General features: G+C 47.4%; 2 protein-coding genes across 2 annotated transcripts; both read left to right on the top strand.

Annotated features, from left to right (window-relative positions):
- Positions 1-33,093: 33,093 nt before the first annotated feature.
- RPS14 (ribosomal protein S14) lies at positions 33,094-40,124 on the top strand. The gene is made up of 5 exons (XM_065409018.1): positions 33,094-33,165; positions 35,785-35,935; positions 37,382-37,543; positions 38,720-38,796; positions 40,014-40,124. Exons 2-5 carry the CDS (start codon positions 35,787-35,789, stop codon positions 40,079-40,081), a joined length of 456 nt encoding a protein of 151 aa, XP_065265090.1. The 5' UTR covers positions 33,094-33,165; positions 35,785-35,786; the 3' UTR covers positions 40,082-40,124.
- Positions 40,125-47,584: 7,460 nt separating this feature from the next.
- CD74 (CD74 molecule) lies at positions 47,585-60,099 on the top strand. Its single transcript, XM_065408940.1, has 9 exons — positions 47,585-47,896; positions 51,750-51,925; positions 52,708-52,799; positions 53,731-53,793; positions 54,139-54,234; positions 54,618-54,708; positions 56,053-56,241; positions 57,733-57,807; positions 58,590-60,099. Exons 1-9 carry the CDS (start codon positions 47,811-47,813, stop codon positions 58,601-58,603), a joined length of 882 nt encoding a protein of 293 aa, XP_065265012.1. The 5' UTR covers positions 47,585-47,810; the 3' UTR covers positions 58,604-60,099.
- Positions 60,100-60,521: the final 422 nt, after the last annotated feature.

The raw sequence follows: 60,521 nt of genomic DNA, 5'->3' as shown, positions 1-60,521 counted from the left end.
CAGCTGGCACAGGCCAGCAGCAGCTGTCTAAGTGCAGCGTAGCCATCCCCTCAAGGTCTCAGCCACCAGTGTCTGCAGGGAGGGAGGGACAGACGGACGGACACACACACACTCCCCTGAGGTCCCTACTGAGCCGAGGAGACAGTTCCCAAATCCCATATAGCCCTGTCTATGCTGGTCAGCTCAGCCATACAAATGAGTTAGCCAGAACAGCTGTCTAAATCATGATTAAAGCCAGTTCAAGCACCGTAGCGTTTGCCCCAGTGCAGAGGGAACGTAGTTCTCCAGAAAACAGCAGGGAGACTCTAAACTCACAACGTTCATGGAAATTCACCTGGCAACAGACATCTTGTGCCCCTGGCAGTAGCCCGGTAGTCCCAGTGGACTATAAAAACAACAGTGGCTGTGTAGCTTCTCTACAGCCTCACCACCGGTCAGACACACGGGACTGCAGGCAGAAAGGCGGCCCGGTTTTTCTACTGCTTCAGAAGGGGTATCCCTGTGACCTTCGGGGCCTCCTTTTAAGGTGGGTCCACAGACTAATGAGAGCATGCTCTCAACAGCCGGGCTCCTTACTGGTCTCATTCTGCTAGCATCTTCCTTTGGAAATGCATGTCTCTCTCATCTCTCCCCTCCACCCCTCTTTCTCTCTCATCTTCTGACATTCACATGAAAGGAACAGCAGGGGGGGAAGCGAAGCCACAGCCTCAGACTACAGCCTGCCTAAAGTGAAGCTTTCTGCATAAAGTAGGCCAGCAATGGCTTTCAAATCATTAGCCTTCTAATGCTCCCTCTCCCCTCAGCTGGTCCTGCCCTTCACCTCCTCCCTGGCCAGGAGACACGGCCTTGCTTACCTCGCAGCCACTAGCTGGTCCAGCAGATTATACCACAACCCCGAGTGCCCAGCACAGACTCAGCAAGGGCCTGGCTGAGCACAACCCAAACCAAGTGCCTTCTTATTCAGCAGCGGGACTGCCATTAACAAGGGGCCCCCAGTGCACCGGCATCCATGTACCTACAGAGACAGGGCACATGCCCACGCGAACACGTGGGGCCGTGGACACCAGACGCCGCACACAGCCCAAAACCTTCCTGGTGCAACGTCAGAGGAGGGTAAGAAGATAAACTCAGATCTAGGGCTCGTGCACTTTGAATCCTAATCACATCACAGACAGCCCCTCTCGCCATTCAAACGGTCTGTCAGGGAGAGTCTTCTAACAAGAGTCTGCACTGTGTTTTAGCCCTCTGGGGTTCGAATCATGATTGCAATTTCTTGTATCAATTATTCATTGGCTTGGAAAAAAATAATATACATCATATTGATCGTTTCCATTCTAGGACTGAGGTCTGAGCAATCTCCCTTTCCGAGGGGGAAGGCACAAAGCGAGCTGCTCCCAGCGCGAGCAGTCTGTGCTCGAAATTTAGTCTAACGCCACAGACACTCACCGGTGGAGACCAACTGCTCCCTCTCCCCCTTCAAAAAATTACCGCCAGTTTTACAAGGCAAACAAAATGTGGGTTTGTGCCCTGTTAAACCATAAGAATAAATAACAACACGTATTTCTTCTACGGCACTTCCCTTCTGTTGATCTCAAAGCACGTTACAAGGTGGTCAGAGGGGGCACCGAAGCAGAGAGGGGTGTGTCCAGCTTTTCCAGTACCTGAGTCTCTCAAGTCCCAGTCAAGCATGCTATCCAGAGGCCAAACAGCCTCCCCTTTAGCTTCTTTATGACATAAGGCGGCCTGAAAAGGTTGGGTTTGTTTTTAAGGTTTTGCCTTGCTTGGACTTCTCCCCCCGCAGCCCCCGTTTCAGGAATCCAGATCTGCTCTTCCCAAGAAATCCTCCACCAAGAAAAGATGCAAGACTCAGAAATGAGTCTTGGGAGTTGTAGCCCACAGAGTTAGCTTAGCCTTTTCTTTTACTTAGCAGTAACGCAGGGAACCGACAGGCCTGTAACCCGTAAGACCCTGGCTTAAGCAAGTCAGGATAAGTAAAGGGCATCTATGACTCTTAGCATAGACAAATGGCCCAACAGTTACCCTAGATTTTGGGGAACTGAGAATACCTTGCTCAAGAGAAGGAGCTGGTAACATAACACCACCAGGCAACCGCAGGAACCCTGAACTGATACCAGGCCTGGATATTTTAGGACAGAATCATTGGGAGATGTTTAATCACAAACTTGCTTTAGCAATAGGTGACGTACACGATAACGAGCTAACAGGCATTAATGTGTTCATCTATAGGATAAGTGCACCCCAATATTATGAGGGTGAGGAAGTTAGATTTACACACGGAAGGCTGGGCATCTGCATGAATATTCATGATAGTACCCAGGCCCTATAATAAGCCAAGCCACCACGTAGCGGGGGCTAGATGTCCATCACTGACCCTTCAGATCTTTATTGTCATCTACCACCAACTTTTGGACATTTGGGGAACCTGGACCATCGGACTCACGTGGCATGCCAGGGATGGGGCTGGTCCTTTGTCTCTCACCACCAGGTCCGGGAGGAAGGGTGTGAATATATAAGTGTATGAGCGTATGCAAGGGATGACACCAAAGATAGCAATAATACAGTATTAGAGTTATTTGTTCATGTGGTTTGGAGCTTTCTTGATTGTTTTAATAAACATGGCCAAGGCTGTGTTTGCCCTCAGTGTGAATGTCTTTGTCATACATGACAGGGTTCCCTACACAATATTAATTCTGTGGAGCCTGATTCTGGGATGAGAACCCTATTACCCCAGCTCACTAAATTAATAGCAATTGGCAATCAATACAATTATTATTAACCATTATAAAGAATCAGGCTACAGAGTTCTCAGTCCTTAATTCAAGCTGCTTTTGAATCCTTAACTAAGACAGTTTCTTTTGTCGGTTAAATGAAATAGGTTCTAACAAAATAACCCCCAAGTGTTGTAAACTAAAATCCCTTCCCTCAATTAATTAGGTTTTACTTTCTTGGAATCTGCTATGTCATAATCCTAGCAGTTCTCTAGTGATCCATAGAGTCTCACAGGGTGATCATGGCCTGAATTTTAAGTGCTTAAAAAAGAAAGAGCGGCAGGAAATTACCAAAAAAAAAATAAAAAAAAATCCCTTTAAAGTTACAAAAGTAATCCAGGCCTTCTTTATACATCATGCAGAAGGCAAAAGGCATGCAAACTCCATTCCTCCCCCCCCCCCGCCCCCCCACGTTACCTTTAACCTCTGCACAACTTCTGAAATGAGGGAGGGATGGGAAGGGGAAATAAGGGTATGTCTACACTACCCGCCGGATCGGATCGATCCAGTGGAGGTCAATTTATCGCGTCTAGTCTAGACGCAATAAATCGACCCCCGAGCGCTCTCCCGTCGACTCCTGTACTCCAGGGCCGCGAGAGGCGCAGGCAGAGTCAACGGGGGAGCGGCAGCAGTTGACTCACCGCAGTGAAGACACCGCGTTAAGTCGATCTAAGTACGTCGACTTCTGCTACGTTATTCACGTAGCTGAAGTTGCGTAATTTAGATCGACACACACACACCCCCCAGTGTAGACAAGGGCTAAGACTAGATGGCAAACTGAGTATCAGAGAGCGAACAGCGAGCATGATAAGCTGACCCTCAGCTGACGGTCAATGAGAGGAACCCCTTCCCTGCCATGCACAAAAGACCAAGCTCACAGCTGAGCTGATAATTGCCACAAATGAATTATTTGCTTTGCCAGATCGTTCTTAACAATTTGCCACGGCCCATCTGTAAAATAGAGATGCTTGAGCTGGCTGATTTCACAGAGGGGTTAGGAGGGCTTAATGCATTACGGTTTGCAGTGCGCTATGAGATCCTTGAGCAAAAGGTGCTGTAGAATTGCAAGACATTGTCAGCAATGACAGCAACATTAAACCCATTAAAACAATGCATTGATCCCTCTGTGCTACCTGAGTTGTAGCCACCCCTTAAGGGAGACACGGGTCAAAAAGTGTCCACTGATTACTTCCTCCTGACTGATTTTTCTTGACGACTTCCCATGATGGGGATTTGTGAAAATGCATCAAAGTGGAAGTTCCAGTTAATCATATCTAAAAATAAGGACATTTTCCCTCTCCTGTTCCGCATTCACCCTCCCTCCCCTTGCCAATGTATGTACCACAGATTATCAGTATCAGATGGATAATGGAGCAGCCGTACACCGACTCCATTAACAAGAACTGTTCTGTAAGCAGATGCTATCCAAGCTAACTGATTCCTAAATGTAGGTTTTGTAAACAAGCTTTCCTAAAACCGAAGCGTAGACCAACTCAGCGTGTCCTCTGAATTCCACTGCAAAGTTTAAAAAAAACAAAACAAATAAATAAATATTCCCTTTCAGAGGAACGCCCCACGATTGCTGCAGCATCAAGTCAGTTTCTAGGATTTTCCCTTCCAAGTTTTCATGCACTAGCTAGAAAACGCTCTAGCATGTCCCCCATCGGTCTCATCTACTCACTTGACTACAAGCTCTCCAGGGCAAGGACCGGCTGCATGCTAGGTCTCTCGTGATCAGATCGTGCATAATAAATAAGAAAAACAGTAACAAACACCACGCTCCAACCCAACAGAAATTAAAAAACAACCCTGAAGGGTAATAAACAGTGAAGAGCAAATGAAATTTGCAAAATTCTCTCCTTTTTGATAACCTACAGTGTTACTAGGAACATGGTGATTTTTAAGCCCTTTTAAATGCAGTTTCAGGGCCCCAAGTTCAAACTCTCTGCTTAGGTCACTGGTCATCAGCCAGGTTTCTGAGCTCACCCAGACAAGTGGCATTTCCTTTTTAAGCATGCTGCTCTCTCTAATAGTCAATCTGCCCTGAGCCACAGGAGCGTCTGTCCACCTCATTGTCATTCCAGCAGCAACAGGCGGAGTATGTGCCATAGGAGATGACCTCCAGAGAGCATCTGCTACTTCTTTCTGACCTGTCTCGGTGATAGATACGTTGATAAAACCATCCTTCCTGACATTCAAGTCACATGTCCTAGTTATTCAAGCCAGCCAGTTCTTTCATCCAATGCTCTTTGTAACACATATTCTCCCTGCGTCCCACAGCTCAGACTGGTAACAACCCAATATTCCATTAAAAACTGCCAAGGGCTGACAGTTTATCAAACACACCCAGTAACCCAGCAGCACTGGCCTCACTGCACTGGGACATTCGTAATCTGTAACCCCGTAAGCAGCAACAGACCAGCTCAAACCGTCCTGCAGAGCTAGAAAGGAAAGGGGATTTCCAGGGGCAGTTACCTGACATGGGGAGGAGGTGCACAAGGACAGATTTTTCTCAGCTCCAGCTACTCCGCCTGCACATCATTCTCCTCCAATGTAATCGTGGAGTTTGCATCACGGCAAAGCCCCTTGGGCAGATGCTGAGGTTCGATTCTCCTCTCACTGGGTATAAATAGGATTAACTCTGCTGAAATCAATAGACCTACACAGGTATAAGATGAATCAGCCTCTAAAAGCTTTAAAAGTGACCAAACCATAGATAGCATTTCACTATCATTGTTCATTGTATCCAGGATCATTGCCCCTCGCCAGGCTGGGTAATACAGGAGACATGGCTGTACAACTAAACCCGTATTCTACAACCCACCTTCCAAACTAATCTGAACACAGTAGCACTTTTTGGACAAATACCCCATTAGCCCCCAGCCATTCACCACCCGACAGGAGCTAGCCTGCGTGCCCTGCAGTAGTCCAAAAGGTGGGATACAGCGCCTCACCTCAAGGACACTGACCATTTGGACAAGGCGGCTTTATAGACCACGCTACACATCCCCATCCCGGTGTCAGCTGTGCGATACTGAATCTCTCATTAGCCATTTGACCCCTACTCATACTCCATCCTTACTTATCACACAGACCTATAGAGCACAGCCTGTTATAAAAGCCCTATCTATCGCATACACAGCCCTTGCATTTGAATATCAGATGTTACAGTCTTATATAAAAGTCGCTATAGAGCAGAAAGGACCCACTTAGCCCAGGATTGTTCCAAAGAGCACAAATGTGGACCACAGGCCACCTTACCTTACCTTCCTTTTATGAAAGGCAACAGCACCAAGTGAAAGGTTGCGAGGGATTCCTGCCCTTCTCACATGACAAGCATTCGGCCTTATCTGCCTCCTACTTCCGAACTCAGGGAAGCACAGATGTTCCGATATAACCTGCATTCCTTGTTAGCATAATCTTCTTCAATCACAGTGCTCAAGAATGCTCACGGCGCACAGTCTGCAGGGCTGGCGCTAGACAGAGAGAGGACGTGCCTGGTACCGCACCTTAGAAGGTGGTTGTGAAAAAAGCAGATAGCAGTTGGGGGCATAAGTGGAAAGCCAGCGAGTCTCCCACCGAAGCATCTGAAGGAATTCAGATTCTCTCAATCATGAAAAGAAAGCCGCAGTTAAGCGATAGTAAACGCTGCAGGGTGGCGGGCTGCTTCACGTGTGCTAAAAGACGGCTATTTTTCCAATGAGGTTTATAATCATCTTTGATCAGAAGAAGAGCTGCCAGTATGCCTTGGAGATGATGGAATTTAAAGAGAAGGGAGCCCATCAAACACCCAGATTAAGTAATTCTAGAAGTAGAGATCTGCCTGCCACTGACAAAACCGGGCACACCCACAACTACACTCCAGTGACAATAAACCTCCAAACAAAATGAGCAGACTGATGAAATGAGAGAGTCTTTTGTCACCAGGCTGTGCTAGGCAAGATCAGCTTCCAAAACACTTTAGGTTCCACTGGTGGACACAACTTAAAATGCGGTACCAAGGGCGGATCAGATCCCCCGGCAGGGTCCTCTGGGCAAGATTGGTCTCTCCACAGCTTGTTTAATTGGCACGGTGTTTCTGCATGCGATTGCCAGGGCCACAAGTCTCAAAACTGGGTGCCCAAAGTAGAGCACCTAATTAAGAGCTGACCTGCTTTTCAGAGGTCTTGAGCGCCTACAACTCCCACTGATGGATGCTCATCACCTCTGAAAAACAGGTCAAACACATCCACTTTAGGTCCCTACACGAGGCTTTCATGTTAGAACTTACCAATAACGGCCCAAATGTTCAACTATGTATTTGGGGGACATCTGTACACGCTGTGCAGAGGAGTGGGGAAAGGGACCTAGATTTCAGTCCTCCCCTACGTAGCTGACAGTGATCCAGGTGGGGTAGTTGTTTGGGAAGCCTTTGTCCTCTCTAGACAGCTAGGAAACAGGCCTTGCTGTGATCCGAAGTGAGCTCTTCTTGCAGGGAAAACATAGCAGCTGCAGTCCCAGTTACCCTGGAGCTCACCACCTAGAGCTAACCACCACCAGTCCCATAAAGCTGCGCAGCCGGCAGTCATGTGCAGAGTGCCGGGCTGACTCATTTTCTGAAGGCTCTTGCCCATGACTTTTGCAGAGCGACATGATTCATGAGAGACACTAAGCCCCCGCCCTGCAGCCGTGCTGCATGTGACTCACACAGACTTCCCAGCTGTCCTGGAACTCCGGAGTCTCCTGATCCCCAGCATCTGGGGACAAAGAGGGAACCAGAGTGGGGGTGGGGAGGAGGGGGTCTACCATTTTAGTCATTTCTCCTCTCTCTGTGTCGATTCACACGGTTCTCTCTCATTGGCACCACGCTCAGGAACCAAGTCCTTTAACTCCTCTGGGATCAGAGTTCATGTGAAAAGATTTCCACAGAAAGCAGCACTGGCAAGTCCCCCCCTTCCCCCTCCCCCCATTTACTGGTTTCAGGGAAAGGCATGGGGCAGTGCTCACCTTGACCCACCACCCCTCACCCAGCACAGCCTTGAGCTGCAGCTTAACACGGCTTTTTTAATGTAATTGTGTTTGTTTTGGTGGCGAAGCAAAGCAGTTCTTTGCCCAACAAAACCTAGCAGACGTGGCCAAAAAAAACCCAAGTTACCTGCCAGGGATTAAGATTTACCTTTCCCTAAAGGCCACTGCTTGCTACATTGTGTCCTGGAGCTGGGCCTACTACACACTGCTAGACAAAGGGCCCAAAAACAGTTTTAAGGTCCAAAATCGGTGAAGCAACTGGACTAGAAACAGATGTTTTATAGGCTGGAAACCCTAGCTCTCCGTGGGTAGAAGGCAGTCATGTCTATTCCTGGCAGATCCCAAGATATAGGGCTTTAATAATCTTGCTTCCCTCTCCATCACCTCAATTCGGACATAATTTTAGCAGGCACTACATAAAGAAAAGCTACAGCTAGAAACAAAGGCTTTATATCAGCTGGAAGCGTGAAATCCCATCTCTAAAACCTCAACAGTAGCTCCCCTACTGTAACCAGTGGACCGCTAGCGGCCCGTGAGACAATGCCTGGTGGACTGAGATTGCTGGCAGGTAACACGGTACATGTCTCCTCCTTGTTTTAGGCACAGTTAAAAATACTACTTTCCCATGACAGCTACAGAAATTGCATCCGTGGGGACATAAAGCAACTGGATACGGGACTGGGTCTGCCACCTCTAACAGGAAGGGATGGTCTTTACTAGACAGCCTCTCTATGGGTCGAACATGCCATGATAAAGTTTGAGGCTTCCTGGCCCAAAGCATTAATCTTGCAAACCGTTGGACTTCTAGATTGTCAGATGCGAAAATCATGTCATGATATGAAGTAGTGGGAGGGGGAGGAAGCGAGATAGTAATCAGAGGGACCAGAATCTCATGACCTGCCAAAACTAGCAGCATTGTGAAAGATGAGCAGAAATGCTTTAAAGCTGTGGTTTTCTATCTGTGGTCCACAGATTATGCCTATGATTGGAGGTGTGGAATTTGAAATTTAGAATTTGAAATTTTTTAGCGTTCCACAAATGAAAAATGATTGAAACCCACTGCTTTAAAGACCAGCAACGTACACAATAAAGACAGCATCTGCACCATTCAACAAAATCATGAGAATCCCACCCTGCGAAGCATTGTAAGGAATTCTGCAGTTTTGTCCCCTATAAAAAACAGCCAAGCAAAAACAATCATCTAGTCTTCATCCAATTCTCTCTGTCTGTACGAAATATTTGAAGAAACTGACTATATAGGCCCCAATCCTGCAACTAATAGCATGCAGGTGAACTAATAGAGCTCCACACAGATGCAGCAGTATGCCCAGGTACTGTCAATTGCAGAATTGGGCCTCAGTCTTTGTACATATCTCTGCCTCCCTTGATAGCTGCATTGATATCATACTTTTTGAGATTTATTTTAGTTCAGTAAAGAGTGAAAATCCCACTCCAGGCTGAAAATGCGTCCAAACCCGCAAAACAAACAAGCTGTAACTGACATAATATTTTATAGTGATGTTCTGATGACTACAGCTGGAGTTAGTTTTGATATTCAAATGCTTCTGTCCATTTGGTACTTATATGGCTCCTACCACTGTAGATTGAGCACCTATGCCTGGTTGCATATTTTCTAGTTTGAAGGATGCTTCTAGCTGATTTACGTCATTGCATTATTAAAGTTAGGTCAAAAGCACCTAAAGGACGTGACAGATACTTCTCCCTCCCCAGTTTCACATATAAAATAAACAAGCAATCCAAAGAAGGGGGTTATATGCCCACGTCTAGAAGAGAATAGAACTACCAAGCCTAAGGGCATATTAAGGTTAATAGAAGTCAACATTCCATTAAGATGTGTGAGGACTGTCTCCCCATTCTTCTATCCGTGCTGCACTGTTTCTGTATGTGTGGCTACCGAGTAAACAAGACAAATAGCCCACTGCTCTCCAGTGCAAGCGTTATCTCCCTAAATATTACAGCTGCAGATCTCAGGCTCTGCAGAACAAAGCAAGACCAGCAAAGTGAACCTTAAATTGCCCCAAAGTTTAGATTTTCTCTAACCAACAGAATTTGAAAGGTTCCATTGCCCTACGTTTATACACACCAATAACACAGCTGCAGTCCCCCCAAGTTAGATAGGACAGGCCTGGTCAACCGCTGGAGAATTTCCCAAATCAGAAATACAATTTTAAAAAGCTGTATAGAGAAAGGAGGAAGTGAAAAGAGCAAGAGTTTCGGGGGAAAGAAAATAAGATCAGCGGGCTTGGAAGGAATAGATTTTTTATCAGTAAACGTTGATTTCCCCAAGCACACCTAAACCAATGAACAAATTATTTCCATCAATAATCATTGAAACTTACCCATAGGCAAAGTAAGAAAAATGCTGCTTGATAACTTTGATTTAAGCATATTTACTTTGTATATTTTGTCATGTGGTGTTGACAGTTTGTGCTTTAATGGGCATAAAGCTTTAACTTTCTGAATCACAACGTCTACCATCAGTAATTAATTGCCTGACCGCCCCTATTGTCGGACACCCCTGCCCCATTAATACCCTGCAACTGTGAAAATTGAAAAAAATGCCTAAAAATAAGCATCAATATTAATCGGTGAAATCGTTAAAAAAAAACAAAAATCACCTTCTGCCAAGCCTAAAGATATGCAACTGCTGTTTACGGTCTCCCCTCAATATGTTCTGGGTAAGCTCTGCTGAGTGAAAATAGGAGATATTTGTTCATGACATTTAATGGGAATAAAAACATTTGAGATTGCATTCCAAAATAGGCTGGAATGCAAAGTTTCTGAGTGGTGCCCCCCCGCCCCCAATCACCACAAAGTGGTAGTTTTCATATCAAAACATGCAAAATTTAAGTGTCAAATGTTTCAATGCAAAAAAAAAAAAAAAAAAAAAACACCAAATACATTTCTAGATGCTGAAACTTTCTGTTTTCACTCAAAAATAGCCCAATTTGCAGTTAAGGGGAAAAAAGCACCCATTTCCCCAAGTCACAGATAATGCGAAAGACCTCCCATTTTGAGGTTTTAAAATTTCGTTACAAAATCTCTTACATGCATCCCAAGGCAGTGATTCTGCAAGTCTGTGTGAAGCAACCTGTAAGATGAGGGCCCTATGGAAGACATAGCAGACACCTACAAGGAGAGGAAATGGGAGGAAACATCTTGGCTGTGGCCTGTAGGTCGGTGGTACCATTCCAGAATCATAGAACTATAGGGTTAGAAGCGGCCGCAGGAGTCATCTAGTCTAACCTCCTGCCAAGATTCAGGATTTATGGTGTCTAAACCATCCAAGACAGATGGCTATCCAAATGCAAACAATAAATAATAAAAGGAAAGGTAAATGTATCAGACAGACCAGAAACTACTTACAGTGAAATTCTACCTACCATACACTGAAGTATGATAATGTCCCATAATGCCATAGACTATAGGGCGACTTAGAGACTTCTATAAAGCAGGGCTCTACTCTATATATCGATGCTTTTAAAGAATGCCACTCATTAAGAAACGTTTGCAGTCAAGTTACTTCTTATGTCATCTCCAAAGGGAAAAGAAAAGGAGGCTGAAAGTACATGACAATGCCTGCATCTCCCCGCTTTGGGGGATGTAATAACCACTATGCAGCACACCGAATTAAATTCTTCTGTGGCATAAAGGGGCCCTCGGACCTTCATCGTTTAATTTCCTTCTTCTCCACCCTTTGCAAGGTTCACTTAGAAGCCAGAAGCTAGTTTCCTATTGAATTCATCTTGGTTATTTTATCTGGAAAACAATGATTTCCTCTCCTTCTGTTCCCCGGGCAGCTGAAATGAACAGGGATGTTGTTGTTTATATCCTTGTTTATGCACCATCCTCAGTCAAATCAACCCAGTTCCAAGAATAGCTATTGTAGCAATCGCTACTGTGACTTATCAGTCCCGCCAAGAGGCTGCTTTGTTGTTGAATGTGTTGTTTTAAAGTTCTTAGCAATGAAGTGATGTTGCATGTTGTTTTTGTAAGTAGATATTTAGCGTGAACAACATCCCTCGCGATTCTAAGCTATTATTATTAAACATTTAGTAGCATCCAGAGGTCCCACAGTGCTAGGCACAAATGCAGTCCCTGCCCCAAGGAGATCACAATTGGATCTGCGTAGGAGGGCATTTGCAGGTGTATGGAGCTTCCTAGTGTCAACGTGGTTGTGAACAGGAACAAGGGCCTTCCCCTTATGTATCAAATTGTAGGATTGGAACCCTAGTGTAAGAAATGCAGAGTTTGCAGTTTACAATCTCTGACACAATCTCTTACGTTTATTGGAAAGATTATTATGCAGGACGGGCTTGTTAATCAGTCGCAGTAAGAGGATTGGGATCTAGGTGCATGAGAAAGGAGGTGTGGCCAACTCGGCGCAGAGTTGCTGGGAATTAAAATGGGATTTTTTCTTTTTTCTTCTGTTAAAAAAACAATCTGGTCATTTGTGGTTGGCTAAATGCTATTGGGTATTGTCATTCAAAGGTGACAGGCGGGCCTCCCCGCAGAGACTGAAGCTGCTTCGTGAAGGCTCCAACCAGAGCACCCCAAAGCTGTGCAGTTGTAGGTGTGGAACATTAAAGCAATCCACAGCAGCAATTGCAGATTTCCTTTAATCCTGTTATTTTTAATTAACGTAGTTTACGCTTCTCCAGAGCCGGGACATTCATGTAGTTTAAGATCTTATACATGTCTCCCTTTCTACACGTATGTTGCAATAGTGCTTGGATTTCTGGAGTGCTTGGATTTCTTTATTATTTATTACTAGCATTACAACAGTGCCCAAAGATCATGGTCACCTGTAGAGCACCGGGCTAATTCAAAGCCAGTGACACAGAGATCTCTGAAGTTAACATATTCACATTTATTCCTGCATAATATTTACTGCTGGATTCTTTCCTCCCATAATTTCTAGCACGGCACATTTGAAAAAGGGATGGGTTGAAGGATATCAGGGGATTTAAACAAGCTGGGGCCCCTTTCATCTTGCAAAGCTGGGAAGGGGGGATGGGGAGGGGAAGAAAGCATCTCCAGGCTTCAGCCACTTCAAGATCTTATAGCTGTTTATATCACAAAGTAGCACAGAAACATCACCTGCAGAATGTGCCTTGGCCTACCAAGCGGCTCCCCCAGGTTTCATGGCTCACATGCTTTCTACGGGCTCTGCAATTCCACATCATCTCCTTCTAGGAGTGACGCAAGGAGAGCGGCCAGCAACACCTGCAAGCAGCTGAACCACTCTGGGCATCTCAGAGAGAGATCCCAGGAGCAGCTGCAGGATCTTTGGTAAGCCTCCTGCTCTGTATCTCATGCTCCCCTGTTGAAAGAAGGTAATTGGATGTTAATAAATCATCTTAACAGAAGTCCTATCTTTGTACCTCTGTCCTGCCCTATCCAGATACACCCCACCCACTCGCTCCACTCTTACCCTCCCTCTCCCCGTCCCCTCCTCACCATTCTCCAGAGCCAGGACAGGAAGAATCACTCTCCTTCTGCCATCCCTCGTATACATGGAGTTACTTTTGCAACCTCTCCAAATCCCACTTAACTGAGCACTTGGCCTGTAACTAGGGTGACCAGATGTCCCGATTTTATAGGGACAGTCCCGATTTTTGGGTCTTTTTCTTATATAGGCTCCTATTACCCCCCACCCCGTCTCGATTTTTCACACTTGCTGTCTGGTCACCCTACCTGTAACCCTTACTTGTGCCAGCAGCTCCACAGAAATAAACGTGACCACTCCCACGAGTAGGGGTTTGCAGGACTGGGCCAAACGACTGAAAATCCTTCAGGCCAGGGATCGGTCATTCTATAGCTTTGTGTACAACAGCACTTTTCAGGAAATTTCCCACCACTGCACTACCACCCACAGGGTACTAAGGTACACAAGACCTCTGCATCTTTACCACCATCTCGTATAGGCCTAAAGTTGGATGACCCAGTGGCAAAACCCCCCCTGGCCTCTCCACACTAGTGCTGCCACCAAGAGAACTGCAACGGTGCTAATGCAAGAGTGGAAGATTGTATGTAGCCTGTGCATGTGTATCCGACGAAGTGGGCATTCACCCACGAAAGCTTATGCTCCAATACATTTGTTAGTCTTAAAGGTGCCACAGGACTCTCTGTTGCTTTGTGCACGTGTAGTACACAATGCACACCTATAACATCTGCCTTTTCCCCTTAGCTCACAGTCAGCTCCTTCTTTGTGTAGGGCATCCTGCAATGCTCTGTACAAAGAACACCGTAATGCAATAATTTGTGTGGCGTTGACTGGGCATCACTGGTAACACTGATATAACAACCCAGCAGCCAATCAAATGACTCCACGTGTCCCAAATACTAAAGGAATTTTGTCATTTTAATTGTTACATCTGTTCGAGAACCCCCCCCCCACACACACACACACTCTCTCTTATTCATTATGTCAACACTATACATTTTTGTTACAACGAGGTGCAAAAGAAACACACTGAAAAATGAGTAAGAGCATTGTCTATATTCTAGATCAATAGTCCGTATTTCTCCACCACTCCTCTGGGCTTTGGGGCCTTCCCATATTCTGAGCAGGCAAGAATAGCAGGTCCAGGGATCAAGTCCCCAAAGACGTACAAAGCAGTGCTCAGGAAACACAAGGCAATATTTGGAAGTGTGCCCTTTGCTATTTTGTAACTCCTCAGGCCTAGCTACCTTCCAGGAGAGGCTGGGAGGATCAATTCATCTCTGTAAAAGCACTTTGAAGAGGAAGCGCAAGATAAACGCCAAGCATTATGTCAAATTGATATTATAAGTATTAGTATTTTTAAACCGTGCCCTGTCAAGGGAAGGGCTCTCACACAAACAGCAGGAACGGATCCCCCGCAATCAGCCCAGATGAAATAATTTGTTCTTTTATAAAACAAAAACAGATCCAGTTTGAAAAGCCTGTGTTTTCCAGAAGCCACTGAAATGCAGCCATCACATCCCGCCGTAAACTCCCCGCCTAGCCTTTAAAATGTTGGGCTAAAAGCAATTTAAACACGGAGAAGGAGCAGGGGGGAAAAGTGAAAGTTACAAAGCGGGGAGGGGTGGAGGGAATGACAGGACACAACAGAAACCCCCCTCGGAGGCTGCTCGATCTGCCGGGGAGGCTGGACACATGGCTCGGCCAGCGCACCGAGGACAAAAGTTTTTCCTGTTCTCTGGAATGCGGGAGGGGGAGAGAATTCCCCGCAAGTGACCCGATCGGCGTCCCTCCGGCTCTCCCATCTGTTCATAACTTACATTTCGGACACGGACACACACCCCGACTGCTGCCTCGGGCTCGCTGCGCCCCTGGGGGCTCCCCAATCACAGCAGGGAGGGAGGGGCTGCAGGCCCCCTCCTCATCCCCGTGTGCAGGGAACCTGAGCCCCGCAGCCCCTCTCCTTCGTCCCCGCCCGGCAGCTGCCCGGGGCCTCCGCGCCCAGCTGCTGCCCAGGCCAGTTCCCGGGGAGAGCAGCCCAACTTTAGCCCCGTGCTTCCGCGCCGGTGCAGCGGGGCCTGCAGGCGGCTGTGCGGCACGCGTCGCCCATTCATCCCCGGGAGGAGACGGCCCGGCCCGCAGCCCCGTTACCTGCCGGCCGCATGGTCCCGAGCCGAGCCCGGCGCAGCCCCCGGGGAGCGGGCTACGGGGCTGGGGGCAGGCGGCGGCTCGCCCTGGCCCCCTCCCGCGCCGCCGGCTGCATGCAGCCCGTGGGGAGCCGGGCCGGCGCCTCTCCGCTCCCGCCGGCCGGGGAGCAGCGGGCCGGGCAGGGAGGGGGCTGAAGGCGCTTCGCAAAGGCTACGATGCCCGCTCCGCAGGGAGCCCCCCGGCCACCACTGCTGCTGCTGCCCGGGGTTAATCCTGCCGGCCCCAGCCTGCAGCCGGCTCGGCTGCCTTTCCCAGCCCCTCCGCTCGGATCCGCCCCCTGCCCGCCGGGGCTCCCCCCGCCGCGCCGCCCCCGAGCTCCACCCACCCACCCCGCCCGCCGAGGGGCCCGATCCCCGCCCGCACTTCCCGAGGGGAACAGAGGCGCCCCCCGCGGCGGCTGGGGGGCTGAGCCCGCAGCTCCGGGGCGGCGGGGCAGATCTCAGCCCGCCGAGAGCTGCAACCCCCCGGTGATCGCTGCATGTGGGGCAAGGGGGGGAGCATTGCCCAGCTGGGCGCAGGGAGAAACACAGCCACATGGCTGTTCTGTAGGGCGGGGGCCTGGCCCCGCATCCCAAGGTTACTGGCTTCCAGCACAAAGGCCCTTCGCTCTGCAAACTGCCCCCCGCAGGCACAGCCAGCCCTCAGTGTCAGGGGGGGCACGGCCCGGACCTGGCGGTCAGCACTGGACAAACTGGAGGAATGGTCTAATATTCAGTCCATTCAGTTACTGGCTCCAAGGCTGATGGTCCAGTGGGTTCGATTTCAGCCTTGAAAAGCTGACTGACACGTCTGCAAATGCATAAATGCCTCCCATTCCTGTTGACCCTGTGCCAGGGAGCGTACAGTCATAACAGAGCAAACATTGTGCTCCAAAAACAAAATGAGTAGGAGAGAGTTTTCTCTCTGAGTTCAAGTTACTTGGACTGTAAGCGCTTTGGGGCAGGGACTGTCATTTTGGCTCTGATCCCTGAATGGACCCTTCAGTCTTTACTGCATGGCAAATAATAATTAATAAAGAATTTAGCAAAACCTAGGGGAGAAGGTAGCAATATTTTTCAATCTTCGCCCAGGCCTGGTTAGGATATCAGGGATGCCCCTACACCTCACACCAAGGCCACCTGGAACTTCATGGTGACAGCATGAATACAGACCTTCCAGTTCCAAAAGCACAGGCCCCTACCATTTGAACTAACAGAGAATCTCAGCTGTATAGGGCTTATGACACACAGCGGAGCATCAGCTGTTAGACACACCAGTGCATGTAATAGAGCCAGTAGAAAAATGGTGAACATTCAGTGCAAAGAATTTTTGAAAATGTTCAAGAAAAAAATCAAAAATTCATAAAACTGTGACCATCTCTCCCATGCGCAGGTACCAATGTCTGTCTATATATAGACCACATACCTGGTAATCAGACCTCTGTGATAAATTGCATTTAACATGAACCTTTGATCACCTCACCTCCACTTTGCCCACTTAATCCATCTCTGCTTCTAACATTCCAAACCTTAGCTTTAAACAGAAAAGGGCATTTCCTTCTTTATCCCCAAATCTTATGCCGGTCCCAGGTAATGGGGCAGATACTATTTAGACCTGGATCAGTACAATGTTTTCAGGCCTGATATCGTATGACTTGTTGTGTCTAGAAACAAGAACTTTATATATCAATTTGGAAATCGCTATATGTAATCAGAACTCGATCAATTGCCCTGGGATTTTTGGCGGTAAATAAACATCAGTAGTTTTTTTCATGAGCTTGACTTATCATAGCACATGGCAGGCTAGTATATTTTGTGCCCAGGATGGTAACTTTTAATGAGTGATATGTCTAGGTCACCGCACACAAGTGCCAATATAAAATCTTCATACCATGCAATGCCATCATGTATTCTTTTGTAGTTTTTTAAAAACTATTAGAGAAATTGTAGAGAGGTGTTTTTTTTAAGTGTTATTGGTTCTAAGTTTGGATCTTTCCTCCTGTGAATGTAGCCTATTGTCTCAATTTTAATAACCTTTAATATACTAAAGGTTATTAAAATGGTGAGACAATGGGCCAAATTCAGCATTGTCGTCAGCCTGTGCAGCTCCACTGAGATCCCTAGAATTACATCACCTAATACCTGGGGTGAATTTGGCCCTGTGTACTTTAACTACAACCCTGTTCTATATAAATACAGGAATTGGATGAGGAATGTCTAGTGTGCATTGCTGTGAGGGATGTCAGTGATGGTCTCTGATTGTCAAAGCAAGGGGTTAGCAACCAAGACTAGAGCTTATATTCCTAGCTCTAGTGCTACTGACCTCAGTTTACCCATGTATAAAATGGGGATACTACTACTTACTTACCTTACAGGGCTGTTGTAAGAATTAATTTATGTTTGTAAAGGGCTTCAAGATCTTAAATGAAAGGCACTACATCAATGCAGAGCATGTATTAATTACTATTAGTTTAATGTAGTTAGCTAACGATTCCCAGGAGTCAGAGAACGTGAACTGATTTTCTGTGTCCTCCTGGTGTGGACTGCGGGCGCTGGAGAAGAATCTGCACTGGATTTCAGTGCCCACTTGACTTTAACAGCACCACAAGTACAGTCCTTTGAACTGAGGTGTTAGTCAAAGGCCCTGATTAACTGACCAGTTTATGCAGACGCTGTTCTGGAGTCCGAGTTGATTTTTACACTACATGGTAAATCAGAACCTTTTCGGGCTGCATGAGAAAGAAATGTGGATTTTGGACACTCTATACATCCGCAAATCTGGAGTGGGGTACAGCATGAGTGCAGGAACCCAAACCATGCGGAATCGGGACCTAAGATTCCCCAGACATTCATTTCTGAACTCCCTCGGCCTGATGTGCAAGCCACTCCTTTCTCTCCCCACTATTCAGCCCAGCACCCCCATGCTGCAAACAGGAACATTTTATTTATTTCAATCTATAGCACATTGGGCTATGGTGGATTATCCTGAGTTATGCGATAATCTCTCAACCAAAGGGCCTCTATGATTCCCCCGGCCTGGAATGTGTTTGATGCTTTGCGATATTTCCATAAAGTCCCTTCTCTCACAGCTGTTCCCCAGAGGCAAGCTTGATGGGGTGTCCTGAAGGGTTAGGCAAGGCTATGCTTTGGTATAATTGGCATGTCAGGCTGATGTCTCCTACAAAGAATCCTTTTATCTTTTTGTTGGGATGTGTGGGTGCGTGCGTGTGAGCCTCTCCTGTCAGATTTTAGAAGCCAATTAATTCTGAGGCTTCCCCACAACATAACCAGGATTTGATATGAAGCTGCTGGGTCATCATAGAATTCCAGCTCGTATATTGGCTGAGAGACAAGCTCAAGGTGCCGATTAGAGCCAACTGCCAGCTGTACACTGGACTTTGTCTATTTCAGTCTCTGCTCCAACCTGCACAAAAATTCCCTTCATTCCAAGCAGGAGGAAACAGACTTGACACAGCTCACCGTTCTGTCCCTGCCCCCTTCCTTCTGCCTAGAGGCGAACAGTGCTTGGGTTAATCAGCAGCGCAGACTGCATGAGTCTGTTTCACCACCTTGCCATGTGCAACAAGCAGGATTTCTTCCCACACCAGGGATGCTGTTCTGGCACGGGGGATGGGCTGGTGTGCAATTTCTGTCTCTGCTATTTTGACATGTCTGTGCTACAGCCACCGTGCAGATGCAAGGAGAGACGCAGCAGGGGTCAGTGGCAGGGACTGAGAAAGACAGAAGAGCATGGGTCAATGTTGTCTCCTCTAAGGAATGACCAAGAATATCACAGGTCCATGGTGGCCCTGTGAGGGGTCACCGAGAAAGGGACAGAGCCACCTCAGATGACTGGCACAGAAAGAGATGGACATGGTGCAGCACAGATGGCTATGGCTTCTTGGATACACAGAAAGGCCAGGCAATAGGCAGGCCAATGGAGGGGCAGAGAAGCGAGTCACAGGAAACAGTAGGACAATACAGGGGAGGGAGGGCAACATTTTGTAATGTAGACCAGACCTCAGGGTGAAATTCACCCTTATGCAGAGGGCCAGCAACAGAACTATGCACCATTTAAGTCGCACTTAAATCCTGTTTTGATGTCAGAATTGGGACATAAGTCGCACATGGGTTTGATACAGGTCCTCTGCATGGGGGTGAATTTCAGCCTTAGAAAATCATTTTTAATGAGAAAATACAAATAAATGCCTTCTCAAAGCCGCTTTAGGACTTCGCACAGCAAATCCCAAGCCCTAGACTGCTCATTCTGGGTCTCCAGGGTTGCCTCGCCTCTCGCCACATGGCCCACAAATCTGTGCTTAATTATCCAGTCATTGTGGTTATTGCACATACTGAGTGAGAATGTCCAACACTGGGTGAAGAAGACACTGTGAGGTTTGGTGTCCCACAGCCAATAGGAACAAGACAGGCTGCAAGATCTGTTTGGTATTTGGCCTCTGGCACAGTTCTCTGGGATAGTTTCCCATTAACCAACAGCAGAGGAAACAATTTCAGTCAAATCAAACAACAAACCAAAAAAACAAAAAAAAAATTAGTAGAAAGGAAACAGAGAACCGCAGACAATTATAACTGCAAATTTACTAACAAGCTCAGAAGCAGCTATTGAAGTCAAATACTTTTCATCCTCAAAACATTTCAAATCCCTCACATGTTTTCTTTCTAAAGATCTTTGAATGTTTTGCCCAATCCAAAGTAACTTGAATGTTCAGAAAACAAACAGGAATCGTTACAACTCTGAACTCTTGTAAACTGTATTAAGGGGATGATTTTTTTTTTCCAGCCTACAATCGTCCCTGCAAATTCAGCAAAAAATACTTATCTCAACCAAGGAAAGCTTATTGAATACCTATCTACTGGCTCATGCGAGAGTTATAGTTGGGGGATTCACATAGAAAATCATCATGCAACAAGCCAGCCATGAGTAATAAATAGCACATAACAAAACTCTGAGCACAATCTACACAGTTCACAACCTCCAGTGGTAAAGTTTTCCACTGACTAATTATGCTTGGGGGAAAGGAATTTGTTAAACACTTGGCTCAGGATTTATAAATACATTCTTTTTTAGAATTGTCTAACCTATTGGGAACATAAGGTTGTTCGGAAAGACATTCAGATTGATCAGTACCAGTTTTACCATTATAAATAAAATCAAGTGGGTTTTTTTCCCTGTCCATTTTCAGCTACAAATTTAAAGGAAACTAATTCCATTCCTGCACAATATGAGTTACAGATTCTACTCAGGGCTTGTCTTCACAACCTGCCTGGATCGGCGGGTAGAAATCGATCTCTCGGGGATCGAATTATCGCGTCTCGTCGGGACGCGACAATTGATCCCCGAATCCATGCGCGTACTCCACCAGCCCAGGTAGCAGTAAGCTCCGTCGATGGGGGAGCCACGGCGGTCGATTTGCCGCCGTCCTCACAGCGGGGTAAGTCGGATCAGAGACGTCGAATTCAGCTACGCTATTCACGTAGCTGAATTTGCGTATCTTAAATCAATTCCCCCCTCCCCCCCCCCCCCCCAGTCTAGCAGCTTCTCTCTGTATCATCTCCAATGCATTAATCAACACCTACACGTTCCTAAAGAGTTAGGGACAAACCATGGTCCCATTGATGTCAATGGCAAAATTCCCATTGACTTCCCCGGGACCAGGAATTGGCCCTGGAAGTACACCTCTACCCTGATATAATGCGACCCGATATAACACGAATTCGAATATAACGCAGTAAAGCAGTGCTCCGGGGGGCGGGGCTGTGCACTCCGGCGGATCAAAGCAAGTTCAATATAACGCGGTTTCACCTATAACGTGGTAAGATTTTTTGGCTCCCGAGGACAGCGTTATAATCGGGGTAGAGGTGTATATGCCAATTCCTTAATCATCTTTACATCAGAATTAGGGGGGTTTAATCTTCTTAGAACCTTTTTTGATGCACACATCTGAAATATCTATTTGAACTGCCTTTCTAACTTGGGGGGGGACGGGGACCCTTACAAGTGAATTGAAAAGCTTTCTACCTGCTAACAGCTGCATTCAGGGCACTGAGCTTCTCCTACAGAAAATTCTTAACATCACTGAGGCAAGGGGAGAAGTAGGAAAGATGTAGTGTTGGTGAAAGGTACCGTTTTGACAGGCCCGGAGACCAAAGTCCTCTGATAACCTACAGGCTGGGTACTGCAGAGGCAGACGACAGTAGAACAGGGAAAATAACTGATTTTCTATTCAGTGGCAGTTCCAAAAAATAAATTTTAAAAAATTGGGTTGGGTTGAACCAAATGTGAAATTTTTCAAAATGTTCAGTGAATCAAAAAAATAATAATCCATTTTGGGTCTGTTCCAGAGCCGGGTTTCAAATCCAGGTCTCTAGCAAGTGCCCTAAACACTAGGCTAAAGGTGGGGAGGTGGCAGGGATACCGGCAGAGGCAGCAGCATCTCCACCTCCTCTTCTGGCCGTTTTGTGAATGGCTAAAATGGTTTGTGTCCAAGTTGTGCATCATTTCTGGTCACCAAAACGGTGCTTTTCATGGAATGAACTCTTTGCCCAGGTCTAGCTGACAGTACCCTTTGGCCCCATAGGACTCCTCCATCAGTGTGCCTTTGCCCTGGTGTAGGCAGAAGGAGGGTGTTCAGTCGACACCCTTGTAGTCTTGGCCTCTCTTCAGAGCCTGCCGACGAGGCTGTTGTTTTGGGTGGCAATTTTTCAGATGCGAACAGCTGCCCATCAGGAAGGGAACCAAGAACGGCGAACACAGCTGTCATAGGTCACCTATCAGCCATCAAGAGGCGAATGACTTTGAAGGTATGCCTACACTGCAGCTGGGAGCATGCTTCCCAGCACGGGCCGACAGACGCGCTAGGTCTGCTCAAGCTAGTGTGCTATCAAAATAAATAGCGTCGCTCAGGATAGCATGGGGAGTGGCTTGGACTACCTGCTTCGACCCCAGGTATATACTCAGGTGACTAGCCCGAACCGCCACCCATGCTACCCCCAGCTATACTTTTAGCGCACAAACTCAAGCAGAGCTAGTGCATGCCTGTCTACCTGTGCCCAGCTGCAGTGTCGACATGCCCTTAGTCACGACAAACCTGGGCTGGATTCCCACGGCAGCTGATGGGGTCATTAAGAGTGTGCACTGCTGACACAGCAAGGGAGAAAACCCAGAATCCTGAACTCGGGTTTTCAGAGAGACGGATTACCAGATATGTGGTTTTAAAGGGATGCGGTCAGTTTAAAGATGGGCCAAGATTACAGAGGTTAAAAGACCAATAGAAACAGTTCAATTGTTTTCATTTTAGTCATGAGATGAGCCTTGAATTCCATTTGCAGCGTCCCCGTGTGTGTGGGTTTCCCATCCGTTTGGGAGGCTATTGCCAAAGAGCAGCTGGGATTTTAATTAGCCATGAGGAGCTCAATCTGGAGCATTTTTTAAATGCAACGCAACAGGGGGGCTGGAACAATTTGTACAGTGGGGGTGCTGAGAACCATTGAACCAAACTGTAAACCCTGCATAGGATGGAAACCACTTCAAGCCCGGGGGCGTGGCAGCACCCCCAGTTCCAGCACCTATGAAAGCAACACAAGGGAGCTCGAGGAGGCAGTCCTCACCGTTTGCAGCTAGGTGGCTCGCCTGACAGTCATTTATCCTGCGCCTTTGCTACTCGGGCAACCAACGGGACACTCGAAGCACCCACACTGGCTGCTAGAAAAGCCCAGAATTGCAGGCTTGTGGGGTGATTTCAGTTGCCAGGATACACAGTTCCTGAGGCTAGGGGGAGGGTAGGAGAGGAAGGATCCTTCCCTTTGGCTGTGAAAGGAGAAAATAACCTTACCACGCAGTGCCTAGAAAGACTTAATACATTTATCTGCAGCTATGGGACTGTTGTGTGTTTTATTAGACGCTCATCTGGCAGCCTGGTGTTTTTGTTTGTTACTATCAAATGAGGTTTGCAGCTTCCTTGCTTCTGGGTCACATCTGTTCCAAAACCATCTGTAGGTGGGTCCAATCCCCAGAGGACAATTCTGGGTGTGATCTGCACTACCCACCCTTGCACACACCCAGGTTCTTCTTTGCAGCCCTCTTGGGATAAATTTATCCAGGCTTGCTCCCATCCTGCTTCACCTTTCCTGTGTTTTCGAGCTTGGACAGGCCACACGCATTTAGTTCCAAGCCTGACCACCACCTGACACATGACTGGTTGATGTATGAACTCTGCTGATCCCCACTGCTATCGCATGGTGCTTGTGGAAAAACTACTGTAATGACTAGAAGGTCCTGGATGGTGAAGAAGCGAAGAGAATGATGAATGGGAAGAACAGACACTTAGTTAGACAAGGATCAAATGGAAACTGTGGAAAACGCCATCTCTTTTCTGGGGCGTTTTCAAACCAGTGTTGTAACGACTGCAAAATGCCAATGTCCACATTAGAGAGACAAGGTGGGTGAGGTAATATCTTTTATTGGACCAACTTCTATTGGTGAAAGAGGCAAGCTAACAGAGCTCTTCTTTGGGTCCATATTATTACTTCAGTAGAGGCGCCAACCAACCAAGATGGAGGCCTCCCTGTGAGGTGCTGTACAAACACATAGGAAGGGACTGTCCCTGCCCTGAAGGGCTCACAATCCAAACAGACAAGGCAGACAAAAGGTGTGAGGGGAAACAGAGCACAGAGAGGAGAAGTGACTTGTCCAAGCACAGGCAACAATAAGGAATAAAAGTCTCTCTTCCTTGTTTCTTCCCCCACCCGCCCCCAAAATACAAACTCCACCATCCATCACAAGGGTGCTGCTTGTATCACTGGAACCCTCATCCGGAATTACAGCAGCCTTAAAGTATGTGGTAAGGGAATCTTATCCAATATGAAACAGAGATCCAGGATGTAGGTGACAACTGCTCAAGGAGACAGGAGCAGTACAGGATGGCCCACGTGGGGGGAAGTGAGCAAGGGAAATGTAGTTTGCAGGACACAAAAGCATTCAGAACAGTGCACCCCATGAGCGTGTGCAATAGATTCCCAAGGAAAGCCGGGGAAGCTCCAAGGCTTGAGTCATTTAACTGCAGACCGGACAAAGCCCTGGGCAATAATCTGTACGGCATGGCGCTGCTTTGGCAGGGGAATGGAGTAGGCAGAGTTGTCTGCTGGACACACTTCTGGTACTTCTGAAACGGTCACTCGTACGTGCTTGTACCATTAGTGCCAGAAAGCCCTTCTGGCTTCCAAAAAGGGCCAGAATCGCACTCCAGAGCATTCCAGCATGGCTTGAGCCCTGGGACGAGGTGACCGAAGAAGTCTTTCATTTCTATGAGATGCCTTGTGGTGGCATACCTGTAAACGGTCAGAAGCGTGGAAAGGCCACGGCACACTGAAAAACCACGGGAGTTGCTTAGTCTTCAGACCACCATTCCAATGCCATAGCGTCACTATGTTCTTTGGCTATGTTAGCCCCACCAGTCACCCCTTCCCATCCTCCTCTCCTCAGCCCCACGCTGGACTGGCCATCGTCTTTCAGTCAAGGACTGCAGATAGCAGTTTGTGGAGGCGATCACCTGGCAGTCAGTCGGACAGACAGACAGATGGATTTATGACCAATGTTCCTCTGTCTCCCTCAGATGGTATCTGAGCACGTGGGTCCAGCTGAAGCTTTAACCCATCTCTGGGCTGCAAGGACAGCTGCTTTGTTCTGATTATTTTTTCTCAAGTGCTCCTTGGCTCCTGATACTTATTCTCCCCACTTCCTCATAATCAGATATAATCCTCGGTCATCAAATTTAGTGCCTGCGGAAGCAGCTCTGATGTCAGAAGCAGAGGGCTTCAAGGTTAGGAGGGCAATAAGCAGCAGACGAATTCTTTACAATTATGTTTTCATGCCAGCGGCTACTAATAACAAAAACACACAAAATACAGCGGCAGGATCAGCTCAATAAAGGATTTCAAATGTTTTCCTTGGGCCACCAGTGAATCTTTCAACTTCTTTGACAGACACTGGAAGCAATCCAAACCTTAAACAGCTCTCTGGAGTAGTACTCTCAGGCCATCAATGAGATTTCATACACCCTCTAGTGGGAACTCTGGGAATAGCCTCCATTCATATATCAAGCCATCAGCTTCTTTTCTGGCCCTATATTTTTAATCAGATCTAAATATGTTCACTCAGTGTATAAGGTCTGAATCCTGTTCAGTTTGCTCATGCATGTAACCCAGTTAAAATCAGTACGGCTAGCTGCATCTTTACAGCAAACAGGGTTTGGCCCATTGTTTTCTACCAAGTAGGCTGACCAGATAGCAAGTGTCAAAAATCAGGACAGGAGGTGGGGGGGTAATAGGTGCCTATGTGAGAGAAAGACCCCAAAATCAGGACTGTCCCTATAAAATCGGGACGTCTGGTCACCCTACTACCAAGAGATCCAATCCTGCAAGGTTCTGAGCGCTCATTTCCCATTGAAGTCTGAGCAGATGAGGGCGCTCAGCACCATTACATGCAAGAGGCACTTAGAAACTAGGTAGGATATTGCATCTGTGATTAAATCAAATTCAATCTGCCTTTCCAAAGACCATCTTTGATGTTTTCTCTCATACTGTAATCAGTTGGAACAGAAAAATAGTCACTTTCTAGGTTGCCTTAATGAAAAACTTTCCAAGTTTCAGGGTTTTTTGTTTTGTTTTTCCTTTTTGCAGTGGAGGGGGTTCAAATCTCCTGATGATAATCACTCTAAAAAGAATCTATCCCAGTCCCTGTGCTATCATTCACAGCTACAAAGTCTATGCCGTTTACATTAGTCATCTGACTGCCTCACAGAATTATGTATATTAAAAGCTCCCATGTTAGCTCCTTATGAGAAAATGTTCTAAAGAGCAATGTATATTAAAATCTCTACGTACAACCCCTTGTGGGAAAAATTCCCAGCGACCTCCTTAGATTCCCACATAGATACATTTTTCACAAGAATGATATAAAAGAGTTATTTAGCTATATCACAGGGGGTTAACCAGATATTAACTGCATTACAGACCTATTTAGTTTTAATAGACATCTCTCTAACATAAGGTAATGCATGCAGTTGGGACACATTAGCAGATAAGATTTGTCTAAAGTTCTTTTGGGATCAGTTAACTGCCAAGTGAAGCCAACTGATCCGAAGGCCTAAAACGTGGACAAGCGTTTTATAGTAGATTTTGCTAGTGTTTTGGGGTTCTTTTAAATGATTTAGGCTCAGAGCAGCCACTGACACATACCCAGAATACAGGCCCTCGGTTGGCCCTGCCCCCGCTGGTGTGGCCTCACATGCACTGTGTATGCAAGGTCATGCTGCATAAAAGATGCCATTTTGCAGAACATGCCACTCTGCTCCTGCCGGCGTGGCCTTGCCTGCACCATGTGCTTGAGGTCACGCTGATGGGGTGCTCAGTAAAATGGCATCCTCCAGGCGCGAGAGTGGACAAAACCACATCCGCTTTTATATCAGCACCGGACAGGGGACAAACCAGATGAAAAAAGGACTGTCTGGCTTAAACCTGGGCGAATGGCCTGCCTAGTTAGGCTTTGAGTTTAGGCTTTAAGGGTCTGATTCAAAGTCTAATGCCAGTCTTTCCACTGACTTCAGCGTACACGGGGTCAAGTCCTAAGCCCAGCTCTAGCACCATTAACAGCTAGAAGTTTCTTTGATAGCTCAGCAAACGGGGGATGGTCCAATGCTGTTTTACGGGCGTGTTCATGCAAGCTTGGAGTTTTGCCATCAATTTCAAGGAGATCAAGATCAGATCTTGAAGGAGGTTCAGCGTTAGTTTTGAATGGTGTAAGGGGTGGATGCAGAAATCTCGGAGCGCTTGGTGATGTGGAGTTAAAATCCTTCCCTGAAGAAAGGCATGGACTCTTCCCCTCCTTCGTGATATTACGTCAGCTCTCAGGAGTGCAGGCAAGTGTCTTAGGTGAGGAGGGCTGATTGGAGACACCCAGCTGTCCGGGACTCAGGCCTTATTTACATGCAGAAGTTACACCAATTTAATTTAAACTGATTTATAAATCAATTTAGGCTTGGTCTGCAGTTAAAAAAAGCTTTCCTGGCATAACTATGTCTGTAAGGGAGGTGATTTTTCCCCAGACATAGTTATGCTGGTAAAAGCACTCATGTGGACATTGTTATACTGGGACAAGATACTTTACACAGGTAGAGCTTATTTTGCTTCACAGATGGTATAAGCAATTTTTATACCAGTAGAGCTGTGTCTACACTGCAGGAGGAGTTACTGCTCCAACTATACCGGCAAAGCTAAAGCAGCAACAAAATGTTAAGTGTAGACAAGGCTTTAGGGCACATCCACATTACGAAGTTTGGTCAGTGCAAGTTCCGAGGGCGTTCCGAGGTTGACTGCTGTATATTGCTCAGGCACATGCATGCTTGGCTGCTTGTGTCGGCGCTGTGCATACTCCCCACGAGTGGTTGTGTCAATGGAAATTGTGCTGCACCCCAGAGGTGGTCATCTCCACGTGCCCCCTGCCACTGTCTAGTTCAATGCCTTGTGGGACATTTTTGCAGTGCTTTGTGGGATACCAGCAATTGGCCCAGTGATTTTTGGGAACGAAGGATCAAGATCTCAGTATGCCACTTTCTCCATCCCATAATGTTTGTTCCATCCCATAATTTTTGTGCCACAGTCCCACACGCCGCTTTTCAGTCTCCACCATCTCTCTGGCAGAAGCATGGACCCTGCAGAGTTCAGTGCAGTTCTAATGTCCATTGCTAATACCAGATGCACAGTTCTCCTGTATTTGCAGAACTCGAATGAGTATTACGACATCCGGGCGTGCGACGAGGAAGATGAGAAGATATGCAAGCACAATAACCGGATGTTGAGGGACACAGTGAATAAAAATGCCAGGTTGCTGTTGACATTCGGGGAGCTGCTCCACATGGTGGATCGCCACTTCTGGGCCCGTGAAATGAGCACAGACTGGTGGGATTGTAATGCAGGTTTGGGATGATGAGCGGTGGCTGCAGAACTTTCAGATGTGAAAGGCTACAATCCGGGCTCTGTGTACCGAGCTCACCCCAGCCCTCTGGCGCAGGAACTCCCAAATGAGAGCTGCATCAGTGGAGAAGAGAGTGGCCATCCCACTTCATCAGATGCATGAAGTGGAAAATACAGTAGGAAGATATATATACAGAGTACATGAAAAGATGGGAGTTGCCTTACCAATTCTAACGAGACAAGTCTCTCAGTGACTCTCATGATGGGCTGCTCCTGGGGTGATCTTATTCACAGCTCCATCATCATCTTTGGACAACTGGAGAATTATCTGTCTAGGTATCAAAGATTTTGAAGATAATTGGCCAATACATAGACAATAACAGACTTAGATAGATATCTCCAGTTGTCCAGAGAGTCTGCTAGGATAGACAACTCTGGAGCTTCTATTAGAAAAAAATTAAACATGTAAAAACAACCTTTCGTGCATCCATCACAAGGGCATGAAAAGGGGCATAAACGCAGTTACTTGTCCTTTGCAGATCACCCTTAAATCAATAACAAGACCAACCCTGATTGACTCTTGATCCGGGCTGAATCCTTGTGTCTTGTGAAATGGTCCCAGTCTACGGGTGCTCTCTCAGAGAATGAAGATGGTTCGTACCTGCCAGTTTGCTGTGACAGATTTCCCCCCGCCCCCTCCTAATCTTTGCCACTTGAAAATTTTCATCTCAGAATCTGAGTCCAATGCAAGATGACAGTGATGATGTTGAAGTAAACATGCCTCATCAGAGAAATAGAAGCTGGAAGGGTGCCCACCAGCAGTAGCCAAGCAATGATTTCTTATCCAGCAGGACTTCCCACTTTCATTTCTAAATCTATCCAGGGCTGTCGAGGTGTGACAATTTGAATGAAGTATATATCATAAAATTAAGTGAGATTTAAAATGTCTCATTGAAATACACAGCAAAATCCTAACAGGAGAAAGAGCCTGTTTAAAAACAAAAAAAACAAAAAACCTACCTTAAAATGAATGCAAAATGAATGTCTCTTTCCAGTTGAGTGCAAAGCGGCAGGTCGGCTGTTTTATGTTGTAAACACTTCCCACCAGTACTCCTGAAAGATAAATTAGGTGTAAAATAGTCCCTGGATTAGATTAAATCAAGGTGTGTATTAAATTTATTTCAGATCTGTCCTTCAACACTTCTGCTTCTTGGCCTGATTCTTGCTTCCTGCACTTGGCACAAGAATGTAGGATGGGGGGGCAGGGGGAAGGTGCTTTTAAGACACTTTCCCGCTCTACATTCGGAGGATGGCCAGGACTCCGCCTCAGGGCTGCTCTAATTTACACTTGGGCAGCTCATGGCCCCCTGGGGCCCACAAGGCAACAAATAACTGGGTCCAGCTACGGCTTTTTCAGGGCTGATACTTTCGAGTCAAATTAATCAAGGCCCATCAGGCCAAGACCCAGTTGCCACCAGTGAGGAGAGAGCATCATCTCCCAGCTAGCAGCAGATGGCTGGAAGCAGGTTTTTTACAAAGAAAATAACAGAACACCACTAGCTGCCACCTTCAGCCCCCAACTAAAACCTCTCCAGCGCATCATCAGAGATCTACAACCTATCCTGAAAGATGATCCTTTACTCTCACAGATCTTGGGAGACAGACCTGTCCTCGCTTACAGACAACCCCCCAACCTAAAGCAAATACTCACCAGCAACCACACATCACTGAACAAAAACACTGACCCAGGAACCTATCCTTGTAACAAAGCCCGATGCCAACTCTGTCCACATATCTATTCAAGTGACACCATCATAGGGCCTAATCACATCAGCCATACCATCAGTGGCTCGTTCACCTGCACATCTACCAATGTGATATATGCCATCATGTGCCAGCAATGCCCCTCTGCCATGTACATTGGCCAAACCGGACAGTCTCTACGCAAAAGAATTAATGGACACAAATCTGACATCAGGAATCATAATACTCAAAAACCAGTGGGAGAACACTTTAACCTGTCTGGCCATTCTTTGACAGACCTGCGGGTGGCTATCTTAAAACAGAAAAACTTCAAAAACAGACTCCAACGAGAGACTGCTGAGCTGGAATTGATATGCAAACTAGACACAATCAACTCAGGGCTAAATAGGGACTGGGAATGGCTGAGCCATTACAAACATTGAATCTATCTCCCCTTGTAAGTATTTTCACACTTGCTTCTTATCAAACTGTCTGTACTGAGCCATCTTGATTATCACTTCAAAAGTTTTTTTTCTCTTACTTAATTGGCCTCTCAGAGTTGGTAAGACAACTCCCACCTGTTCATGCTCTCTGTATGTGTGTGTATATATATCTCCTCAATATATGGTTCACTCTATATGCATCCGAAGAAGTGGGTTGTAGCCCACGAAAGCTTATGCTCTAATAAATTTGTTAGTCTCTAAGGTGCCACAAGTACTCCTGTTCTTTTTGAGGTTTTTTACTGTTTTTTCCCCTCTGTGGGTGATGCTGTGTAAGAGCCCATTGTTATCAAGCAGTCCAGGTGGGTTCTTCGTCTATGGACTAGTGTGACAATTTAGGGACAGATACCTTCCAACTGAGGAGATAGCATGAAGGACACAAGCTCTTCAAAGGGTTGAGAGGCCACTGCCTCCAACTGCTTAAAATTGAATTGAAAAATTTAGGCAAAGAATTGGGGGAAGCGGGAAATGCAGTCTCTGGTTTTCTCTCTCTCTTATCTCGGACAGGCTTGGTTACTGTAGTTACTCAGACTCCTGGGTGTAGTGTGCTCTATCACAGGGTGATCTTGGACCTCTGAGGGCTTAAGCCCCATCTCTGACCTGTGCCTAGTTTTCCTTCTACTACACGGGACTCAGAACTGGGAGCAGGCGACTGACAGACTGGACATAAGCAACAACCTGGAGTAAGAACATGATGGAGGCTCTCCTGAACCATGGCCTGGGAAGGACCAGTGGCGACTCCCTCTGCTGAGGGGAATTGGGGCCATTTGGGATCCTTTCCGTAGGGAAGCCTGAGGGGAAGGCTTTGGGAATTGATTGGCTTGGTAGGAGGAATCCGTGAAGGAAGCAAAGTCTGAGGTGGAAGCTCAGGACGGGAGGATTGGACTATAATTCCATTACCAAACGAGAAGGGGAGATGGTGCGTTGAATTGAAAAGTGGGAGGGTAATTGTACAGAAGAGAGGAATTGAGGCAAGACAAGCACTGGATGCCACAGGGATAAGATGCGCACTCATACTACCCGATACGATTGCCTTAAAGTTTGTCATGACCAGGGTACTCTGTAACAAGCTATGAATACTGGTTATTGGGATGTTTACTGTATGCTCATTTTGGTTTGGTTTAATAAGGAAGGTTGTAAGAAAAAGAAACAAGAAGTGAAACAATTGCTTGAGATAAGCCACCCCTGGTAACACTTCAGGGATGTTAAGAGACAATGCTCGAGACATTAGTGGCGAAGATTCTATCTATTGGCTCCAGACAAGTTATAAAGCTTGTTTTGCCACGCAGGGGCACGGCTGGGAACCAGCAGCTCAAAAGGATCTCTGGTTGGTTAAAAAGCGACATTCGCTCTCTAAGGGGACAGCTGCCGAGACGGTTGTGAGGTGCTGTCCAGACTGAGACCAGCATCTGCTGGAGTGTCTGAAGAAACTAGACCCACTTGATCCATCAGCACAGGCTGGGAGGGCTTTAGGTCAGACAGATGCGTGTGCAGACTGTTTTTAAAATCCTTTTCTCTACAGGGTTTACTGGTAAAATTAAACAATGTAAGTGCTGTCCGGTCACCATAGCCACCACTGGTCACAGACTCTGGGGAAGCTGCCCCGGGCTGAGAGTGGTGTCCCTTAGAGGGTGTCAAGTATCAGAGGGGTAGCCGTGTTAGTCTGGATCTGTAAAAAGCAACAGGGAGTCCTGTGGCACCTTTAAGACTAACAGATGTATTGGAGCATAAGTTTTCGTGGGTGAATGCCCACAGAGGGTGACCACCCAGCCCTTATTTTAAAACGGATAAGGACCATTTTAAACATTAAACTGAAGCTTGCGCTAATTGCATTGTCCAATTGAGGGCAGTAGAAATGTACAGGAAAGGACAATCCTGTACATGCTGCCCTACAGGAAGGGGCGTTCCCCTAAAACCTCCCTTGCAGGAAAGCGCTGTCCCTTGCTTTCCCATGTGGTTTTTCCCCTTATGTTATTTCCATCCAGCAAAAGTGCCCCCCCCCCGTGAGGGAGCGACTGCACCCAGGCTCTGCCATGCACAGCTGGCCCCTGGGACTCACACATGGGGGACTCCTCGCCTCGCTCACCGCAAACTACGCAGACGTACTCGAGCCAGGCACCAAGCCGGAATGAGAACTCCGCCATCGCTGTGAGGGGCAAGAGGCCCTTCCAGTAGGGTGCCGCCATCTTTGTGCGGGGTAACGTTCGGGTCCCCTGGGCGCCGCCATGTTGGGGGTGGTACCGCTCGCGTCCCCAGACATAGCTAAACGTGTTATTAATAATTAAATCGTTAAAGATGATAAAACGCGCCTGACTAGAACGCTCAGCGCGCGGGTTTGGATTTTATAGAGAATGACGCCGATTGACGTGGATGTGGGAGCTTGACCCCCTCCGTCGAGGTAGCACTTCCGGGTGATGCTGACCTCTGCCCCCGTGACCCCTGCCTCTTCCTTTCCGGTGTTGGGTGCCCGAGAAGACGCACAAGTAAGTGGCCGGGCCCGGGTTTGGTGTCATCCGCTTCCATCCTCCCTGGGTGCGTCCCGCTGCGGCCTTTGCCGCCTGCAGCCAGCCTGCCCGGGCCCTTCCTCACCGATATCGAGCCGGCGCGGCCGCCCGGCGGGTGGGGAGGAGGCCGGGGGAGCGGGGCGCTAGGCCGCGGGGAAGCCGGCGGCTAGAGTGGCCGAGCCTCCCGGTGGGTGGAGGGGCGGCTGGGGGAGCGGGGCGCTAGGCTGGTGGGAGCTGGAGTGGCCGAGTCGCCCGACGGTTTGCGGGGTGGCCAGGGCCGGTGGGAGGCTTTGTTTATCTTCCGCCCCGATTATGCAGCGGGTGGGTCTGGGCCAGGGTCCCGAACCACTCTCCGCTCGAGGCAGCTTCCCCCGGCCTGGGAGCGTAGCGGGGCTGTTGAGGGGAGGGAAGAAGTTCGTAGGAGCGCCTCTGCAAAGCGGGATGCGGGGAGGAAGGGTAACAGCCCCGTGTGGGGTTTGGGACATGGGGCTTGTATCACGGGGTGGGATCCTGTTCTAGACTCAGAACAGGAGGGGGGGATGCTGAGGTTCACTGTATATGTATGGTGGGGCACAGCTGGCCTCCAGTGCCGCACACAAGTGGTTTCCAAGCACCCCAGTCACTCACGTGTCTCTTCACAATCAGAAATCCCTCTGGATGGAGGAGAGAGGGCCACAGTAGTGTTCAATGTTTATTAGTGGGGATGCAAAATGTGTCAGTCACTTCATTAGACACTTGACTGGGCAAAGAGCTCTGCTGAACCGTGCCTAAAAACAGTACTTCTGATTTGTGCTAAATAGATATGATAGATAGCTACGGCCAAATTAATCCCTGCTATAACTTCATATATTAATAGGTTTACACCCTGAATAAACTTGGCCTTTTTAATCTACTCTCTTCTATTATATGTTAGGGACAGACAATAGTTATCACTACATTCAGTTAAGCTTGAGGAAACCCCATTGTTTTATACCAATTTTAGATCTAGGAGAGCTGCTACATGAAGGATAAGTGGTTTAGTCTTAAATTAACACATCAGGATTTTTTTAGGGTGCCTTCAAGGTTATGCTTAATGATCTACTGAGGGACATCACATGGGGATGCAGTTTAGTGCTGTACTGCGCACATCCCAAAGTGGTCTGTTGATTGGTCTAATGCTGGTGCTCTCTTCATTTCCAGCTGCTGAAAGTATTAAATATTATTTTCCATGCGGTGGCTATAGATATTATTTGATTGTAAATGGGAGAGGAGGTGGGTCATAAAGTTGCAAATGGGAGTGGAGGTGACCATGAGACAATTTATCTGAAATGTGGTCCACACACTATGAACAATTCAGAGAATCCTGTCACCACATCACTCTTGTATGTTTCCATAGCCAGAATGTTGGCAGAAAAGAGAGACTTAGGTTGCCTAGGTTAGTTGAAAGTTTTCTGTTAGCACAGAGGATTTCCTGCATCCATCTACACTTGTTCTGGGTTTAAAGGAGGTATTGGAGATGCTACTGGTAAACACGGGACTGGGAGTCAGGATTCCTGAATTCTATTCCTGGCTGTGCTTCCAACTCTTAACTGTGGGCAAGTCAGAAGTCTCTCTGCCTTAATTGACCAGTCTGTAAAATGAGAATAATACCATACAGATTTGAGACCCCATGAAAGTGGTTCTATTTATCTGGATTATCATAGGGCATAAAGGCTTCCACCCAGATTAAAGCTCTATTGTGCACTTCATATGTACATAGGGAGAAGCAGTGCCTCCTCCATGGAGTTTACAATCTAGGGCAAGGGGCAATCATAGGAAGGTAACAAAGGCAGTGAGGTGAAGGGCTGTACCCCAAATCAGACAGCAGATCAGTGGCAGTATTGGGAATGGAATCCAGTGCTTCTGATGGAGGGCTGATTATGCACATGATGATTTTAACTGCACGGTTGCCGTCCAGGCTCTCTTTCATGTTAAGCCTTGTGTGGAAATGTAGCAGTGGGCAATGTTTATGGCGCTGCTATTAGAATTTCAGAGAGATTAAGAGTGGCAATGGCATACACCTCTACCCCAATATAACGCGACCCGATATAACACGAATTCGGATATAATGCGGTAAAGCAGTGCTCCGGGGGGGCGAGGCTGCGCACTCCGGTGGATCAAAGCAAGTTCGATATAACGCGGTTTCACCTATAACACGGTAAGATTTTTTGGCTCCTGAGGACAGCGTTATATCAAGGTAGAGGTGTATAATAAAGCCAGTCTGATCTCCAGATTATTTAATATACTAAAATGTGGAAAGTGAGCCTAATGCTCTTCCAAAGGGTTAAACGAGCTGGTTTTACTGATGAATGGGTTGCCTGGTCCTCTTCAGTCTCTGGAATGTCCTGTATTCCAAACAAATAGATTACTGGTGCATGTCTCACCTGTATTGATTAGTAGCCAGTTCGACTGCAAAATGCCTATTGTGTTGATTTAAATACCCTTAAAAAAGTAACTTCCCCTTCATAGGAGTATAAAGGACCAGAGACGCATAGCTCCTGTGTAATTCCAGAGAAAGAACTATCTTTATTGCTCCATTTCATGACAGCATGTAACTCGCGCTTTTATTTCCCCTCTCAGAAATGGCACCACGTAAGGGTAAGGAGAAGAAGGAAGAGCAGGTCATCAGCTTGGGACCGCAGGTTGCCGAAGGGGAAAACGTTTTTGGCGTCTGCCATATCTTCGCTTCCTTCAATGACACTTTTGTCCATGTAACTGATCTCTCTGGCAAGTGAGTACTGAATGTTGGTGACATCAATACCATATAAGGCTCTAGATTACTTACCTTCCCTTGGTATCGTCCTTACACATTTTTAAAATTTAAATTGTGCATGTGTAACAGTTATTTTGGTTCAATAACCCAAGCTGTTTTCACTCACCTTTATCCTTAAGGATAAAGTCTGTGCCCAGTATATGTGGATAAGCATCATATCATACGCTTACCTGTTGAACTTACCTAGTTGCTATCTAACTGACTCTTCTAGGTCTTGGCTACAGGAGAGGGTTGCACTGGTTTAAAATTTTGTAGTTAAACTAGAAGAAAACCCCATATAGAAACCCTTATTTTGGTTTGAGTGGCTTATTTCAATATAGCTTAAGTAGGTAAGGCATCAGCTTAAGCTAAATTGATGTAAGTTGCTCTTGAACTGAACTATGCAGGGCTTTGCACTCTAATCTTCTGAGCAGAAGGCAATGGAGTATTAAAAGGAGACAACGGGGATATATACCCGACACTTCTAATGCGGCTTCTTACAAAACACATGGAGGTACCATCACATAAAATGTCCAGACGTACATCTGAGTTGAAATAAGTGTTTACAGAAAGGGGGATTAGCATTGCCACTCTACAAAAGAGATGACCTTTAAACTGCTTGACAATATCTACCATATCAGGAGCAGGCGTTTCCATTTGCCTTCTTGGCTATTTAGTAAAGATCTTCCTAAAATATATAATCTAGTTCAACCACAAGACATTGGGCTTGATGCTCAACATTTTATGGCCTGTGTTATTCAGGAGGTCAGACTAGATGATCGTGTGATCCCTTGCGGTCTTAACATCTATTAATCTATAAACTTTGGTGCTCCGGTGACACAATACAGAAGACTTGTAACAGGGTTTTTAATTGAAACTTGTTGGGCCATCTTTCACTGTCTTCTATTTTTGCTCAGTGAATGAGACCTAAGAGTTAAGGCATATCTATATGAGAAAGTTGCATTGATCTGACTTAAAATGTGATTTTAAACTGATATATTTAGATCTGTGTAAAGACTGTATTGTTAATTAAACCTGTTCAAAAGGCTGTATGGAGATGCTTATTTTGGTTTAGCATAAGTCAATTAGGAACATGATAAACCGGAATAAAGTACCGTTTAAACACAATAAGTGTCCACACAGGGCTTTGCCCAAGTTTTAATAAATTCTGTTAGTAATTTATACATTAAAGCAGTGCAATTTTTATATGTAAAAAGGGCCTTTCTCCCTTCAGAAATGACCTTAGAAAATGTAAGATGGATTCATATTAATGGTTGTCACATGGCAACTTATGAACTGGTAAATATATCAAATGAAATTATTTTGTCATTTGAATCTCCTGCTTCTGTAAGGCTTGCAGGTTGTGATCAGGCGCTTTCCTGAATATTGCTTTTGGCCACGTACAAAGAGGTATTGTCTTTTCAGGGAAACCATCTGCCGAGTGACTGGTGGTATGAAGGTGAAGGCCGACAGAGACGAGTCTTCGCCCTATGCTGCTATGTTGGCAGCCCAGGATGTTGCCCAGCGGTGCAAGGAGCTGGGCATTACTGCGCTTCACATCAAGCTGCGAGCCACAGGTGGAAATAGGTGTGTGTGGCAGGCTCTGCTTTGACATACATAAATGTTGTGCAGCGGTGAGGTAGTGCTTGGGTCTTGTCGGTGGCTAAATGCTAGGTTATGCTCATCAGGCGGCCCAGAGTGAAATAAGGTCTTGCAGTTTTCACACAATCCTGCAATCGCACTTCAGTTGTTGCTATCGCAATTTTAATGTGGGCAGCTGTTCTTCTACAACACTGCTATTGAGAGCAGCAGGGAGAGAACTTGTATCTCAAACACGCTCTAGCATTATTTTATTCCATGCATCTTTGCAAACTTGATGCATTTTTTGTGTGCAGGTGGGGCTTGTTCTGTTAGCAGAAGCAACTCCATGTTTAGAGGTGTACATTTTCAGTTGGTGAAACATGTGAAAGCCCTGGTCGACCCATGGAGATAATATTCACAGGACTAACATAACTCTGACCTGAAGGAGCCATGCTTATAATGGGCTGTGTTTTAATTGATACGTTAAGAACTAGTTTGATTGGGAAGGTATGGGTCATTCTACATAGTAATGACATTATCTTGTGAATCCATTTGTAATTAAATGAATACCTGGCATGGGTGGGTTACAGGAATCTGTTTTTTCCTAAAATATATCTCCACCGCTTTTTCAGCAGGCTTATTGGGACTCTTGTTTCATGTTGTCAAGTATCAGGGGGTAGCCGTGTTAGTCTGTATTCACAAAAACAACAAGGAGTCTGGCGGCACCTTAAAGACTAACACATTTATTTGGGCATAAGCTTTCGTGGGTAAAAAACCTCACTTCTTCAGATGCATGGAGTGAACGTTACAGATGCAGGCATTATATGTTTCATGTTGTACTTGGAAGGGAATCCACTATTGTATCTGTGTAATGGCAGGAAAGATCATGTTTGATATTAAACTTTATTGACATCTCTTCTGCCCCCTTGTCAGGGGTGCAATTACCATGTATATTCAGAATTGCATTGAAGTATATTCTGCTGGCTGTTACTGTTCTTGCCATATACATGGGTTAGACAAAAAGGGACGCATCTAATAAGAGTTCCAGGATTTTCAAATTCTGGATAAAGGATAAAATGACTTAAGCTACATGTTGTTTCCTTGGGAACGGTGTGTATTCAGCTTCAGCTGTTTGGTGAACGCTTCTCTGACCTGATCTGTTGCCTGTTTTATTATTTCCAGGACCAAGACTCCTGGACCTGGTGCCCAGTCAGCCCTCAGAGCTCTAGCTCGTTCTGGAATGAAGATTGGGCGCATTGGTAAGTGTGGTGTGCATATGGGGTATTTTAGATAAATAATGGGAAATTAGTATCTGTTCCCTGCAGGGCTTTGGAGCGGAGCCCGGAGCAGTGGAGCTCCAGGTTTTTGCCTGGAGCTGGAACGGAGCCAGAGCACAGCTCCAAAGCCCTGGTTCCCTGCTTCGAAACCCTGTCACCAAAAGAACTCTGTGCGGATGCATCTGTTGTTATTTAATACCCTGAGTTACATGATGGCCAGGTCTGAGATTTATTCCCTGTTGGTCCTACAGAACCCAAGCTTGACCATCAGACATATTGAAATCCACCTGGTCACTTGTGCTTTTTGCCTGAGGGTGCTGAGTTTCCTTTAATTTGATGTGTATGTTCCTAGAGGAACTGGAGCACTTTCAAATTAAATAAGAACCCATCAGCAAGTGGCATGTGTTCTCCGTGTGGGCTAAGGATTGGTAACTAACTGCAAGTTGTATGTGCTAAACTGCAGTTGTATAGCAAGATAGTGATGGGCCTCTGGTTTAGACTCACTGACGCTTTGCAGTAGCTGGAAGGTCTCTGGCCATGATTTACTGGGGTGAAAGTCCCAAAAGGTGCTGCCAAAAATGCCTTCTCAGTGTTCAAAGAAACCTATGGAAGGACTGGTGTACATCCATCTCCTGTAGGAGCTTGTCTTGCAAGCAGGGGCTGCCTGTTGCTGCTGTGGAAGTCATGTGACCTACAGTCTGTAGTTTCCTGTGATGCGCCATTTCAGTGTGGATTTTCCATATTCTAAATGTTACAAATGTGGAAACCCTGCCACACATGAGTCAATGCGCAAGTGAAATATTGTACCTCCTGCACATCATTTCCTAGGCCTCCTCCTGAGAGGAAGTGAGGGTGTTTCCTGCTCCTTGCAAGAAAGGCTTGGGTTTTGTGTGAGGAAAGGTGGCCGCTGGGAAGCAAATGTTGATTTGGCATTATAATGTCCCTTGCGCACTCAAAGCGGAGTAAAAAATTATTTTGCCTTTTATACTAAATCCTCTTATCGTTAATGCTAGATCCTACTAAAGGCCGGTCATTGTGTGAGGATACATTATTAGCACGTGAAGCCAATGCAGTTCTTCACTGCTTAGGTCTGTGGTAGTGGATGGGTGGTGTCTGGCAGGGTACATTTTCTGTACCCTGGAAAGCTGTTTGAAGCAACCTGCCGTCATGAATGGTAATGTGTAACTTTCTTTCCACAGAGGATGTCACCCCCATCCCCTCTGACAGCACTCGCAGAAAGGGTGGTCGTCGGGGTCGTCGTCTGTAAACCGTGGATGGCTTTTGTTTCATCATTAAATCTCTCAACGAAATTTCTGCTCTTGTTTGTGTTCTCTTAACAGGAGCTCTGATCAGAGCGTTCGGTGTCGTGTGTCCTTTGGTTGTCATTTGAAAGCCTGGTGGTTGTAATGTCTTGTTTTCATGGAAACATTCAGAAGTCTGAATTACATACACAAATAGCTTGATCTCGGAAGATCGGTGTCCTGCTTATCTTCACGCAACTACACCAGGGGTGCCGTATTTGTGTATAAACTGGTAGAGCAGTTTAAAAGCACTCTAAAATGACAGCCCCAGCAGACGTTCTATGGCATGTTATATTTCCAGTTACATTTCTATGAAAAATACTCTCTTCCTTGTAATTTTGTGCTCCCTGCTGTCATATTTACCCTTCGCTAATTCCTGTCATGATCGTATGGAAGGTATGCTCTCATCCGTGCTAAATGCATATCCCAGGTGTCAGCCCAGGGAGGTTTAAAAGCAAAGTGCCTACGCTCTGTGACTGTGAAGCCCCCTCCATGTTGAAAGGTGTTACCCATCATTGGGTGACTCTGTTTAAAGCTTGAAGATAATCGTCCTAATATCATCGGACAAAGTCTCACTCCTTTGTTCTACCAGTGTCAGGGTGACGTCCAAAATGGCTTCTGATACTCTGCTACCTTCGTTGCTATATACGTGTTTCAAACAAGTTGTCCTCAAAAGCTCCATGTCCTGGGAGTTTTGTTCTTGCCCCTCTCCCAGTATAATAGCCTTTATTTTGAAATTGCATTTATTTTATGCTGTCCCAAGCGTGCTGCAGGTTGTTGTGAAGATTCATAACGACTGTAGACGTTGCACAGAGCTAGTGGATTCGACAGGTGGATGTGGCAGTTGGTGCTTTTTTGGTCCCTAAGAGGCAGTTACAGCCTTCGATACTGTGGAAAAGATGTCTCATTTTTCCCCTCTCGAGCAGAAGTGGATTCAAATTTGAAGGAGCAGGGTTTGAATTCTTCCTTCCACTCCTTAGCAAACCTTAACAGTAACTACATGCCCTACTGAACAAATACCTCCTGATTTTTGCCCCCAGCAATAGCAGACAAGTATGTTAACTTGAAGCTACTGCTAAAATTCAGCAGTGAAATAGTTAATGTCACCATTTCAAGTATCATTAGACTTGAGAATCAATGTCTCCATTGAAATAAAAGGGGCAGTTTGTAAGTCTGAGTTGTTTAGTTGAAAGCTTAGATTCCGAAGCACTATTATGCAGCAAACTCAGAGTAACTTAAGTGGTTAAGACTCATGATATACATGAGGCCCTATATATTGGAGACATGGACTCAGAAATTCAAGTGTTGTGGTCTCCTGTGAGACCTCGGCCTGCCTTTGAACCTTTAGGTTTGAGAATGAACACAGAAAGATGGAGCTGCTTTCACATATGCCCTTGCCAGCTTTGGCTCTTAAAACACTAGTTTCCCATAAGAGGATTTGTCCTTGGCCTCTCTCCCTTCCTCAGATACTGGAAAGGACCCTTTGGCTGCAGGTAGACAGAAGTGTCCAGTTCTCAGAGTGAATCCCATTTCCAGCTAATTGGCTAGACGTGGTTCTGAGTGAACCAGTACGTAGCACTGCCCTGCAGCCCCTTGGGGCTCTGTGTTGGCTCCCAACTCAGTGCGTCTCTCCTTACACTGCAGGGGCTGCGATTTAAATGGTGGAGAAGAGACGCTTAGAACTGAAGCCACCGCTGGGCTTTATTTTTGTTACTAGCCTTTGTTCAAAACCAACTCTAGCGCTGCAGCTTGCAGACCCTTTGTCCTGACTTCTTGGAGAGACGCCTGCTTTGGGAATGATCTGCTGACAGTGCCACTTTATCTAGTCCAGCGTCTTTCCTGTGGACTGTTACTTTAATAGCTGATATTCTTGGAATTCCCCTTTGCATGAAACATTCCCCTTTGCATGAAACATCCCTGGATGGGCGCTAGCGTCTCCCCTGACATGGCCAAACTGTCATTTGTAGCTTCATACGTATCATTGTTACACGGAAAGGCTTTTAGAAAGAAAGGTTCTGTCCTGTTTCTTTTAGAGTTTTATTTGTAGGCACAATGACTAGTAGCATTTGAAGTTGATAAAGTCTCCTCTGAATTCTGCTGTTGGGAACCAGCCAAGGAATGAAGCTGAACATTAATGCTATTCCAGCCAGTGAGAAATTAGCCATGGCCTGATGTCGGAAGTTACCAGGCAGAAGGGTGCTCAGAAAGGACAGAAAAGTAGATGTGCTCAGAGGAGGTTCAGGGAGCTGGGTGCCTTATATCAGAGAAAGAGAAGAAAGGATAAACCAGTTAATAATTCTAAACAGCCTCTGCTTGCTGATTTGAGACAGTCTATTGGAATCTTCATTCCTATTAGGCAATGATTTAGCCCCTTCTCAGGAAAAAACAATCCCACACACGTACGTTGGGACAGATGGATGCTTGGCTTTGGAATTTAAATACATATGACATGCAGCTGTTCTGAAATTCGCTGTGCAATTCCCCCCCCCCCCCTTTTTTTTTTCCAATCAGCTCTATATGCCAGTTACTTAGAACCGTTCCCAGCTGATAAAATACTACTGCTATTTGGGGCTAGAGGTTACATGAAGCATCTAACTCTGGGATTCTGCAGTGGCCCTGTTTGCCCATTAATTCTACTGCCAAAGATGTGTTGGTTTTTAAATGTAACTTTGATTTGGATACACAAGCTTTTGGAGTACACGCGTGTCTCTGATTTGGTTTGTTTCTAATGAATAATTTGGTGCACATACACAGCAACGGTTGCAGAGTTACTCGGCAAGGTGAGTGGGAATTGTTGCCATTTGACAACGGGGGGAATGAAGGCATGAGGGCGGTTAAGTCACTTGCACACATTGACTTGGTGAGCCATTTTAGCATCAATCTGAAACAACCCAGGTGTATTGGGTCAGAGTTTGTAGGGTGTGCTGCATGGTGCAGGGTCTGGCCTCCAGGGGTTAAATGCAGTGTGTTCATAATCTTCCTTGTTTTTCCTTAAACAAGATGTGGGGAAGAGATTTCAAAGGCACTCAATCCCTGAGCTGAGTGTACTGATTTTGGGGGTAGCAGAGGGGGTGTTGTTTAGGCCTGTTGAGTTAGTTGGGTGTCAAGCCAGTCAGCCATGGCTTAGCTACCAGTGCGCACTTCTCGTTTTGTGCTTGAGGGTGGTGGCTCAGATGAAAATTCACCCTTTGTGGCAGTCACCACAAATCCAGAAAAGGGAGCTTACTTTTTATTCCACTTACTGATACTGATGGTAAGTGGGAGTACTCCAGGGCAGCAGCATCTTACCTGTCTTATTATTTATTATTAGGATCCCCAGTCGAGGGTCAGGCCCCCATTGTGCTCGATGCTGGACAGACAGGTAACAAAGATAACAGTCCTTTTTCTCCAGAACTCTCAATCTACAACTAAATAAGGGACCAAATGCAAGGTTCTGTCTCAGTCCTTGCTCAGGCAAAATTCCCATTCACTTTCATGTGTCGGTCTGAGCAAAGAACTCAGGATTTGGCTTAATAATCATGAATCTTCAGAAAAGAAATCAGACCTGGGCCTGGTCTGTGAAGTGTTTCCTTGTGTCTCTGACATAAGGCCTAGTGGCCTAGGAGCACTTGTAACTGCATCTGCAAAAGGAGACTGAACTTCTCGCCTCTCACATCAGACGCTTCTCTCTCTCACCTCCCAGACATTGGCCCAGTCTGTGACATCTCCCTGGCCTCTGGTCTGAACAGCACTCATGTGCGTTGTAACATACCCACTCACTTGAGTCTATGGAAACCCCAGAGAGCAGAAGTAACAAATGAGGAAGAGGAACCGAGTTGCTGGGGAGTTCCCGTTTCTGTAAGGATGTTGAGCAGAAATTTGGGCTGCTCCTAATTGGCTGTCTAGTTCCTGGCCCTGCTAACCTGGCATTCTGTAGGCAAGGTCATCCGTGGCTCCTGGAGGGTGAGCCTTGCCTTGATGACTAGTCCCATCAGCCATGATCAGATGACACCTGCAGCTGAGAAGAAGTGAGGTGACTAAATGAACAGCCCGAGGAGAGCTCTGCAGAACGTGTTGGCTCTAACTACAGCTATTGCAATATCCCCCTGTCTATGATCCTGTCAGATTTTACAAGCTAAGCAGCCTCAGGCCTGGCTCTATTTGGACAGGAGACCCGTGTGATGCAGCAAATTCTGTGGCAATACAGTAGGTGTCAGACAAACAACCCAGCACCATGTTATGGGCCCTATGGAGTGCAGCTCTGGGTGAGACCTTTGGGATGAGGCATAAATTAGAGGTGAAGATCCCATAGCCCTGTTAAATCCATTGTCCTGCCTCCCTAAATTCCTCCTGTAGTTTCAATTGGACACAGATTCCAAATACATCATTGGCAGGGGAAGTCATTCAAGCAGGGCCAAAGTGTGAAGAGGAAAGAATGCCTCTGTCTGAGGAAGATGCATAAAATGCACTCCTACCCAGCACAAAGCTTCATACTATGTTTGGGGTTTCTCCCCCAGGTCCAGCTGTCATGACCGGCCCTTCTTGATTCTGCGGCAATCTGTGCTCTCTGCCATCGCTCCCAAGCCCTCTTTCCGGTACTTCATCGCCTGCTGTCTAGTGTTGCTATGTGCAACATCGCACCTTCGTCTTTTGGTTTCAGTCAGAGTTGGACTGAATCCTTAGCTGCTGTCTTCCAGCCTCGGGATAGCTGCATTTCATGAGTGGGTGAAGTGAACTCGCTATATCCCTTATCTCTAAGGTGCCATGTGCTTTCATGTTCATTCCTGCTGGAATTACACTTAAAAGTAAACCAGGCATCACGTAGAGTTTCAGGATACATGGCTTTGCCCAGGCTGAATAAACTATGAAATCCTGGGTCCCTAGCTGCCTGGCTAGATTTCTCTGTGTCCTTTTGTCAAAAAGCTCCTGACCGCCAGGGAGTCCAATGTTTTTGCTGCTTCTGTTGGGGAAGTGTAATGACCCTCTTCAAGCCACGTAAAGTGCTCTCTAATGGGTGTCTGATGAATGGGTTTAATAATGATGATGCGTTGAGATCCTCTGATGAAGGGTGCTGTAGAAGTGCAAAATATTATAATCAGTGTAAATTAAAAAAACTGTCAGTGCAACATTGTGATGGAGATTTTAAATGCTCAGAGTAACTGCTCCAACAGCAGCTGGTACTCGGTGCCCACACTGATATGGGATATTTTCTTCTTATGTCTTAATGTAAAGAACGTGCCTGAACCAACCTGCAAAACCCATTTCCCCGAACGTTGGGGAAGTTTGGATTTTGATCCAAGCGCTGCAGAACTTGGAGCTTCTTTCTAATAGGTCGGTTTGTGGGTGACCTCAGCAGTTGCAAGGTAGAAACGTAATTTGGGAGTCTGTTTTGAAAGCTGCTTTAATACCAATTGCTGATGAACTCTGTGTCGAGCAAGGGGATCTTGGGCAGAGTCCATCCCCACATACATGCGCACCAGGCCTGCTGCTTTCAGTGAGAGTTGTGCATGCGTATCTAAGCACAGAGCTGGCCTTTTGCAATAGGACACTGCTCCTCCAGCGTTCAGCAAGCTCCCTGCTGGGATGCTCTTGTTCCTAGGACAGCTTTTCAGTCCATTAGCCTCCTAATTATTTCCCTCGCCAGATAATGTGGAGTTGCTCCATGTGCTTTCACCTGGGAGAAAAAGCAAATAGGAGTGTGTAGAAAAGCATGTCGGATGCTTTCTCCATGTGTAATGTGCCCAAGTAATGGTTTCTGAGAGGATTATAAAACAGGAATGTCTTGGCTTTCGTGTAGTTGAAATCTCATAAGTAACCTTAGTGTAATGTTCTGATTTAATTTCCTAAGTCTTCTAAAATGGCTTGAACGCTGAAATGCTCCAGTTATTCTTATTTGAATGTATAATCCCTGAATAAATGCCACTATGTTGATCTTAAGTGTTCAGTGCCTCAGATATCCTCTCATACACTAGATGTATTGCTGGATCTTGGTGTATTCAAAAGTTAATAGAAAATGCTCTTTTGCATGTGCATAAAACACAGCTTTAAATACTGATAATTTAGGCTCCAGTCCTGCAAAGACTGATTTACGTGAGTAATCCTTACTCCCACGACCAGTGCTGTTAGCTGCTGGGGGACTTCTTGTGTGTAGAGTGCTTATCCCTGTGAGTAAGGATTTGCAGCATTGGGTCCTGACCTGACCAAATCAAATCTTTTCAGACAAGTCAGTTTCATTATTTCTGGCTATGGGCCAGATTTTCCAAAGCGCTCGGCACCCACCTGTTTCCATTGCTGGTCTGGGGCGGTCCTGGGTGCTTTGTGCACGTCCCAAAACCCGGCCACATTCTGTCGTGGTCTGGAGGCACAGCGCTTTGTGAAATCTCAGGCAAGTTGAAGTATGGAAAAGAAGCCATTTTAAGTGATATAATTGCAAAAAGGCACTTGTACCTGCTTTACATATTTCTCCCCACCCTTGACAGACTGAAACGTTAGCCAAACAGAACATGTGCTGAGAGCAACCTGGCAGGGGTCAGCCCAAAGGGTAACTTCTTACTTTTCAAATAAAAGCCCTTCCCCCCTTTAAATAAAAACTCTTCCACTAAACCTCTAGCATGGCTAGTCCAACCCTAATCACGTGTAAGTGAGCAGGATCTAAAGAGAGACTGGGTGTGTCCTTAGTGCTGACCCATTTACATTTCCCCCAGTAACCCTTTTGCAAGTGGTAGGATGAAATATGTAAAAGCTAAGGGCCAGGCCCTCAGCTAGTGAAACAGCAGAACTCCACTGGAGTCAATGGAGTGATACCAGTTTACACTAGCTGAGGATCTGGCCCCAAAAGTGAAATGCTGCCCTAAGATGCTTGTGCAGGGCCCCAAGTATGTAGCTCAAAAGGCAAAGTCCGCCTCTAAGCCATTATGTGTGGGTGCGTTTGTGTTAAATATTGCAGAGTTCACAATTCGTCCTGATTCGATGCAAAATCTCTTGCCTCAGAACTGATCTGGGAGAGGGAAATGTTGCCTGTTTCACCCTGAATGGCCTCTTTCCACATATGCTAAACAATCTGTTCCACCTTGTATTTAGCTGGGACATCGGGAGCACCTTTCCCAGACCCAAAGAAGAGCTCTAGCTTCTCTCTCTCCCCTCCAGACATTGGTACAGTAAAAGAGTTTCCTTCACCCACCTTGTCTCTCTTATATCCACTGGGGATTTGACAGTGCGATCACTGTGCTGGTTCCATCCACTCATGCAACTAGGGTGACCAGATGTCCCGATTTTATAGGGACTGTCCCGATATTTGGGTCTTTTTCTTATATAGGCTCCTATTACCCCCCCAACCCCCATCCCGATTTTTCACACTTGCTGTCTGGTCACCCTACATGCAACTCCAAGATGAGGACTGTGAATTCAAAGGTTTGCCTAGGAACAAGTGATGCCCTCTGAGTAGCCAATAGGATTATTTCTAATGCCGCACTTTAAATAATAGCCCTGGCTGACGGCTCTATGTGGCTGGACTGGGGGTGGGCCGGCTTTGGTGGGGTATTTCCAACTATTGATATTTTGTAGCTTTCACTTCCTAGTTTTTGTGCTTCAAGAAAGTTCAAAGGAACAGGATCTAGTTTCCTTTTCAGCAGCAACTTAGAGACGGTGCTAGGTGCAAGCAGAGCCCAGAACATCGCCAGCTGCGGAGCAGAAGTCAGCTAGAGGGAAAGAGGCACCATGGAAGACGAAGACAGACGGGACTTGATCTCCACCCAGGAGCGACCTGCTGATGGCATCATGGCCCCAGACTCTGGAGCACAGAGGTATTCCTCATCTATGTTTTCAATCCCCTTTTATTTCTTTTTTTGGGGCAGGGGGAGGTAGGGAGGGCTCTGGAAGCAGGAGAAGGAAGGTGGGCTCAGTTAATGGAATGGAGGGGCCGTTTAAATCTTGGCAGTGGAAAGCGTGAGCTGACGGAGTTTTAAGGGAAATGAGTTCTTCACTGGTTGACCTGACCAGAGTCCCAAGCAGGGCTTGAATGTTGAACTTGAATTTCCCTTCTTTCTCCTGAACTCAGATATGGGCAGCTGGTTACCTTATTTTAACATGTGGGAGAGTACGGGGCTCTTTAAAAAGCCCAGCGTTCAAGCCCAGTTGCGTGACCGCTTGTGGTATCTGTGCAAGGATCTCCCACCCTGCAGGAGGGGCTTTCCACCAACGAGGGGGGGTTGGGAAGCTGTTTGCCCTTTATTCCTTGCCCCACGCTGCACAACTCCCTCGGGAATCTTTGGCCCTATTTGTGACCTGGCCCCGTGGTAACCAAAGCCCGACATGGGAATCATGCAAAATCTCTTGAGTTATTTTATTCCCTTGGCTGGTGGCATCTGTGCCCTGCTCGGCCCTGTTCGTCCCAGTTCCAATGAGCCGTTTAGCCGTGATTCTGCATACCAAATACGCCCTTCTCGTTGTTTGACCAGCATGTGCCTTAGACACCCGTGCAGCAGACTTGACCCCACCTGGCTGTGGTGTGCGCACGGAAAATTGGGTCTATGGCGGCACAGATCTGACCTGTAAATCAAGCCCCAGCCAGGCAATATTTTTAAATGAGTGCCTTTATTCAACACCCTTGACTGCCCCTTTCTGGAAACTCTCCCCTGGAGAATGTGATCTTCTAGGTGCGTAGTGTCCTGGAGCTTGGACAATACAACTTAACGTTGTGCCCCCATCTTCCGCTCAGGGTGCTAGCGATGCTGTTCTTTAATATCCAGTGTTTGTGGAATTCCTCTCGGCCTGAAGCATTGCTTGGATCAAACTTCCTGAGCAGATACAGCCAGAGGAGGGCAGATATCTCCCACTGTCCCTAGCATTTGTACCAGTACATAGGATCCTAGTGCAAAGGCTTTGAGAAGGAAGGGCTTTCTCCTGTGCTTTTCTAAAATTGCTGCATTTGTACAAATCAGTAACCATCCCCTTAGCACAGGGAAATGCAATATTGGGCAGCAGCCAACCTGATAACCACACCAGACCAAACAGCCACAGCCACTGAGAAATCAGATGTCTCATGACATCAGGAGTTGCCAGGCAGGATGGTTTGCAGGACGCTCAGAACAGTAACAGGACGCAGGAAGGAACCTGCTTGATCAGGCCTGGATCAGCTCCAGGCTGAATTTACTTTTTATGTCACTGTGTATGTGGCTGTGCTGTAGCAGCCACAGAGACAGCGCACACACAAATTCTGTGTTCTCCAACCGATGGGCCTGATCCTGCAAACTAGCGTGACCAGATGTCCTGATTTTATAGGGACAGTCCTGATTTTTGGGTCTTTCTTATATAGGCTCCTATTACCCCCCACCCCCGTCCCGATTTTTCACATTTGCTGTCTGGTCACCCTACTGCAAACCCTTACTTCTTTGAGTAGCCCGTACTCATGTGAGTAGTTCCATTGACGCCAATGGGACTGCTCCGTAAGAGAGTTTGTAGGATCTGCTCCTACAGCGAGACAGCATGTCTAGCGCAAAGCTTGTTATTTTATTAACAACACCTTCTCCCCCTTGTTGGTCTCTTGTTAGTAAATGAGGGTCCCTCTCTGATCAATCTAGCTGCCTTTCTAAAACACCCTCCCCCTCCTTCCAATAACACCTGCGAAGAATGAAGGCTGGGTGCAAAAAAAGGTAGTCTGTGGAACTTGGAGCTTCTTTCTAATAGGTCAGTTCATGGGTGACCTCATCAGTTGCAAGGTAGAAATGTAATTTGGGAGTCTTTTTTGAAACCTGCTTTAATACTAATTTCTGATTATCGAGCAAGTGGAACTTGGGCAGAGTCCATCCCCAGATACATGCGCACCAGGCCTGCTGCTTTCAGTGGGAGTTGTGCATGCGTATCTAAGCACAGAGCTGGCCTTTTGCAATAGGACACTGCTCCTCCAGCGTTCAGCAAGCTCCCTGCTGGGATGCTCTTGTTCCTAGGACAGCTTTTCAGTCCATTAGCCTCCTAATTATTTCCCTCGCCAGATAATGTGGAGTTGCTCCATGTGCTTTCACCTGGGAGAAAAAGCAAATAGGAGAGTGTAGAAAAGCATGTCAAATTCTTTATAGAAGTGATATTTTGTGAAGGTTTTTAAAAATGCCTAAAGTTTAGGCTACTAAATTTATAAGTGTGTGAAATGAACTCGCAAAAGAACTATAATCAGTAAATCTATGTGTATGGAAGACAAAAGAACAGGAAAAAGGAGAGATGAATACAGTGCAAGAAGAGGTGTAGCAGTATGATGATGGTACTTTATCCATTACCCGAAAATAGGAATGGTCTTTCTATACAATCAAATAGTTCTTTATCACCCAGTAATCTCTAGATTCCTTTATCCTCATGAACAAACCTGTTCCCATGAATCTGGGGGTCCACTCTTTTATGTTAAGTTTTGAGTCTGATTTTCCAGAGTCTCCAAATTATATATACATTTTCAATTATAATGCTTGACAACTCTTCTCTCTCTTACGCATGCCGTGGGAACAACAGGAGCAGTCACATGGCCAACTTTCTCCATTTCCCCTTCCCCCAACCTAATCTGGATTTTCTCATGCCAAGCTGAGGATGCTACCTATGGATCTGATCCAATACCCACTGGAATCAATGGGAGTTTAACTATTGCCTTCAGCTGGCATTGAATCGTGCCCTACCTTGAGAAAACGGGCAAAATATGGAGGCAAAAGGCATTTAACAATTGTGTACATAATAGGGTGACCAGATGTCCCGATTTGATAGGGACAGTCCCGATATTCAGCGCTTTTTCTTATATAGATGCCTATTGCCCCCTACTCCTGTCCCGATTTTTCACATTTGCTATCTGGTCACCCTAGTACATAAACTACCCTATACTGACATGCTCGCAAAGTATACCATGTACTGCTTCACAACCTCTTCAACTCTTTTTACTCCATGTGGCCTCTTGGAAGAGTTCTCTTCACAGTCCTAGATGTTTGATATTATTTTCTCCAGCAACCAACCCCCTGCACTCCTACTCCAACAAACACACACACACACACACATACACCACCCTCCCTCCCCACCCCCACCCCCACCGTTTAGAAAACTGTTTCACTTCCCCTGCCAGGTCTCACATGGCAAGAAGAGCTCTTAGCTCTTGCATTTCCACGCAGCATGACAAATGACGACAGTAGGATCTTTTGGCCCGTGAAATCGTCTCCCAAGGAAAGCGTTGGAAGTCCCAGTAGTCACGCCGTTTCCATCTAGTTTGGACGAAGTAGCTGATCGGTCCGATCTAACCCAAATCTCCATGGCGTTAGTGTGGGGAGGGCATTGGATGAGTGACGGATGCTTTCAGATGGGCCGGAGCTTGACAGAGCGGAATAGTTCAGTGCCCGGACTGAGGATGGGCCGCCCTGAGAACAATTGTTTTACCACTAACGAAAATAATTACCAAAACAAAACCCTCCACTGCACATGCATGATGCACATCTCCCGGGGACAGGATGAGAGAGAACGAACTCTCAATGCTCTACTGAAAGCTGTGCTGGTCGGTGCTCCAGTCCAAGGGTGGTATAAGAACCCCTGGAGAATAGCATATTCTGCGCACAGTGCCAGTGCAGTGTGGCTGATGCGGGCAGCTGCAGCTGGCGTTGGCCGGGCACTAGCCTCCCTCTGTCTTGTATCTTTCAGGAATTACTGCAGCCGCGGAGCCGTTTACTCTGCTGTCTCCATCTTGGTGGCCCTGCTGATTGCCGGCCAGGCCGTCACCGTCTACTTCGTGTATCAGCAGAGTGGCCAGATCAGCAAACTGACCAAGACCTCCCAGAATCTGCAGCTGGAGGCCCTGACCAGGAAACTCCCCCAAAGTGAGTAATTGCCCAGCATGATTGCACTGTATGGGCACAAGTCTAGGCCAGTTGGGTGTACTTCACAGTCCCAGAGCGCCCCCCTGACTCTCTTGGCCGGTGGAGATCAAGCTCCCCAGAGAGATGGAGGAAAGAGTTCTGGAGCGTGCTATTAACAAGGCTCCTGGAGTCATCTAGACTAGCTCCTGCCCCCCTTCTGGAGACGGTGGTTCCCGTGCTGTCTTACCCTACTGACTCGCGGCATGTTTCCTTCCTCGCCCCCTACCTGTGGAGAGGGGGAAGTGAAACTTGCACGGGTGAGAGTTTTGATCAGAATGGAGGCCCTCTGAGCGCTGCTTTATCCTTCCATCCATTTGCGGCGTGTGGGAGGAGGGAGCCCTTGTGGTGCTATTCCTGCCCATCGTGCTGGAGCTCTGGGTGGAACCTACCAAGGAACCATTTATCGCCTCTGCCCCCAACACTAGGCCCTGGGAAACTGGCTGGAGTCTTGCCAGGGCTGGCTGGAGCATTGGCCACAGGGTCAGTGACTCCATGTATGTTTCCCAGCCTGGGCTGATAGACTCACACTAGCTCTGCTGGAACTAGCATGATAAAAATGACAGCCTGGACATCGCAGCATGGGAACAGCGCAGGATAGGCACTGAGCTCAGGCTGAGGGTGATAAAGTCCCATGAAGCTAAAACACAGGGACCCTTATGCTGATTCGACTCCCGCTGATGGAGACACTGAGCCCAGAATGGACTTTGGGGGTCCATTCATCTGTCTCTCTCTTTCCTCTGCAGGTGCCAAGCCAACTTCCAAGCTGAGGATGGCAAAGTTCAGCATGCCCATGGTCATGAGGGAGCTGCCACTCGCCCCGAAGGTGGACATGACGGTAAGAGACGTCCCCTGGATCCCTCGGCGTGTCGTTTTGGGTGCTGCTCTGGCAGCGGTTTCGCCGCCTGTTTGGGAACGTGGTTGAGTGATTTCTTCTAAGCCTTGTGCCGTAGGTGCTATGTGGTCAGCAGTGAGAGAAGCAGAATGTAGCCCTGGCCATCCCACCTCTGAGACCTCAGCCAGCACCTTGCAATGCGCACTGTTCACTAGCAGCTTGGGCTTCTCTCCGCTGGCTGGGTCTCCTGCTCCTGGTTACTGGGTCCCAACTCCTAGAGGTCTGTTCAGTCCTTGGATCTTCTCCCAACAAGAGCGACACACACGAAGTGCTGCGGAAACCCACCCATTAGTACCTGGATGGCGACCACCATCTCCGACCTGTTGCATTCACACCAGTGACGGAGGGATGAAAGTTCTGTGTCCCATTCCCCAGGTCCTGGCCCATTCACTCCCCAGAATAAGAGTAGTTGCCTTGCCCTTTCCCCTGAGCTTGTAGGGAGGAGTTTGTGTGCTGAGCCCCTCTCGGACAGTGAGTGAGAAAGGGCCGGGAAAGGGGAGCGGTTGGAGGTGGTCAGCTTGGTATTTCCCAAAGCTCTTCTGTTCTTCTGTGTGCCGTAGACAGGACCGTGCAGGGCTCGCAGGCTTTGAGAAAGGTTCCACTTCCTGGTGGGGTCCAGTATTTCCAGGAATTAGCCTGCCCTGAGGTGAAGAAGAAGTTCTGCTGAAGGTTTTTGTGGTGCAGCGTCCACCCTCACCAGCCTGGCTCCCTGGTAGCCAAGTGACTCCGTGTCTGCCAAAAAGAACCCCCAAGACTGGACATGTCCTGCCCATCCTGTTCCAGCTCCAGACCATCTGCTTTAAGTCTCTGGCTCTTCAGCTCCTCGTCCTGACCATCACAACTCCAATTCTCTCTCTCTCTCTCCCCTCTCTAGCCCCTGGAGAACACGGCCAAGCTTAGCAACAGCACCCCGGATCAAGTCAAACATCTGCTGCTGGTAAGAGCCTCCTCTCTGTTCCTGTGGCTGCCTCTGTCACGCTCACGGGTCTGTCTGCAGCAGCCAGGTATAGTTGGGCACTTCCACAGACCCACTTCCTTTCAGCCCTATTAGCCTATTGGTTCTTTTGGGCGAGGGGTATGGACTATTAAAGAGCCATTGGATTAGGAGCAGCCTTGCGTTTCTCTCTCTGTCCCTTCATCTGCTGCTCTCATTCGTGTAGGCTCATGGCTCAGTGTTCCCTTGTTCCCGGGGGGCCGGCTTGACTGTGGCAGGTGAGTTCTCTCTGGCTCGCAGGTGTCAGCCTGCTGTTAACGCTGTCCTGTCCCCTTTGTCCTCCTGTAGCGGGCAGACCCCAGCAAGATGTTCCCTGAGTTAAAGAATAACCTGATGGAGAATCTGAACCACCTGAAGAACACCATGACAGACCGAGACTGGCAGGTGAGTGCTCTCACTCGGTCAGCTGGCTAGTGGACCAACTGCAGCTCCACCTCCTCCTTTGCACCCGTTCCAGGGAACGGCCTGGACTGGGCTGGGGATGGAATGGGGGGGAGAATGGCTGCATTGCATGGTAAAGCACAGCCTGCAGCCGGGGTGCTGTCATGGTGACATAGTTACATTTCAGGGGAGGCTGGGGGTTCCCAAGGGACCCCAGCTCTCCTGCTCCTGACTTTGTGCTGCAGACATGAGAGCACAAAAGCAGGGAGGGCTCCAGGGTCACGCTGATCAGATGGGGGCGAGGGGGCTATGCCAGTTGTCTGGGGCATTCGTTTTTGTCGGGTGCATTTTATTAACGCCTCCTTCCCCTTGTTGGTCTCTTGCAGTCCTTTGAATCCTGGATGCACAAGTGGCTACTCTTTGAAATGGCCAAAACCCCACAAACTGTGCAGCCTACTGAGATCCCAGCAGATGAAGGTATCGGGCTTATGGGTCACCAAACTCCTTTAGGGTAGGAATGGTCAACCCAGGAGATCACTGGCCAAGATTCAGAGCACCTTGGAGGGCAGTGGAAGCACGTACCCTCTTGGAATGGTTCTGCTCTTTGGTAACTAGGGATTTTTTCCTTCCCCAGAGTCCTCCTGTGTCCCTTTGAGAACCGCATTTTTTGCCAAACTTGTAGTCTTCACCCCATCCTTGAGGCTGCAGGTTACGGCTACTATTGGCCCACTGGGGCACTTCAGGGCCCATCAGCCTGAGGAGTTGCTTTGAGGAATGTCAGGGAAAATCCCAGGGAACAAGGGTTTGAGCTTTGCTGGAGGCCGTACAAAACCTGATGCTATGGGACCGCCTTCCCAAATCCTTGAGGCGGGGTGTGCTGTGAGTCAGCTTTTAGCAGCTAGATTTCCAAAGCTGCATCCCCCGCTGGGAGCAGAGTAGGCCTTAGGCCAATCGTCGCCGCCTTAAGAAAACCTGGAAATAGATCGGTTGACACTCTGGCTCTTCACAAACCGGTGGGGCTGGCCCACTGTCTCTTTGCCTCGCAAGGGTTGCTACTTTGAATTCTGCCCCGTCACAACAGAAGCAAAATTCATTCCACTTCCAGGCTGGGCTGACCCTGGTGGGCACACATGAAGTGTCTATAAAGAACAATTCATTTTTAATCCCAATTATTGCAGCCAAATGGGGGATCCTCATGGAAGGGGCCCAGTGCCCCGATTAAGGGCCCCCCCCCCCAGCAATGTGATGCATATGGGAGCATCCTACGGGGATAGACAAGAACCCACTTTTAAACAAGCCTGAAAAGCCTTATAATCACATACAACCTGTATTGGATCCAAAGGTGAAACGGAGATTTCGCTGAGATGCCGCTCACTTCCTCATCTAGCTGCTTCAGTATGGAGAGCTCCAAGCCTTGATTTTCCAGCCACTTAGTCACTCAGCAGTGGTTGGCTGCATCCCCATGAGCAGACTTTATATTAATGCTGTCTCCATTAAGCAGCAGCCGTTACCCTTTGTTATCACGAGGCTAAATGGGTTTCCTGGGAGTAATCCCGATAAAGCCGTTGTCCCAGTGAAGTTAGTATATTTTTGCACAGTGGTATTCCCTATCCCTTCCCACCCTGGGGCGGTGCCAATGGGCCGGCCCAGTGTGGAGAAGTTCTTTGCACAATGTATCCCGCCGCCTCTTCAGTGCTCACGCAAGCAAGCTATTGGATTGGCTGAATAGCCTCAAAGGCTTAAGAATGTTGGTAAGACCCCAGCGGGGTGGGGGGGAGAATAAAACATACTCATGGGTATTTCCTGTGCTTGTTGCTTTAGTGCAATCTAAGTGCCAGGCGGAATCAAGTTTTAGTGGTGTCTACCCGGGTCGGTTCCGCCCCCAGTGTGACGAACATGGTGACTATCTTCCCAAGCAGTGCCATTCCAGCACGGGGTACTGTTGGTGCGTCTACAAAAATGGCACCAAGATCGAAGGCACTGAGACCCGTGGAAAGCTGGACTGCCCTGGTAGGAGCTTATTTCACGTTGGCCGGCCAGGGGAAGGGGAGAGGAGCACATGTGCATGTTTGACGCTGCCTATGATCTCGTGTGTTCTAGCTCCGCTAAGCCGATGAGCGCAGTGGGCGTTGTGTCCAGGAGCGGCGCCAGGGTTTTTGGCGCCCTAGGCGGGGGTCCTTCCGCGGTCCCGGTCGTCATCGGCAATTCTGCAGTGGGGGGGTCCTTCCGTGCTCCCGGTCTTCGGGGCATTTCGGCGGCGGGTCCCAGAGCGAGTGAAGGACCCGCCGCAGAATTGCCGCCGAAGACCCGGAGCGCGGAAGGACCCCCCGCCGCTGAATTGCTGCCCCCCCAAATCCTGGTGCCCTAGGCGACCGCCTAGGTCGCCTAAATGGAAGCACCGGCCCTGGTTGTGTCAATGCGGGGCCATTGGACTGGCTGGTAAATCAATCAGTCTGGGAAAGTCGAATGCAGCCCAGAGCGTTCATTGGGAAACAGGATTCAGGGCACTGCAGTGCTCCTGCATCTGTACGGGGTCCTGATCCTGCGAACTCCTGAGCACGTTCAATTGTCATGGAAGTCAATGGAGCTGTTTTTTAGACACGCCAAGCACCCACAACTCCAAAGGAAACCAAGGAGAATTGTGAATACTCAGCAACTGGCCCTGTGGGAGTTTTGGGTGTTCAGCATCAACCAGAAGGTGCTCAGCGCCTGGCAAGATCAGACCCTAGGTCATCACTGGGAAGAACCCAGATAACACAATAGGAAATGCAGCCTATTAGGAGCAAATATAAGGTGGAGGATCGTAGACATGGACAAACGATAGAGGGTGAGATTGCACTGCCTATGTCTGCCCAGAGTTGGCTGAAGAATGGGAACTATCCCCTTTGCTGCGTTCTCACTCCCCCATATCCTGGGAGACCATTGATTCCCTGCTACTGGGCGCCCTTATGTTGCTACCATCTTTTCTGAATGGAGCACTCTGAAAATGTATGAACTGAAGCTTCCGCCTTTGTTGGCTTAATCAAATGGGGATAGCTGTCACCGTCCCAGCCCGGCCTGGCCAGCACCCATTTCAGAGAACCAGAACAGTAGGACTATCTCAGCTGTGTCCAGACTCCAGTCTGGGCCCACACACGGCCAGTGCCCCACAGAACCTTCCCTGAAGAAATGAAGGGTCTTTGCTCTCAGAGGCGGGGGAAGCAATCCACGAATCCCCGAGCTCCCCGTTTTCATCCCACCGCTGAAGGCAGCGACCCCAAATACGGCTGTTAGCCTGACACACACACACAGAAGTGAGGTGTCTAAAACTCCTTGGTGAATCAGACACTCAGGAAAATCAGAGCCCACACGTCAGTGTGTAGGGCAGGTTCTGATGAATACATGCATGTAATGATGATCCAGGCTAGCACAAAGCGTCCTAGGTGTGTTGGTAGCCGAGATGGACGTGCCTGTCTCAGGCATGCTATAAAATGCCCAATCTCTTGCTGTGTCTTGCTGCAGTTACTCCGAGTGGTTTGGAAACCGAAGAACTGATGTATTCGGGTGTGGATCTGCTGAAGCTGGATTCTGGGAAAGGTGAGAGTCTGAGCCAGCCTAGGGTTGGGGGCTGTGACTCGGCGAGGGGATGGGGAGAGTTGGCTGATTAGAGTCCTAGGCCCAGTGGCCGGGTGACATGATGCCGTGTGGCATAGGGATGATCAGGAGTAAGCAAGGGAGAGGAAGGAAGGACCTTTGCTGTCTGGGCTATAGCCGCGTTTCGGTGTCTCGCCACCCCCCTCAAACTAATGAGGCCCAAATGAAGGACACAGGGAAAATAGCACGGGCAGCTAAACATAATGCGAGCGCTATTTCTTTCAAATGAAATAAGTGCTTTGTCCCATTCAGGTCTGCAGCTCAGCATCCCCGTAGTAAATCATTCCTGCTATAACACCAGGTTGATCTGGGCTGGGGGATAGATGAGAAGTATGGATATCCCAGAAGCAGGGGGGCAAAGGCCTTCGCAGACCTGGGCCACCTATCCAATGGAATCAGGAGCAGCACGGAAAAGTGCCGTTTGGATTTTTATTTTCTTGCTGCGGTGTGGGGGCTTTAAGGCTGGCACCCGTGGCTGCATGGCCAGGTGTATGGACTCTGGATGGGAGTGAAATCTAGTCTTCACCTGTCACGTCACTTCACGTGACCCGTGTCAATCCAGCTGGAGAGGTGCTTTGTATTGGCCTCACCCTGACGGTGATTGGAGCAGAACAAAGCAATGATTGGATTGTTGCTTCACCGAAACCCAGCCGGATGCAGTGTGTATCACTTCCTGGGTTCAGGTCTATCTAATTTCCTCCCTCTTTTCTCCCTCTCTCTCCTAGAACCTGCCAAGTAGAAGAGGACGCAGAGGCCTGGCACCTTCTGTCTCTGCCTCCAGTTTGCAGAGTTACCGCTCACATTCTTGCTCTATTTCACTCACGCTTTTAAATTGCTTTCCTGAATTACAGCAGCAGCCGCTGAGTGCCTCTGTTCAGGCATTGAGTAATATTGATCGTCTTAGCAGGCGATCCAAATGGGTAGATTATAGATCCTTGTCCGCCAAACCCAGTGCCTCTCCCTGTACCAAGATGTGCTGTAGCAAGCCAGCAAAATATTAGGACTTTTAGTGGAGAAAGGATGCAGTGCCCCCCTGAACTGCAATCAAAGGCAGGCGAAGGATAAAGCTCTTAGTGCTTTCTTGGCTAATCAGAGCACATTAGCAGCTGCATGTATAACCACAGGTGTCTGAATAGCGATGGGGCGTGTGCAGTACCACTGCTCCTGTAACATCAGCACTGTCCAAGGGGAAGAGGGGATCCAGGTCCAAAACATGGTCTATTTCAATTGAATTATCTCAGTGTATTGTTAATTAGATACTCTGGACATGATCCTTCCCTCCCTTACAGCGGTGGAGTTATTTCCGGTTTACAACAGTGTATGTGAGGAGAATCAGGCCCTATGTTCGCTTATATATGGCTCTGAGGGTCTGGATGAGTTCTCAAACCATGGTCTTGGGATGGTCAGCCACCGGTGCAGACTTGCCTGGTTGTTCCAAGAAAAAGAACCAAGTGTTTGTGTGTGCAGGGGGATGTCCATAAGGTTCTGCCTGCCACAGCATTGAATGATAATGCTAGGGTATGTCTGGATCTCTCTTCAGTGCAACCTCCAAATTCACTGAACCTGCCAGCCGCTCTTAAACATGTATTCAATGCTGATAAGTAGCATAGGTCTTCTCTCCCCGTTCCTAAAGGACCAAGCTGGGGTAGGCAGTATCCCACCCTCTGAAGCACATGCTATTCCAGATTACATGGGCAGGAGCATTCAGCCACTGAAATCCCCTGATCGCTTGAGCAATGCTTTGCGCTTCATCACAGTGTTAGAGAGCTTAGTTTGAGAACCTGGCTAGCAGTGGGTTCGAAGCGCCTCCGGGTCCATGGGTCACCTCGGAGTGGTGGGGAAAATCTAATCAAGAAGGCGGTAGGCAAGGTTTGGGAATGCTCAAGCTAAAGAATGGGCCAGTGGCTTTTCCTCACACTGAACAGACATTAAATGCAGCAGCAGCAATGAACTCTGATCTTAACCAAATTAAGTGGGCTGCAGAGGGACATTAGCATACTAGAGGAATGCAGGCTTCCTTTATTTTTTAAACAGGCAAATGAGTTTATATGGCTGTATTTCCCCATCCCCCGCTTAACCCTGGTATTTGGTAGGATCTTTGTTGAACAGGTAATGTAATAGCTAATCTTGGAACTAGAACTGTGTGTTTTGAATGTATTTGACCGTCACAGCATAACCAAACTCACAAGGCTGATGATTTCAAATAAACTTTTAATAATGACCGCCACTAAAAAACTGCCTGGAAGCTATTTAACAAGCATTTCTCGGTCAGGCCAGGGTCTTGTTAAAGTAGCTGGCAAGTCAGATGTTACTCAAAATAAATCTCTAGCAAGTGTATCTGTTCCACTGCCTATGTGGACTTGCCTGGGTACGTACAGGTGTGTATCTACCTCCTGTTCTCCACAGCCTGGCCCTAGTGACGATCACTTTCCATAGGACAGAGCAGCATTGGTCAGGCCCCTAGATGTTTTGCATAGGTAGCAGCTGGTGGGTGCTTTCCCTGAAGTGGGGGCTGGAACATCTCCCATCCTTCAGGCACCAGCCAGCACAAAGAGTAGATGAGGCCTTAGGGCTGGGAACAACTTATCTCCCCCTCTGGCCCAGATGTGTGGAGAACCTTTACCACTGCTCCAACTCGGTGCTTGCATTACGTCTCC

Source organism: Emys orbicularis, chromosome 8 (assembly GCF_028017835.1).
Source record: "Emys orbicularis isolate rEmyOrb1 chromosome 8, rEmyOrb1.hap1, whole genome shotgun sequence".
Classification (NCBI taxonomy): Eukaryota; Metazoa; Chordata; order Testudines; family Emydidae; genus Emys; species Emys orbicularis.
The sequence above is the reverse complement of the archived record's forward strand: the minus strand, read 5'-3'. Positions and strand labels throughout refer to the sequence as shown.

Coding starts and splice junctions, on each gene's coding strand:
- CD74 (XM_065408940.1), top strand. CDS start 47,811: ATGGAAGACGAAGACAGACGGGACTTGATCTCCACCCAGGAGCGACCT. Junction 51,926..52,707: donor GACCAGGAAACTCCCCCAAA/GTGAGTAATTGC, acceptor TTTCCTCTGCAG/GTGCCAAGCCAACTTCCAAG. Junction 52,800..53,730: donor CCCCGAAGGTGGACATGACG/GTAAGAGACGTC, acceptor TCCCCTCTCTAG/CCCCTGGAGAACACGGCCAA.
- RPS14 (XM_065409018.1), top strand. CDS start 35,787: ATGGCACCACGTAAGGGTAAGGAGAAGAAGGAAGAGCAGGTCATCAGC. Junction 37,544..38,719: donor CGAGCCACAGGTGGAAATAG/GTGTGTGTGGCA, acceptor TATTATTTCCAG/GACCAAGACTCCTGGACCTG. Junction 38,797..40,013: donor AATGAAGATTGGGCGCATTG/GTAAGTGTGGTG, acceptor TTCTTTCCACAG/AGGATGTCACCCCCATCCCC.